The sequence below is a fragment of the Argopecten irradians genome, chromosome 13 (genome assembly GCF_041381155.1).
Source record: "Argopecten irradians isolate NY chromosome 13, Ai_NY, whole genome shotgun sequence".
Lineage (NCBI taxonomy): Eukaryota > Metazoa > Mollusca > Bivalvia > Pectinida > Pectinidae > Argopecten > Argopecten irradians.
Window position 1 is genome coordinate 21,130,638 of NC_091146.1, and position 65,600 is coordinate 21,196,237.

Sequence of the window (65,600 nt, forward strand, 5' to 3'; positions counted from 1 at the left end):
AACAAACAAGCAAAAAAGCTTGGATTGTGACCAAATTTGGCCGCAAACATCCTTGGGGAAGGGGGAACAGAACTTGTATAAATTTTGGCTCTGACCCCCTGGGGGCAGGATGGGTGGGGCCTAATAGGGGGATTTAGAGGTTAATATCAAAATTCCTTCAGAAAAGAAACAATGAACCTGTATTCAGAACATTACTTGGCATTACAAACCAGGTGAGCGATAACAGGCCCTCTGGGCCTCTTGTTATTGTGCTAAAGTTGTTATGCTTTGCTAAACAACAAATTCTCAAATTTACTGTTAAAAAGCTTAAGGACTCTGGACACTAATATTAAGTATGATGCATGGTATCGCCATTGTTTAAATTAAGGACGTTGGCCAACTTTCAAGGTCAAACATATTGGAAACTAATGTCTTTTATTGAATGGTACTTTTTGGTTAATAGTACAAATGTACCCTTTTTTAACTTGTTATTATCCAAAGATATTTTCCACTACTGTGTATATTTGTGAGTCGTATTGTACCAAATTTTTGTTCAATTTTCTGTTGTTGAGTTGATTTGTAGGTAACCTGAGACGAAGTCTCAAGTGACTTATATTTATCGCCTTTTGTCTGTTATCGTCCATTGTATGGCGATAAACAATTTACATTTTCGTCTTCTACAAAACCACTGAATGAAATTCTTTGAAATTTTGCAGAAACTTATGACCTAAGTTCAACCAAAATTGTGAATTATATTGTCCCAGGGCGTTGTATAATACCAAGGTAAATCAATACTCAGGTGACTGTCAAGGTCTCTTGGACCTCTGGTTGTTTTTAAATTCGTTTATATTAAACCGTTGAACCTGTTTTGATATACCTTGTAGTGTGAAGTTTTGTAATGAATTTAATAAGATTCAGAATATCAAGTGGGTATCTTAAAGTTATTCTCTACAGACTGGAAAAAATATTTTCTGATGAACCAGCTATTTGGCCATTTTTATTTGAAGTACAAGATTGAACAATCATCAGAACGCTGGCTATTCACATTGTCTGTCCGTCTATTAACAATTCCTGTTACCGTTATTTCTCAGAAAGTGCTACAGGGATCTTTTTCAAATTTGATATATGTAGGTTCCCCTAGGGCCATATTGTTTGTGCATATTGCATTTTGGGACCAATCGGTCAACAAGATGCATATGGCCGACCGGCCGCCATCTACGATTTTGATAGTTAAAATTTGTTACCGCTATTTCTTGTGCAGGTTCCCCTGGGGCCCTAATGCATATTACATTTTCTGACCGATAGGTGAAAAGGATGGCCGACAGGCCCCCATCTTGGATTTTGATAGTTCAAATATTTCTCAGAAAGTACGGAAACGAACTGTCTTAAATTTTATATGTAGTATGTTTGAAAAAGTTTGAAAAGCAGAGAAATGATCCCATTAATTTATAAAAAAAAATTATGCAGTAAAATGTGTCATCTCTTTATTGTTCTTTTGAAAAAGTTATATATGTACCATCACAATGAGAATAATTCAAGTACCATGTGATATCCGATTAACGTTTGTGCAGGAGTATTTCAAGTGGTGATGGAACGTAACTACAGTAAAACTCCTATAACTCGAACAGCAGGGGACCAGATCAATAGTTCGAGGAATACGGGGTATTCGACTCATCCGAGGTTGGTCACGATCGACAGTCCAAATGTCCGGTCTCAAACAATAACAAACAATGCACGGCAATGACATTTTTAATTACCCTATCTTTCAGCATTTTGAATTTATTAAGTGTTTTATTGATAGCTATATCCAGTTGAAAAAAAATGTATAACATCAATTTAGCGTTTGAAAAAACTAACGAGAAAGACAGCCCTACATCAAATGTCATTCACAGCAGAGTAAGTGATCTTCATCTAGCTAGGTCAATGTACAATCCATATTGGTCAACACTGAGTACATTTCTCTATTATAAAATTATCACAAATCATTTAAAAATTTACAAAATACATACTCACAATAAAGTTATTAACCAGCATATTTACGAACATACTAAATGATTATCTATAGATGTCTATTCAGTAAAAGCGTAACGTTGGGTTATATGTAATGTGTTACAAAATACAATTTACGGGAAAAGATACGGAACGTACTGATAAAATGTACTTTGCATATATCGTTTGATATCGCTTACATCTTTTGATAAATAACATTGTTGATAGCCTGTCAAATGAAACCAACAAAGAAATTTAAAAAAATAAACTTTTATAATTAGGCGGACGTCAGCAATACTTTCCGCCTCTTTTGTCATTTCACAATGCGTACTTTCTTTTAACACGGATAAACTTTAACTTCCGTATTTTCGTATTTACATCGAAGATTATTACGAAAGAAACATCAATAACTTAATGCCTTTTCTGAAATATTCAAATAAAGTTGGCATCAAACAACGACTTGCGATCGTGAAGGTAGGTAATAATGACACCGTTAATCCCTTTAATTACCTAAAGGCTTGACACACAACTGTATAAACACAAATCCAAGTCGGTCGGTGCAGTCAGGTGTGACACAGGTAAAAAAATCTCAAAAGGCCGAACACCTGTTCGACGAATACATGGGTAAATACTATGTATTTTTATGAAAAACAGGGACATATTTCTGTTCGAGGAATAAGGGGGTATTCGACGAATAGCTGTTCGAGCTATCCGGGGTTTTATTACATAGATTATATAGGGAGACGGTCGGGACCGTACGACCAGTTCGAGGAATAGGGGGTATTCGAGGAATCCGGGTTCGAGTTAGAGGGGTTTTACTGTATTTGTAATTTCCCCGCTGAAATGATGTTTGAGCCGGATATCGTCTTTTGACGTCATAGAAACAATAGTCATGCACAAACGTTATCAGATATCGGGTAAACAGGTATCGGGTAGTACATGAATTATTCCCATTGAAAATTAAACTATCATATGTTTGAAGAATTAAATTACAAAAATCAATATTCCAAAAATGTATCATATGTCTAATACATGTATAAACATTATCTAAATCACAGAAGTTTGACATCGTAAGTATTCTTTTATACTTCATGTTTGTTTTGATGAAACCAATATGCAAAATAAAGTCAATATACAGTACCGGTACCGTAAAATAAATTGTAGGCTACGGCTTGGTTCTGTGGTCAGACCATAATAATAATAATATCTAATATGTACTCATTTCACTGTTCTGTACAGTAAACATCAGATAATTTTGAGAACTCAACTTTTGAATAAATTTGAACAAACTCTGTCTCCTAAATTTTTATAAAGCATTGGAAATTCATACGAACATTGTAAATTGTGTCAAGAAAAACTACTCTGGAGTCTCAAGTCTCAAGTAACTGTGTCACTTGGTAATGGGTCACGACATGGAACAAAGTGTACATGTCTGAAACATCATAATACTTATCTCGTATGTGTTTAAAATCAATACAATGCAATAAAATATGCTCCACTGTAAGAGGAGAATCATATGCATGACATGTGGGAGGATCCTCCCCTCTCAATATGTGATGTATATTTTGATGATTTATGTCAATTTTGTTTGTGTTTATATAATGAGGGCTTTTGTTTGTTTGTTTGTTTGTTTGAGTTTTACGACCCATCGACAACTAAGGTCATTTAGGGCCAAACTACAAGTCATGCATTAATATCAGGATAAAAGTTCAGGGTAAGAAAAAGCAAGTAAGGACTAAAACACAGATTGTAAACGTTAATTTGATAAAAAAAGAAGGTTTGCATGGGATAAAATAAACTTGGCTAAAACACATGAGAAAACTCATGCACAATGTTGATGAAACGATGAAATGTTGAGTTGTTACGATGTATGATGAGAAAACGTTCATATTTTGCTTAAAATACCGATCTCTTTGAGATAATTAAAAATACGATTATGTCTCACGGCATGAAACAAAGTGTACATGTCGGAGACATCGTAGTATTTATCTCGTATGTGTTTAAAATCAATACAATGCAATAAAATATGCTCCACTGTGAGAGGAGAATCACATGCATGGCATGTAGGAGGATCCTCCCCTCTCAATAGATAGAAATGTGTAAAATATGTGTGTCCAGTTCGGAGCCGAGAGAGTACAACTTCGTCTCTGCGGTCTCTCCGACTGGACAGTTTAGGATTAAGTGTAGGTTGAATTTTAAACAGTTTATTGTTTGTTTCGGTAGACCACCTTTGTTGCCAATGGTGTTTGATGGCTGACTGAATTGAAGGTTTGATGTCGGTGTATGGTAGTTTCAAATCTGTTTGTGCTAGGCGAAGAGCAGTCTTAGCTGCTTTATCAGCATGTTCATTCCCCTTTATACCCACATGACTGGGAATCCAGAGATAAGTAATTTGAGTTTTAGAAGATAATCGAAATGTTCGGATTAAAAGATTTTGGATTAGAGTATTTCTAGGGCTTCTTGATTTCAAAGCCTGAAGAACCGAAAGAGAGTCTGAACAGATGATTGCCTTTTCAATGCGGTGTTCTTCGATATGGTCAAGCGCCAGACCGATAGCACATGCTTCCGCGCAGAGGAAAATGGAGGCAATATCCGGGAGTCGGATAGAGGAGCAGTGATTAGATGTACAGCATGCTGCCGCAACATTACCACCATCTTTTGATCCGTCAGTGTAGATCTGAACATGGTCAGGGAAAGCCCTAATGCACTCCCGAAAGGAAGATTTGTGTTCTTCGGGTAATGCACTGGGTTTTGCCCTCTCATGTAGAGATAAATTGATATCAGGTGTTTGAATGAGCCATGGTGGTACATCCGATACGGTGTACTCGTCAATGGTGTCGAAAGTTATATTAATTTCCAGCAAAAATTTTGAAATTCTGATGCCAAATGTTGGTATGAGCTTTTGATTTTGTGTAAATATTTCTTGATGTTGTGGATTGAATACAAGGTTAAATGTATATAATGAGGGCCATATGGAAGATTAGCTCCATGCTAAATATGCCACCCTCAATAAATAAAGTATTATTATTATTATCATTAATAGATAGGAATGTGAAAAATATGTGTTTCCAGTTCGGAGCCGTGAGAGAATATTTGAGTTTTAGAAGATAATCAAAATGTTGGCCGAGTCCTTAAGGCATTTAACCTTGTTACTAAGTTTGAAGAAAATCGGTTTACATTGGTTACTTATTGCACGAAAATGGCAGAAAATGACGTTTTTTGTAATTCAAAGGGCCATAACTCCGCTAATTTAAGGTCCATCGACAGTCGAGATCGAACTTGGCCGAGCCCTTAAGGCATTTAACCTTGTCAACAAGTATGAAGAAAATCGGTTTACATTTGTTAGAGTTATTGCACGGAAACGAAGTGTGACAGACAGACGAACAAACCCAAATTAATATCCCGTTTCGGAAAAAGCGGGGGATAATAACGATGAATAATTTACATGTGAATATAAATTAATATTATTGGAATTATGACATTTTTAGATTTTAAAACTTACGTTGGCAATAACCGTTTTTGAATGGTTTGTAGAATTCGTTTCGATCAAACTTCAGAACCTTGTACTAACCATGAAAACCAATGAAATAAAAAGAAAAGAGGAAAACCCTGTCATCCAGCACTACGAATGTATTAGGGCTATTTCCGGTGCTAAAAACGGGAATAATAACATTATATTGGTAATGGATCAGTTTACTAGGTTTTTTGAGGTCTGAGTTATTGGTGATCAAACTGCGAGGACTACGGTGATTATAATATTTTTATAAACTTCATTTTTCGCTATGGAATACCTTGGGAGTTACCTTTCGACCAGGGAAGGAAGTCTGAATCTCGCCTATTCCAGGAAGTTTGGAGGTTAGGGATAAATGAAAACTATGTAGCGTAGCGTAGATAATTAATTTTGTGTGTTCTTTGTTCATTTATTTCTAAGATTGTTGACTTTAGAAAACACGAGTTACTTCCCTTGCTACAGCGGAGGTTTAAACCGTTGAACGATATGTATTAGCCTCTCCTGAGCAAGCTACAATTAGATCCCACAAAAAGACAAAGAAGCGCCTGTTTTTGGAGAACATAGATACATATGTAGTTGTTGGAGTTAAATGTTGTATTGGCCCGACTCTCATGGGCTATTATATTTGTCATTGCTTTTAATTTAATAAATTTCACTTGATGAGCCCCGACTCTCATACGGTATATATCAGTGTCTATTAATATTATATAATAATATTCCAACATTCACTTGTTTGATTTCTTTTGATTTAACCTGTCCAATCATGATTAATTCCTAACATAGATATTATTTACATACATTTCTTGTAGGTGCACTGAATATCATGGGGCATATATGGCTATTGTTGGCAAATATTTTACTTGATACAGTGTATATTTTAATGGGGTTTCAGAAATACTCTTTAGATTTGGTTGAAACTCATCATTTTTTCAGATTATACATATGTTATATAGATAATTTAAATTGTATTTACAGCGATATAGTTAATCATGTCTTAGCATGGGGTTTTTTGGGAAATATTTCCTGTCAATAATTAATTACGTTGACAAGGTTAAGAGTATATTTCTTTACCACCTTTTTATTAGGCATAATAGCGACTTTTTAACATTACTGCTGATCCCTATGAACATTTACCTGTACCATCTTATGATCTTCGCTCTTAACCTCATGAAGTTGTTTAATAGTTCATGGTACATGGCATGTGAGGTATAGGGGCTATTGGTCAAGCCAGGCCCCTCCCTCTCCATCCACAGGGATCTCTGTAGGTAATACATCTGTATTTTGTTTGTTTGTTTGTTTGATTAATTAACGTCCTATTAACAGCTATGGTCATGTAAGGACGGCCTCCCATGTATGCGGTGTTTAGCGTGTATGTTGTGCGAGGTGCGTGTTTCGGGAGACTGCGGTATATTCATGTTGTGTCTTCTTGTATAGTGGAACTTTTGCCCTTTTTAAAGTGCTATATCACTGAAGCATGCCGCCGAAGACACCAAGCACCACACCCCACCCGGTCACATTATACTGACAAACTGGGGGCGAACCAGTCGTCCCACTCCCTTTTAGCTGAGCGCTAAGCAGGAGCAGAAACTACCACTTTTACAGACTTTGGTGTGTCTCGGCCAGGGGACAGAACCCAGAGCCTTCCTCACAGGGGCGAACGCTCAACTCAAGGCCAAAAGTGAGGCGGTGCCAAGGGAGGCATTAGGAAAGATAAAGTCAGTTAGGAAGAAGAGAAAAGATAAGATCCTAAATTTAGTCGCCTTTTACGATCATGCAATAGGGGCAGCAGGTACAATTCTAACGCCCTACCTGCAGGGCCAAATACATCTGTACAAGATCAAATGTTATTTTATTAATATTTTTTCTGATTTTTTTTCAGCTCGTCATGGGACCTTCCCGGAAAAGTCAGCTTCAGTAGTAATACAACCACTGCTACAGCAGTTGGGGGACATCGGTTACAAGTAATGCCGGACTTGATTCTACTTCATCTGGTGATGCAATCAATAACATTACAGTACCCAGCGCTAGCTTAGATGTTGCTGCACTGACCCATTCAATTACAAACAATGTCCTCGCTGCTGTTATGGCAGGTCTAAAGGCCCAGTGTCTGTCCTTAGGCTCCAGCCATACTTCAGGATAGGTAAACACACCCACAGTGGTACCAGAGCAGCAGGGCAATTCTGCTGGATCAACGGGACCTGTACATGTCCAGCCTGTTATCTCCACAGCACCATCCGCAGGGTTGGGGGCGCATCTAGTGACTAATACTAGTGCACGTGCTGCTACTTCAAGTCCAATAGCCGGAGGATCTTCTTCCATGGACATTCCCAATAAGCCACTGGCTTTACCCTTGTCAGGTGTGAATGGCAATTTAATTAATACAAATGTACAGCATGCTAATATTGTGATTCCGGCTGCTATTTCATGCCGGCCCCTGCACGTGAGAGTGCCGCCGAAATTGAAAGAAAGAGTGTGGGCGAATGAATTCATTGATATGTTCGTTTTCCGGGATTCTGATTTCTATCAGGAAATAGCTATCATGAGAGCGGTGTGGGTTTCGTTAAGACCCCCAAACGAAAATTTTTAACGTTTGAAAAATGGTCAGAGGCATTCAATATCTATGCCTCTGTCTATAGGCTAAAGTTTCCGGACCAAGCGGAAGCTTTGGCTGTGTACCAAAATGTTGTTCGCAACATTTACACTGCTGGGGGGAGTTGGTTCTTTTATGACACTAACTTCCGAAAGTAAAAGCAGTGCGCTCCAGATATGCTTTTTGTTTGTTTGAGTTTTACGGCCCATCGACAACTAAGGTCATTTAGGGCCAAACTACAAGTCAGGCATTAATATCAGGATAAAAGGTCAGGGTAAGGAAAGGCAAGTAAGGATTAAAACACAGATTGTAAACGTGTATTTGATAAAAAAGGTTTGCATGGGATAAAATAGTTTTGGCTAAAACACACGAGAAAACTCATGCAAAAAGTTGATGAAACGATGAAATGTTGAGTTGATACGATGATATGATGAGAAAAACGTTCATATTTTATCTAAAATTCCAATTTCTTTGAGATAATTAACAAGAGGCCCAGAGGGCCTGTATCGCTCAGCTGATTTGTAATTAATGCCAAGTAATGTTCTGAATACAGGTTCATTGTTTCTTTTCTTAAGGAAATTTTAATATTAACCTCTAAATCCGCTATTGGGCCCCATCCCTCCAGCCCCCGGGGGGTCAGAGCCAAAATTTATACAAGTTCTGTTCCCCTTCCCCCAAGGATGTTTGTGGCTAAATTTGGTTACATTCCATTCAGAACTCTATGACTAGTAGCGATTTAAAGGATTTACCTCTATTTCATAACCTCTATTTCCCCTACTGGGCCCCGCCCCTCCTGCCCCTGGGGGATCAGAACAAAATTTATACAAGTTCCGTTCCCCTTCCAAAAAGGATGTTTGTGATTAATTTTGGTTACAATCCATGCAGAACTCTAGGACAAGTAGAGATTTAAAGGATTTACCTCTATTTTCCCTATTGCGCCCCGCCCATCCTGCCCCCGGGGGGCCAGTGCCAAAATTTATACAAGTTCTGTTCCCCTTCCCCCAAGGATGTTTGTGGCCAAATTTGGTTACAATCCATGCAGAACTCTAGGACAAGTAGAGATTTAAAGGATTTACCTCTATTTCCCCTATTGGGCCCCGCCCATCCTGCCCCCGGGGGGCCAGTGCCAAAATTTATACAAGTTCTGTTCCCCCTTCCCCCAAGGATGTTTGTGGCCAAATTTGGTAACAATCCATGTAGAACTGTATGACTAGTAGCTATTTAAAGGATTTACCTCTATTTCCCCTATTGGGCCCCGCCCCTCCTGCCCCCGGGGGGCCAGAGCCAAAATGTATACAAGTTCTCTTCCCCTTCCCCCAAAAATGTTTGTTGCCAAATTTGGTAACAATCCATGTAGAACTGTATAACTAGTAGCGATTTAAAGGATTTACCTCTATTTCCCCTATTGGGCCCCGCCCCTCCTGCCCCCGGGGGGCCAGAGCCAAAATTTATACAAGAGGCCCAGAGGGCCTGTATCGCTCACCTGGTTTTTTGTTAGTAATTATCACAATACTCTGACAATTAGAAAAATAAGCAAAATTGACTCCCAAAGTTTAATTTTGAATCACAACCATACAATGATGCTATTGATACCATACAAATATGCTATCCAATACATAGGTTCAGAGACAAAGTAATTTATATGATTGTTTGTTTGTTTGAGTTTTACGGTTTGTTTGTTTGTTTGTTTGAGTTTTACGGCCCATCGACAACTAAGGTCATTTAGGGCCAAACTACAAGTCATGCATTAATATCAGTATAAAAGTTCAGGGTAAGAAAAAGCAAGTAAGGACTAAAACACAGATTGTAAACGTTTATTTGATAAAAGAGTTTTGCATGGGATAAAATAAATTTGGCTAAAACACATGAGAAAACTCATGCAAAAAGTTGATGAAACGATGAAATGTTGAGTTGATACGATGATATGATGAGCAAAACGTTCATATTTTATCTAAAATTCCAATTTCTTTGAGATAATTAACAAGAGGCCCAGAGGGCCTGTATCGCTCACCTGATTTGTAATTAATGCCAAGTAATGTTCTGAATACAGGTTCATTGTTTCTTTTCTGAAGGAATTTTAATATTAACCTCTAAATCCCCTATTGGGCCCCATCCCTCCAGCCCCCGGGGGGTCAGAGCCAAAATTTATACAAGTTCTGTTCCCCCCCCCCAAGGATGTTTGTGGCTAAATTTGGTTACATTCCATTCAGAACTCTATGACTAGTAGCGATTTAAAGGATTTACCTCTATTTCATAACCTCTATTTCCCCTACTGGGCCCCGCCCCTCCTGCCCCTGGGGGATCAGAACAAAATTTATACAAGTTCCGTTCCCCTTCCAAAAAGGATGTTTGTGATTAATTTTGGTTACAATCCATGCAGAACTCTAGGACAAGTAGAGATTTAAAGGATTTACCTCTATTTCCCCTATTGGGCCCCGCCCATCCTGCCCCCGGGGGGCCAGTGCCAAAATTTATACAAGTTCTGTTCCCCTTCCCCCAAGGATGTTTGTGGCCAAATTTGGTTACAATCCATGCAGAACTCTAGGACAAGTAGAGATTTAAAGGATTTACCTCTATTTCCCCTATTGGGCCCCGCCCATCCTGCCCCCGGGGGGCCAGTGCCAAAATTTATACAAGTTCTGTTCCCCTTCCCCCAAGGATGTTTGTGGCCAAATTTGGTAACAATCCATGTAGAACTGTATGACTAGTAGCTATTTAAAGGATTTACCTCTATTTCCCCTATTGGGCCCCGCCCCTCCTGCCCCCGGGGGCCAGAGCCAAAATTTATACAAGTTCTCTTCCCCTTCCCCCAAAAATGTTTGTTGCCAAATTTGGTAACAATCCATGTAGAACTGTATGACTAGTAGCGATTTAAAGGATTTACCTCTATTTCCCCTATTGGGCCCGCCCCTCCTGTCCCCGGGGGGGGGGGCAGAGCCAAAATTTATACAAGAGGCCCAGAGGGCCTGTATCGCTCACCTGGTTTTTTGTTAGTAATTATCACAATACTCTGACAATTAGAAAAATAAGCAAAATTGACTCCCAAAGTTTAATTTTGAATCACAACCATACAATGATGCTATTGATACCATACAAATATGCTATCCAATACATAGGTTCAGAGACAAAGTAATTTATATGATTGTTTGTTTGTTTGAGTTTTTACGGTTTGTTTGTTTGTTTGTTTGAGTTTTACGGCCCATCGACAACTAAGGTCATTTAGGGCCAAACTACAAGTCATGCATTAATATCAGTATAAAAGTTCAGGGTAAGAAAAAGCAAGTAAGGACTAAAACACAGATTGTAAACGTTTATTTGATAAAAGAGTTTTGCATGGGATAAAATAAATTTGGCTAAAACACATGAGAAAACTCATGCACAATGTTGATGAAACGATGAAATGTTGAGTTGATACGATGTATGATGAGATAAACGTTCATATTTTATCTAAAATACCAATTTTCTTCGAGAACTAAGGTCATTTAGGGCCAAACTACAAGTCATGCATTAATATCAGGATAAAAGTTCAGGGTAAGAAAAAGCAAGTAAGGACTAAAACACAGATTGTAAACGTTAATTTGATAAAAAAAGAAGGTTTGCATGGGATAAAATAAATTTGGCTAAAACACATGAGAAAACTCGTGCACAATGTTGATGAAACGATGAAATGTTGAGTTGATACGATGTATGATGAGAAAAACGTTCATATTTTGCTTAAAATACCGATCTCTTTGAGATAATTAAAAATACGATTATGTCTCACGGCATGAAACAAAGTGTGTACATGTCGGAGACATCGTAGTATTTATCTCGTATGTGTTTAAAATCAATACAATGCAATAAAATATGCTCCACTGTGAGAGGAGAATCACATGCATGGCATGTAGGAGGATCCTCCCCTCTCAATAGATAGGAATGTGTAAAATATGTGTGTCCAGTTCGGAGCCGAGAGAGAACAACTTCCTCTCTGCGGTCTCTCCAACTGGACAGTTTAGGATTAAGTGTAGGTTGAATTTTAAACAGTTAATTGTTTGTTTCGGTAGACCACCTTTGTTGCCAATGGTGTTTGATGGCTGACTGAATTGAAGGTTTGATGTCGGTATAATATGGTAGTTTCAAATCTGTTTGTGCTAGGCGAAGAGCAGTCTTAGCTGCTTTATCAGCCTGTTCATTCCCCTTTATACCCACATGACTGGGAATCCAGAGATAAGTAATTTGAGTTTTTAGAAGATAATCGAAATGTTCGGATTAAAAGATTTTGGATTAGAGTATTTCTAGGGCTTCTTGATTTCAAAGCCTGAAAAACCGAAAGACAGTCTGAACAGATGATTGCCTTTTCAATGCGGTGTTCTTCGATATGGTCAAGCGCCAGACCGATAGCACATGCTTCCGCAGAGAAAATGGAGGCAATATCCGGGAGTCGGATAGAGGAGCAGTGATTAGATGTACAGCATGCTGCCGCAACATTATCACCATCTTTTGATCCGTCAGTGTAGATCTGAACATGGTCAGGGAAAGCCCTAATGCACTCCCGAAAGGAGGATTTGTGTTCTTCGGGTAATGCACTGGATTTTGCCCTCTCATGTAGAGATAAATTGATATCAGGTGTTTGAATGAGCCATGGTGGTACATCCGATACGGTGTACTCGTCAATGGTGTCGAAAGTTATATTAAGTTCCAGCAACAATTTTGAAATTCTGATGCCAAATGTTGGTATGAGCTTTTGATTTTGTGTAAATATTTCTTGATGTTGTGGATTGAATAAAAGGTTAAATGCAGGATTTTTTGGGGTTTGTTTGTTTGTTTGTTTGTTTGAGTTTTACGGCCCATCGACAACTAAGGTCATTTAGGGCCAAACTACAAGTCATGCATTAATATCAGGATAAAAGATCAGGGTAAGAAAAGGCAAGTAAGGACTAAAACACATATTGTAAACGTTTATTTGATAAAAAAAGGTTTGAATGGAATAAAATAGTTTTGGCTAAAACACATGAGAAAACTCATGCACAATGTTGATGAAACGATGAAATATTGAGTTGATACGATGTATGATGATGAGAAAACGTTCATATTTTGCTTAAAATACCGATCTCTTTGAGATAATTAAAAATACCATTATGTCTCACGGCATGAAACAAAGTGTACATGTCGGAGACATCGTAGTATTTATCTCGTATGTGTTTAAAATCAATACAATGCAATAAAAGATGCTCCACTGTGAGAGGAGTATCACATGCATGGCATGTAGGAGGATCCTCCCCTCTCAATAGATAGGAATGTGTAAAATATGTGTGTCCAGTTCGGAGCCGAGAGAGAACAACTTCCTCTCTGCGGTCCCTCCGACTGGACAGTTTAGGATTAAGTGTAGGTTGAATTTTAAACAGTTTATTGTTTGTTTCAGTAGACCACCTTTGTTGCCAATGGTGTTTGATGGCTGACTGAATTGAAGGTTTGATGTCGGTGTATGGTAGTTTCAAATGTGTTTGTGCTAGGCGAAGAGCAGTCTTAGCTGCTTTATCAGCCTGTTCATTCCCCTTTATGCCCACATGACTGGGAATCCAGAGATAAGTAATTTGAGTTTTAGAAGATAATCGAAATGTTCGGATTAAAATATTTTTGGATTAGAGTATTTCTAGGGCTTCTTGATTTCAAAGCCTGAAGAACCGAAAGAGAGTCTGAACAGATGATTGCCTTTTCAATACGGTGTTCTTCGATGTGGTCAAGAGCCAGACCGATAGCACAAGCTTCCGCAGAGAAAATGGAAGCAACATCTGGAAGTCGGATAGAGGAACAGTGATTAGATGTACAGCATGCTGCCGCAACTTTATCACCATCTTTTGAGCCGTCAGTATAGATCTTAACATGATCAAGGAAAGTCCTGATGCACTCCCGAAAGGAGGATTTATGTTCTTCGGGTAATGCACTGGACTTTGCCCTCTCATGCAAAGATAAATTGATATCAGGTGTTTGAATGAGCCATGGTGGTACATCCGATATGGTGTACTCGTCAATGGTGTCGAAATTTATATTTAGTTCCTGCAAAAACTTTGAAATTCTGATGCCAAATGTTGGTATGAGCTTTTGATTTTGTCTGAATATGTCCTGGTGTTGTGGATTAAATACAAGAACGAATGCGGGGTTTTTGGGATTGGATTTCAGTTGAGCAGCATACTGTAAGGATAATTTCTTTCGTCGATCGTCTAGAGATGGCTCATTAGCTTCCACATGGAGACTCTTCACAGGTGTTGTTCGAAAAGCTCCAAGTGCGAGACGCAGTCCCTGATTCTGTATAGGGTCAAGCATCTGTAGATAGGAGCTGCGAGCCGATCCATAGACAATAGAGCCGTAGTCAAGTTTTTGATCTTATAAGTGCCCGATAGATACGTAGAAGCATTTCACGGTCTGCACCCCAATCAGAATGGGAAAGAACTCGTAGAATGTTCAGCGCCTTCGAGCACTTATCCTTCAGATGTTTGATATGTGGAACAAAGGACAGTTTCGAATCAAATATTAGTCCAAGAAATTTAGTTTGTTCAACTACTGGAATTTTCATGCCATTGAGTGTGAGGTCAGGATCATTGTGTGGTTTTCGTTTTTGACAGAAGTGCATACAGACAGTTTTTTGATCTTGAAAATCTAAAGCCATTTTCGTAATTTGCCTAAACATTGTTGTAGTTGCCGTTCTATAGTGTGCATGTTTTTTGATCTGTAACAGATCAAGAAATCATCCACAAATAGAGACCCTTCCGTAGATTGGCCAAGACATTTGGTTATGCTGTTAATTTTTAGTCCAAAAAGTGTGACGGACAATATAACACCCTGAGGGACGCCCATCTCCTGTGTTTCTGTTTCTGAATAAGTTGAACCCGTTCGAACTTTGAAATGCCTGTCAGATATAAACTTTGGCAAATTAACCACGTATACCGATATCATGGAGATCCTTCATGATTCCATATTGCCAAGTTGTGTCGTATGCCTTTTCAAGGTCAAAGAATACGGCCACAAGATGTTCTTTCTTGGCAAATGCTTCTCGTATAAATGTTTCTAGTCTAACTAAGTGGTCTACCGTTCCCCTGCGGTTTCTAAAGCCGCTTTGCAAAGGACTTAAAATAATGTTTGATTCCAGGAACCAAACTAATCTGGTATTTATCATACGTTCTAGAGTTTTACAAATACAACTCGTCAATGAAATAGGACGATAGTTATTGGCATCAGTAGCATCTTTCCCGGGCTTCGGAAGGGGTATAATAGTAGATTCCTTCCAAGACTCGGGAATTTTGCCAGAAGAGTAAACTTGATTAAATATAGTTAAAAGACATTTTAGTGAAGAGTCTGGTAATTGTTTTAAAAACATATATGGAATTTCGTCTGGTCCAGCTGCCGAGTCCTTTGATTTCTCAAGGGACTCGAGCAATTCTGGTATCTCGAAAGGCCTATTGTAACTTTCACTATTGGAGGATTTAAAATTAAGACGTCTATTTTCCTTTTCCTTTTTAAATTTTTGAAATTTTTTGGAATGATTTTTGATGGATGAATTTTTAGCAAAATTTTTGGCAAAGGCGTCAGCTATTTCGGATTTTGAAGAAAATATTTTATTGTTGTTAATGAGGTGGGAGGATGGTGTTGCTTTTCTTTTCCCACTGATTTTACCAATCATTTCCCAAACTTTCTTCGAAGATGTATTGGAATTAATTTTTGAGACGTACTCTTTCCAAGTACTTTTCTTGTCGGATTTGATAGACCTTCGAGCTTTTGCTCTCCAAATTTTAAAATTGTTATAGTTTGAGACGGTTGGCGAAGCCAAGTACCGCCTCAGAGCGGAATTTCTACCAGATCTATTGATAAATGAATCATTTGAGAGACGAAACTTTGTTGGTTTTGGTACGGTTTTTGTAGCGATAGAAGTGAGCGCTTCTGTGAAAATTTTAATGGGGTCATCGAGGTTCAAAAATTTATCCTCAATGAGCTCCTCTGCGCACAAATTTTTAAATTGAAATTTATATGAAAATAGTAGCCTAGTTGACCTTTTTGACCTCGCATCTATTGCCGTTTAAGGCCCCCGGGGAACAGAACTTGTTAGCTCACCTGGTCCAAAGGACCGAGGTGAGCTTATGGGATACCGCAGCGTCCGGCGTCCGTCAACAATCGACTTCTTCTCCATAACCGCTGGTCGGATTTCAACAAAATTTGACTGGTAGCATCCTTATGGGCTACTAACTGAAAATTGTACAAATGATGGGGCTGACCCCCCGGGGGCCTGAGGGGCTGGGCCAAAAGGGGTCATTTTTGCTATTTCCATATAAACGACTTCTTCTCTGAAACCAAGCATGGGATAGCACCCATAATGCAATGGTAGCATCCTTATAGGGTGGGGATTCAAAATTGTACAACTGATGGGGCTGACCCCCCGGGGGCCTGAGTCAAATGGGGTCAATTTGGCTATTTCCATATAAACGACTTCTTCTCTGAAACTAAGCATGAGATAGCACTCATAATGCAATTGTAGTATCGTTATAGGGTGGGGATTCAAAATTGTACAAATGATGGGGCTGACCCCCGGGGGGCCTGAGGGGCGGGGTCAAAAGGGGTCAATTTGGCTATTTCCATATAAACGACTTCTTCTCTGAAACTAAGCATGGTATAGCACCCATAATGCAATGGTAGCATCCTTATAGGGTGGGGATTCAAAATTGTACAAATGATGGGGCTGACCCCCCGGGGGCCTGAGGGGCGGGGTCAAAAGGGGCCAATTTGGCTATTTCCGTATAAACGACTTCTTCTCTGAAACTAAGCATGGTATAGCACCCATAATGCAATGGCAGCATCCATATAGGGTGGGGATTCAAAATTATGCAAATGATAGGGCTGACCCCCAGGGGGCCTGAGGGGCGGGGTCAAAAGGGGTTAATTTGGCTATTTTCATATAAATGACTTCTTCTCTGAAACTAAGCATGGTATAGCACCCATTATGCAATGGTAGCATCCTTATAGGGTGGGGATTCAAAATTGTGCAAATGATGAGGCTGACCCCCCGGGGGCCCTGAGGGGCGGGGTCAAAAGGGGTCAATTTGGCTATTTCCATATAAACGACTTCTTCTCTGAAACTAAGCATGGTATAGCACCCATAATGCACTGGTAGCATCCTTGTAGGCTGGGGATTCAAAATTTTGCAAATGATAAGGCTGACCCCCCGGGGGCCTGAGGGGCGGGGTCAAAAGGGGTCATTTTGGCTATTTCCATATAAATGACTTCTTCTCTGCAACTAAGCATGGTATAGCACCCATAATGCAATGTTACCTGGTTGAACGATTCCTAACCTCAAATTGTTATTTTATAAATTGGTTTGTAGAACTTGTTTCGATCAAACTGCAGAACCTTGTACTCCCCATGAAAACCAATGAAATAAAAAGAAAAGAAGAAACCCCTGTCATCCAGCACTACGAATGTATTAGGGCCATTTCCGGTGCTAAAAACAGGAATAATAACATTATATTGGTAATGGATCAGTTTACTAGGTTTTTTGAGGTCTAAGTTATTGGTGATCAAACTGCGAGGACTACGGTGATTATAATATTTTTCTAAACTTCATTTTTCGCTATGGAATACCTTGGGAGTTACCTTTCGACCAGGGAAGGAAGTATGAGTCTCGCCTATTCCAGGAAGTGTGGAGGTTAGGGATAAATGAAAACTATGTAGCGTAGCCAATTAATTTTGTGTGATCTTTGTTCATTTATTTCTAAGATTGTTGACTTTAGACAACACGAGTTACTTCCCTTGCTACAGCGGAGGTTTAAACCGTTGAACGATATATATTAGCCTCTCCTGAGCAAGCTATAATTAGATCACACACTAAGACAAAGAAGCGCCTGTTTTTGGAGAAGGTCTTTTGTTATTGATAAGAAGTTTGCTTGAGAAATTCTTACATCCAACGGTTTAGTAATTTGTAGAAGACACCAGCTTGCCAGGTTGTTGTTGGACCTTTAAGACCTTCTATGGGTTCGTAATTCGATCATTTGTTATGGATGGTGCGCGCCATCTTGTGTGTTTACAAACATAAGTATTTGTTTACGCTATATTTAACACATACAGTTCTTTTTTGGGATCAAGATGTATGACATTCTACTACTGGGACATAGCTACATTAGACGTTTAGGAGAGTATCAATCTGATTGAAATACAGATCCTTTTAACCACTCCGTTCAACCTCTTATCTAACGTAGTGATAATTAGGGCCCCGCATCGAGATGCGGGTGCCCTATAGTAATCAGGTTGTCCGTCTGTCCGTCCGTTTTTTTCTTTTGCACATTAATGATGGAAGGGAGTGGAGTATTTTCCCCATATTTTACATGATGATTCCCCATCCATCCTAGATCTGCTTGGTAATTTTTCAGGCTGAAATTAAAAAATCGGCCATCTTGGATTTTAACATTTAAAAAAATCACAATGTTGTTGCTCTTAACTGATAAACATTTTGTTATAACATTATGATGCAAAGTTGTTCAGAATTAAACAAGGAGTTGACTGTCCAAAGGTAAGGTCATGGGCCAAGGTTACTAAGTCGAAGGTCAAGGTCAAATTTATTTGAGTTAATTGTATGCTCTTAATATAATGTTAGCTTGGAATCAGGATTCAAGTTAAATACTTGGAAGACTTTTTCCAAAGAATTATAATAATGTACCATCATCGGTTTCCCAATTAATGTTGACATTAATTATTTATTAGCAACATATAGCTAACACGGAAGAATTCGTTGTCAAAATACTACTTTTCCACTTAAGCACGTCAGACACATAGCGGGGCCCTTTCTGACGTGTCAGTGTTCTAGTAAGAATCTGTATTTTAATCAGATTGAGGAGAGTATATGCAGCATAATCCAGAGGATAGCAATTTAAGACTCGGTGATGATTTTGATGTGATTCGGGCTAAGTGTGGTCTTAACATTTGTAAACTATTTTTTTTGTTTGAGTTTTACGGCCCATCGACAACTAAGGTCATTTAGGGCCAAACTACAAGGCAAGCATTAGTATAAGGATAAACTTTTGCGCGACTCTTCTTTGTTCAAGTTTTCCTTTCCAATCTGGTGTGTTCCATAGTATTTTTACAACTAGGCTGTAGCCATTTATGCGATGAGAGACTTTCAACCCATAAACTATGTCTCGGTCTACTGTCCGGTGCGGTATTTCCCCGCCATGGTATAGGATTTGATCATGTTATTATTGGACAGCTCCGTCGTCAGCCTTGGGCGACGTCACCTCAATATAATGATAGGGTGCATGACCTCAACAATCAGTTGTTGGAATCAGGAGCTAATGACATTGTTCTTCAAGCATTTCATTCTGGCATCATCGTGGTTTTGAGAACCAAGCAATTGTCCCACTTCGACCCCCAGGATGGCGTCCGTTTAGTGTATATGGATGATGGGTTTGTTTGTTCGATTATTTTAACGTCCTATTAACAGCCAGGGTCATGTAAGGACGGCCTCCCATGCATGTAGTGTGTAGCGTGTGTGAAGAGCGATGTGCGTGTTTTGCGAGACTGCGGTATGTACGTGTTGTGTCTTCTTGTATAGTGGATTTTTTTGTTGTTGTTTTTTTTTATTAACGTCCTATTAACAGCTATGGTCATGTAAGGACGGCCTCCCATGTATGCGGTGTGTTGCGTGTATGTTGTGGGAGGTGAGTGTACTGGGAGACTGCGGTATGTTCGTGTAGTGTCTTCTTGTATAGTGGAACTGTTGCCCTTTTTATAGTGCTATATCACTGAAGCATGCCGCCGAAGACACCAAGCAACACACCCCACCCGGTCACATTATACTGACAACGGGCGAACCAGTCGTCCCACTCACTGTATGCTGAACGCTAAGCAGGAGCAGAAACTACCAAGCTCGTTTCAAATGAAAATTGAGCAAAAAATGCTCATAAATGTGTTTTCCCTATATAAACTATAGTAAACTTGACCCCCTCCCCAGGGGGAAATGTGAGACCCCAGGGTCATATAATTCACAATTTTTGTAAAGGACCTTAAGACCTTTCTATTTATGAAAAGTATTTGTGTTTCTACCATTTCCAGAATTTCAGAAGAAGATTTTTGAAGTTTTATCCTATTTGACCCTTTTTTTAGCCCCGCCCCTCTGCCCCCAGGGGGTCGGCCCAGAACTAATGTGGATATGATATTAAAATGCTATCTCAGGCTAATAATCTTAACCAAGTTTGACTCGTTTCCAATGAAAATTGAGCAAAAAATGCTCATAAATGTGTTTTCCCTATATAAAAATATAGTAAAACTATATGACCTACTCCCCCAGGGGGAGCAAACGCGGCATGACGGACCCCAAGGGTCCATATAACTTAAGATCTTTTGTAAAGGACCTTCAAGACCTTTCTATTTTTTATGAAAAAGTATTCGAGTCTTCTAGCCATTTCCCAGTATTTTTCAGAAGAGGATTTTTGATCAGTTTTTACATCCGTTATTTGACCCCCTTTTTGGACCCCAGCCCCCAAGAGCCACTGGGAGGTCCAGGTCATGAGAAAGATTTTGTTTAATAGGATTAAATGGCCCATCTCATACTGATAATCTTGACCAATATTCTGACGTCATTTGTCCTATTACAAATGACCCAAATAATCCATCCACCCCTCACACCTCCGCCCACTGCAAAAAAATGATGCGTTTTTCTAATATAAGAATATTAGTTAACTTATAAACCCACTCACCCAGGAGGGAAATCTATGATGGACCCACACTGGGTCATAAAGATGTGCACAATTTTCTGTAAAGGTCCTTAATAATCTTGTCCTATCGTATGATAGCAGTATTTCTACCTGATCGCGCTACCTCTGGGTCTGGTGCATCTAGAGAATACTCGAAGATATTTTTGGAATTTTTTATCTCAATTTTACCCCTTTTGTGCCCCCTCCCACAGCCACTGTGGACCTAACTCGTGGGGACGGCGACGCCATATAATTCCACAATTTATCGATTAGCTCACTTTACTCGCTTTAGAAGAGTTTGTGCCAAAATTTCCGATTGGAATTTGCGTGTCAGCAGCTTTTGGAGAAACGAAGTCCGAAAATGTGAAATTGTTTTAGCGGACATACGGACGCAACACGCACAAAAGGCGATTAGAATAGGTCACTTGAGACTTCGTCTCATGTGACCTTAAAAAATGCACGAAAATCTAAGGGTGGGATTTTTCACGGACAATGCATTCTTCTAAGATTGGCATTTAAGTATAAATTTACAAACTTTTTATGCATGCATGACTACTTCTAAACCAAGAGTGCTTGTCATTGGGCGTAGTTTTATTTGGAGGTTGTTTGAAGCGATCAACAAGGGAGCCTATAAAACAATTTCGGTTTACAACAATGCGTGGTATACATGGTTGAACGATTGTTAGCCTCAAATTGTTTTGTTTTTTACAAATTGGAGGCACTGATTTATATAACTTGGATATTTCTCCTGATCAATTATTATACACTATTTAAAACTTTGCTGCAGAACTTTTGTCACAGTGTTGTTTGTTAATGTACATTTGTGAACCTTTTTTACAACGTACTCCACGTGGAGTGGCCCTTCAGTTATATGAAACCAGGCGGAAAACGGTCAACAAAGGACTGGGTGTTCTGTTGTTGGGTCAGGATCGCATGCGATTATGGCCTCACAGGAGGATTTTCATTAGTCCGTTTAACTTGTTTTAAGAGGCGGATGTCATCTTAATGATATTGGAACCAAGAAGTTTTATAGGAGTATGCATTTGGCATTTATAGAGACCGCAGAACCAAATGATTTCTCTATATACGATATGTTAACGTTTGCCACTGTCCAGGTTTAATGGAATTTTCAAGTCTGGTCACCTGTCACTGTTTTTTGAAGAAAAAGAAATTAAGATTTACCCTCTTTCTAAACTTCCCTAGGGGGGGGTCATCTTATGTTGAATTCCGCACCGAACATTGACCAAAATATTCATGAAATTCCAATATTGATTACCTCCCCCTGTCACAAACACACTGGACAGAATTTTAAAATTTCTTTACATATTTTACATCTACATTTATTGCCCAACCCACACATTGAACATTTGAAACTGATGCGCCCTGAATACCCAATCAGCAGGCTCAGAAAACATTCACCTCTCTATGAAATCTTGTGCCCAAAAGGGGATTTCCAGGAATCTATTTTTGGTTTGATTCCGCAGTCCATAATACATGCATGACAACATCTTGTTCAGCTTGAGGTTGATGGCCACAAAGCTTAAGCATTGTCGACTTCTCAAATGCCATCAATTTTAGGTAAGCCTAGGCGTGTAAACATAGTGGACACTGTAGTTTCAACTAGTCGTGTTGGACATAATATTTATATGAGTACATGTGCTTTTATTAGGCGGTGTCAGTCGCACATTTAATTCAGTGGTATATTCCACTAATATGTGTACAGCACTAATCATGAGAACAAATGATAATTACTCCAGCTCAGTTATAAAGTTGGTTTGGGTCTCACTTTTAGCTATATGAGGTCATTTATATTGTTCACAATTCCTTATATATTCTTTAAGGTGTGTTATATGAGTTATGGGAGTGCATCTACTTGGTGTCTTCGGCGGCATGCTTCAGTGATATAGCACTATAAAAAGGGCAACAGTTCCACTATACAAGAAGACATAACATGAATATACCGCAGTCTCCCAAAACACGCACCTCGCACAACATACACGCAACACACCGCATACATGGGAGGCCGTCCTTACATGACCATAGCTGTTAATAGGACGTTAATTAATCAAACAAACAAACAAAAAGCATCTACTATATACGAGTTGTTTTTGCGCCAAATTAGGATATATAAAATTTCCAAGTTGCACATGTTCTGCCTTGAATTGAATGGGTTATGGAGATAATTTTTATACATATAATGCTGTCACTGTACATGTTTTGCCCTCACTTTCATGGGGCGGCTCTATATAGCTACATATAACAAAGACATTAATATTTGTGTCCTGCCCCGACTTCCATGGGGTAATATTTCACGAGCCCCTTTAATTTATCATCCTTTGCCTGGACTTCATTGATTCCATTGCTGCATTTCAAGTTCCACAAATTGTTCTTTTCTGTGACTACTGTTGAACGAAGTTGATGTATTTCTGCTGACGGTGACAAAATATTCATAGGCGACACCCCTGAAAAATAAATATATCTATACATATAAACTTGTTTTATCAGACTTCCTTTGTTAATTAAATGTCAACATTTATATATTTCACATCCGAAACTTAAAACCAAATACTAGGCAGCTAGCTGTATCACAGGGATGCGGCAACACATGTATCCACTATACAGCAACAGTGCAGTGACCTCATGAGTTCCATTATCTTGTGACAACAACAATTTCGACCTTTGTGTCCTCCAAACATCCAGTTCCTCTCCCCAATGCTACCCCTGGCTTCCCCTTCCTCACAGGGGCGAACGCTCAACTTAAGGCCAAAACTGAGGCGGTGCCAAGGGAGGCATTAGGAAACAAAGTCAGTTAGGAAGAAGAGAAAAGATAGGGACAACGGGTACAATTCTTACGCCCTACCTGCAGGGCCAAAGCCGTGATGGCTGTGTCTACTGTGTGACATTGTATTAATTAAAATGCCAGTTGTCTACTTGAGATAAAATGCCCAGCTTTAGATCAATGGAAATTTGTTTCCCCAGAAAGAGTGTTCGCAGGACCCAAAATCATGTTGTGAGTTGAGTAATGGGAAGGTAATGCTTAAGAGAACACATAATTATAACTATCAAGAGCAAGGATAAATGGCCCTTAGTCAAAAACAATGGTGTGACTTTGTTATTTGGACATGCACTGGGAAAATGTCAGTCGAGAGAATGCAATTTGACATGGAATTCTGGGAAGATGTTGTTCAGAAACTTATATTTGGAATGGAAAGAGGGATCTTTTCTCTCCTTAAAAATTTATTTGCCAAGCTATGTCTAGTATATTTTAAACTTATTTTTGTAACGTTGTAGATGCTTTGTTGCTAGAAAACTCAAGACCTCTAGTGGCAGACAGTCTACTAGTGTTCAACTTAATTGTTTTGTTTATATTGTTTTGCTGGGTGGTTTCTTGTGATATCAATATTGATAAGAATGTAGATGATCAAGATATTGTTTCTGATTGGAAGGAGGTGGGTTTGTAACGGGAAGCAGAACTCCTGCTACCATTATCAAAACAACTAGCACTCCATTATATAGTAGTGGACCTTACCAAAATATTGAGAAAGGATCAGCTGAGAGTGAGGTTTCCTTCCCCTTAATAATTAAACAGTCGGGGGCTATTCCCAAACCTAGTATTAGGTTTGAAACCTCGGATAAGTCCGACGAGGAAGATACGGATGATGAAATTATTAAGAGTATTAAAAGAGAGAAAGGAAAGACAGACATTTACAATGCCTAGACTCCAAACAAAGGGGAGAGAACAATCTATATTAAAGAACCGAGTGAATAGGTTCAAGGATCAAACTAAAGGTACATATGATGGAGATTGATGGGGAGAGTGTCCCCAGTGAGAATAGCAGGCTAGAATCTAAATAATGCAAATCCAAATCTGATAGTGGTTTGAAAGTGGTAGGAGTCAGTCGTACCGTAGAGAGAGCAATCCTGAATAATTTTCGAGCAATGTTCATGCTAACCCCAGTCCTGGGCATGTACAAACCCCCCGAAGGTGGTAGATATCAAGCAAGGAGGTGTCGGAGCTTCGAAGATTTCCCCTAGTAAACCATTTACCCGCCACAATTTAGAACCCCTTATAACACATATTTCGTTAGGAGTTTGAAAAAATGATGAAAGAGAGAAACATGTTGGGTTTTAGAAATCACTACCAAGCAACACAACCATCCACCCGGACACATTATCTTGACCGAACGGGTGAACCAGTCTTCCCACTCTCCTGTATTGCCTGAACGCTAAGCAGGAGCATTAAAACTAGCCACTTTTTATAGACTTTGGTGTTGTCCTCGCCAAGGACAGTGGAACCCAGAGCCCTTCCTCACGTAGGCGAATTCTCAGGTGATAAATATCGAAATAAAAAAATTGTGAAAATAAGGTAGAACAAAAATGTTATTTATTATTGTCATTTTTCCCAATCTTCTAAAATTTAATGTAAGCGCTTAATAATACATTTAAAAAAGAAAAAAGAGTGAGCCAGCCAATGGCAAGGCCTAATGCTATAAATAAAGTTATAGATCACTTAATTTTGGTTTAACAAAATATGTTTTGTGTTAAATTCTTTTGCATATAATTGATATTATATAAAATCTCTTGACGCGTTCGCGAAAAATGGCCGAGCAGTGTAATTCTACCACCTTAGAAGTCAAGAAATCTACCCTCTTATTGCTCCACCCAAAGGGTTAAGAACATTGTCACCGTTAGTGTTTCCTCCGGCCCATGGTGGACAGAAAGCCCGAAGACCGTTCCTCACACAAAACGCTCAACTAAGGACCAAATGTGAGGCGGTGCCAAAGGAGGCATTAGGAAAGATAAAGTCAGTTTAGGAAGCAGAGAAAATATAAGATACTGAATTTAGTCGCCTTTTACGATCATGCAATAGGGGCAGCAGGTACATTGCAAACGCCCTATATGCAGGGTGTAAGCAATTGTAGACGGAAGATGGTTATCACTACTATGGCCGTAAAGGTCTACGGCACCTCAATGGATTTGGTATGTAGACGGTAACAGCATTGATGCTGGTAACCAACAATTACGCTCTGTGGTAACGTTGGTGTAGCGAACGTCAATATGAGGGTTTGTGTTGGGACCAAGTATGAGAACATGTATAACTGATTTTAAACAATCTAATTAAAATTAGACTTGTAATTCCGCTCCCACTACGATACTCTACGTTACGCTTCAATACAAGATCTAACGATACCCCGTTCGGGGTCACCTCAGCATGACCCCTGGCCTAGATTTGAAGGCCAATGAAAAATTGGCAATGACGTCATACTTCGACCAATCAGAAATCGCCTCCTAGAATCAGTTCGGTTCTATATATTTGTAAACAAATATGGCTGCGTACATAAAGAACGTATCGTCGCGACTAAAACTACAACTGAAAGAAGAACAGATAAAGATAATCAATAGCCTGTTAGACAAGAAAGACTGCATGGCCGTTCTCCCAACAGGATTCGGGAAGTCTCTGCCATTCCAGGTACTGCCACTCATCCAAAAAGAAATGGGAACCACAGGCATCGTACTAGTGTGTTGTCCCTTGATATCCCTTATGAAAGACCAGATAGAGAGGGCGAATGCCATAGAAGGTGTCACGGCAGCACAGAAAGGTAGGCGATATAATACCAATGTCAAATGCCAAAGTAATAAATTTAGCATACTCCAAAGCATCACATCCACGCCGGTGCCAATAAAGGCTATATCAAAAAATGGCCGCCGCACACTGAACTTGCCCGTACTAGCCTAATCGACCAGCTCTCGACGAGTATCAATTTTCGCCATCGTATGTGTACGATTGCCTCTCAAATTTATTTCAATTAAGTAAACACTACCATGCTGGATTCCATAAAAAAAGTCTGAAAATTCATGTGTGATCGAAACGACATGAAACCTTTGAGATTTTTTTGTTGAGAAGACTTATATTTTTTATATTATCACAGGAAAGAGTCCAGAATTGGATAGAGACATTTTGGACGGCAAAATAGACATTGTCTTTGGAAGTCCTGAGGTGTTGCTGGATGAGCAGAGAGAAATCATTAGGACAAATGAATGTGTCAACTATAGTAATTGACGAATTTCATTTGATTTCCACATGGTAAGATTAATAATGTTTTTGTCATTTTCAACCAATACAACCTGCTTTTCAAACCCAACAAACTTATTTATCCTGCAACTGCCCTGCAAACTGACAGATAGCTACTGCTGGATAAACGTTGAATGTCATATTGGTTGCAGGATAAATACAGTTAGTATCTTACAGTACAAGTTTTATTTTGGTGTTTGACACAGAAAGCCTAAGTCTCGCACCAAAATAAACCTTGCATTGTAAGATACTAAACATGTATTCTCTATATACATTTTGAATTCAACAATATCCAGAGCAAGCTATATACACGTGACATACTGAACAAATCATTATAAGTGATTATTTATTTTTTCACAGTAAAATATGAAGAACCAATATTCTGTAGTTAAAAATATTCATTTGAAGATTTTCCATGTTACCGGTATCCTTTATATTTTTATCAGGGGACAAGATGACAAAGAGCAGCGAAAGAAAGCCTTCAGAAAATGGTTTGGGGAACTTGGAGAGCTGCGGTCTTTATTCCCAAATGCTACACTTTTGGCTTTAAGTGCCACATGTACCTTGAAAGTCCAACAGCGTGTCATGAAAGCTGTGATGTTTCGACATAATTATACATACGTTTATGTATCACCGGACAAAAGGAACATTAAGTTTGTTATAAAGAAAAGTCCTAATGATGTAGAAATGGCTTTTACGTGGTTAGTAGATGGACTCCTACAAGGAAACACGTTCCCCAGAATTCTTGTCTATTGTAAATCAATTGGAGAAGTTGCCAAAATCTATGACTACATAACAGATGAATTACCTGATCATCTCAAGTGTTCAATATCAATGTTCCATTCTGAGACAGAGGAAATGGTTAAAGAACATGTATTGTCCTCCATAAGTGATAGTGAAAGTGAGTTACGGGTGATTGTTTCGACGAATGCTTTGGGTATGGGAGTAGATTTTAAAAAACTGTCTGGTATCATTTTATATGGTCCTCCAAATTCAATGCTTGATGTAGTGCAAGAAATTGGACGAGCAGGAAGAGACGGTGAAAAGGCTGTGGCCATACTTGTACACAATTCCCATCATCTTCGTCAATGTGATCCAGATGTTAAAAAGTTGTACCAGAAAAATGAATGTCGGAGGCTTAGTATGATGGAGTCATTTCTAAAGGAAGACGAACTTGAGAAACTGAAATCTAACATCGGGGACTGTACTTGTTGCGACATATGCCAGGCTACCTGTACTTGTGGAGATTGTTCATTACTTCCCCTTGAGAAACTCTTCCTGGGTGACAGTTCAGTAGATGAGGTAGAGTCAGATAATCCTGATGACGATGATTTTTCTGATGATGCAGAATTAGAAGACATTGATTTAGGTGATTATGATTAAAATGTGCATACTTTTGTCTATGATTTGTACTGCAACCAGTTCAACATGGTATATAAAATATATTTAAAAGCTATATGTGCCACGACAATTTTGACAAACTATAGCTATTTGTTCTTTATTACGTTGAGTAATATATTGAAAGCCATAAGGTGATAAAGTCTATGTAAACCATCAAATCCAGACTAAAATATTTGATGAGTTATGAACATTAAGTAACAACAGATGTGTTGGCACTGTAAACAAGTTCTTGTTTGTATGTTTTATGAATTGATAAAAATTGCAAACATATCTGCAAAAGTCACTCTACAATTACTATTCACACAAAAAATGTGAAATGAAATAATTATAGTCCACAACTTGGCTTCCTGTAAGCATTTCACTACACAATCAATGTTAATGTGAGGATTTTTGTCAGAAATTCTTATTTGTATATGTAAAATGAAAAAAAAAATACCAGGTATTTGTTCTGTATTTCTCAAAATGTCTTAACTTTTTGTGGTGAAGATATGTAACTATGTTTTGATTAGTCAGATTACTTAGCACATATGTCCTTAAATAGTACTACTAGTTGTGTTAAATTGTGTTCATAAAAGAAAGGTATATGTTATCAACAATTAACTGATTTTTACTTTTTTCGTTTATTAAAGAAATCTGCATGTATATATACTTTAAGTTTTAATTTGTAAACATGCATTATAGCTAGGCCATAAAAAAGAATATGTCTTTTTTAGAGTTACATTGGCAAAAAAAATTCAGGTCGGTAGGTGGGGATGTTTTGGGGTTTTTTAGTGTCCTTCACTCTAAAGTAGTGGCCGGTATCTAGTGGCCGGAACTGGAGTCTGAGATGAAACACCCGACTTTAAATTATATTTTTCAAAAAAAAGTGGACAAAAATTAGGGTGGGGGTAAAAATTTAGGGTCGGTTGGGAAACCCTAAACAGACATTTTTTTTGTTGGCCTTAGAAAAATTAGTCATGAATTTATTTTACTTTTCCTTCTCTTTATTATACATGTTCAGTCATTCATAATATGCAGAATACATGTACAATCATTATTATCAGTATAATCGTGAAAATCCCAACTGCTACATGTGTAATGATACTTGTATATGAAAGCACAAGTGAATTTTGATTCATTGAAATGGATAATATATCTATAAAAAACTTTATTTTGTTATTTTGTCATTTTTTCCCTGAAAGAGGTCCAGCGAATATAGCTTTTTAATATAAGAAACAAATGGATTATTCCGATTAATACAGTCCTACCAATTCAAATGGCTGTGTGAATTGAAGCAGCTAAATTATATTTCTGTAAACTACAATGTACACATACTAAACACAGCATGTTGCATAAAAATGAAAAGATTCTCATGGAAGTGAATACATTATATATTGCTTCCCAAACCAAATTTGATTCATTTAAACAGTAACTTTTGAGTTTTATTATATAATGGTTATGACAGTTACATATTGGTTTAACAGAGACATGACCTTGGCATTCAACCATTACAGACTAGGGCCTATATATTTTATTAATGAACAGATGGCTGTTAAAGCCCATTGGGCCTCTTGTTATATATACTCTGAAATTGTTACTAACAGGAGAAAAAGTTTTACATTTAACTATATTGATTTCAAGGGAGGTTATTCTAAACATTAAAAGTAACCGTGAAGAACTCTTCTTGGCCTGAAGTGTAACTGCATAACTCATGCAGTGGTACTACACAACTAAACTTAAAACTTGCAGTCTCTTAATCGTCCATATGGGGACCAAGGTCTATGCCGATGTAGCATGGTTGGCAAATCTTGCGAACAGTTTGAAAATGGATTTCTGTCCAGACCAGGAAGCCTTTTGTGAAGTTTCCTTGTGTGATCGGTCCTGAAGACATCATGCTCTACTAAGTCTTTAAGTACCTTCTGAACATCTGCATTATAGGATGGCAGATGATGGAAACCCTTCCTTTGGCCAAACTCACTGGCCTCCTCCAATTTCTTTGTCAGCAGTATGATTAAAGGATACTCTTTGGAGTGTCGCAAAATACTTTCTTTTGTTTTGTGACCTGTACATGAAGCCTTGCTGTCACGGTTCAGCATTTCGATATACTCGTCCAAGGCAATGTTGTTGTTTTTTCCGCCCTGCAAATTAACGAACCTGTTGCTTATGAATCGTTCCTCCTGGTCTGCTGTAAGAAGACCTGAAGCCATAGCTGTAGTATGCACAGAGCAAATAGTGTATTTAATTTTGTGTGTTTTGTGATAGATTGGAAGCTCATACTTAGCAGAGCGGACACAGCGGCCACCATCTCCCATATCTACACCACTATCAAAGTTCCTATGGAGCATTACCAACTTAAATAACATTAGGACGTAGTCATGAACTTCATCAGTTTTCACTTCCTTTTTCTTTTTGGTGCGACTTAATGACACTCCATGGGATGAGGACTCGTGAGCTTTCAGTGAACCAACTCTTTTATAATCACGATCACAGAAATGGCACTGAAAACGTCCATCTTTGCACTGACCACTCCAGTAGTTTTCCTCATGCTGAGGATTCTCCAGTACGTGCCTCAATTCCTCACAAAGATCATCTGTCTCCTCGAAAAACCATTTCTTCAGTAATTGTTCACAAGTATCATTTAGCCAGCAAATCCGATCGTTTGGGCTCATTTCTTCTAAATCTGGTAACTGCAGATTATCCACATCCTTTGACTGAAACTTGTCAAGGAACAATGCTACACAAATAGCATCTAGAACTGTGTAATACAGCATTTTGTATGCTCTATATGCGTTCTTCACAGGTCCCTTGGCACTTCGGTGTCCAAGGAGGTTTCTGTAGTAATGCACAGTACCTGGGTCTCCTGCCATATCTGTACTGTAGGTTAACTTGAAAATAGCCTGTAGATGAAAATTATGTTATATTAGAAATACGTTGTTGTAAATTTAGCTTTATTTCAGAGTAATCAAACATATCGAACTATCAGTTTATCCCCCAAGCTGTTTTTTACACAGATATAAGGATCTTATGTGGATGGGAAAACTACATAATCACACATATTATCCCTATTTATAATAATCTAATCTGAACTGGAAATCACACTTGTACACCTATTGAAACACAATTACTGACCCACTGTCCATTCTGACCACCTAACATGGCAACATAACAGTAAACCTAATTTCTAACTGAAATGATATTATATATATTACAAATTAAAGTATTATTACTTACTTCAAGAAAATTCATCAGGCGATGAAAGTCTTCTGACTTTGAAATAAACCCTTCCAATCTTCCTTTTGATGTCCTTGAGTCTTTCAAGGCAACCTGAGCACACTGGACTCTCTCATCAGTAAGACGATCACCTTGGAAAAAAGACAAAAATTTAAAGTAAATCTAGACACTGACAATCGTCATCCAAAAAAGTAACCTTATAGACATGATATTTCCAAAATTCAAATTTGTCTCCAATAAAGTTGAGAATTTTGCAATAAGAATGATACAAGTGTAACAGATATGAACATTCTAGGCAGATTGATATATGTATAGCAAAGAAAACTTTTATTTTAAATGCTGTAGTATATAATGTACACCAACTGGGAAAGGAAAAAAAGGTCTTTCCAAACAAGTTGTCTTTTTTTATAGAAAATGAAATTGGTTCTATAGTAAGTCCAGAAAGTGGTTGTATTAATCAGGTCATTGTTATACAGAGGTTGTCGCTACAGCAGGTTTTATCATACCTCCGAAGAACACAGCATCAACGACCTCATCATTTTCTGTTGGAACATACAGATCTGTAAGAGTCTTCAGGAGTCGAATCATTTCATCAGTTTTGTTTTCATTGGTATCGAAAAGTCCTAATGGGAAACTGTGAATAGAATAGTAATTATGTAATTATGTAAGATTGAGCAGAATTACAATTAAGACAAACATGACTTAACATAATGATATATAAGAAAACATCTTTAAATTTTTATATATAATGTACATCAAAATAACAGTAATACATTGTGTGTCTATAATGTGTAAATGTGAAAATTTTTCAAAAGTTTTCAAACTTGCGTTTGATGGTTTCAGTAATATCTCTAATAAACTAACTTCAAAAGGTAATTTTTACATGATACCTTAATTACATACTAGTAAACATTTTTATACATGTACCTGTGTTGTTTTAATTCCAGCATGATTAGTATGCTTGTGCTCCAAATGTTTTGGAAAAATCTTTTCCAAATACTTGGCCACTTGTGGAATGTGTCTGATGACAGCTGATGCATAAATAAATGTAAGTTCTTTGAGTAGTTGTTCCTGCTCCTGGATTGAGGGAATGTACGTGATGTTATTTTCAAATCCTTCAGACCTAGTTGGATTGATGGGATTGAATCGGTCAACAATGGCATAAACATGAAACAGATGAAGACTCTGAGTTTTCCTGTCAGTTGTCCGATAAGAGGGGAGAATGTCTTTATCCCAGTTGTCGCCAACAAGCTGAAATTTCTGAGACAAGTCTTTATTCACTTCCCAATTAGTCTACAATAAAAAGATAAATTTAACATTTTTCAGTTAATACTTGTATTCATAATTTATTTTTAAAGTGCACAACATTCATGTATTGATGAGTTGATCCCTTAATACCGATCAATTTATGAAACTGAGGATTTGAACAAAACTAAGTAAATATATTTAAATTAATTACAAATGTACACTGATGTTTAGTGTGTAGAATGGTGTAAAATGGTCATAAGATTTTAACTAAATCACACTTTTTACATTGTTTATTTATAAGAAACACAGTATTTTCTGTATTGAATTACCTTCAGCAATCGAAGTTCTTCATCTAACTTTTCATTCCATCCTTCCAGTTTGTTGTGAAGAGTTCGAGGGTGTACACACAGACCAATCTTACAGAGTAATTCTATTACCTGTGTTAAAAACAAAAGATAAAATTATAGAATATTTCATTGAGATATAAATTGAAACGCAAGTCGAACAAATTCACTGTGTATCAAAATAGTTTTCTCTTCAGCCTACAGAATTTGACTGGTTTATGAAACAAGAAGTTGTTTAAAGGACTTTAGCCTATTTGACCCGGGTGACCTTGAATGAAGGTCAAGGTCATTCATTTGAACAAACTTGGTAGCCCTTCATCCCAGCATGCTACAGGCCAAATATCAGTACCCTGGGCCTTTCGGTTAATGAGAAGAAGTCGTTTGAATGTAAAGTTTACAGACGGTGCAGGGCGGACAGCGCACGACGATGGACGGTGCATGATGACAATAGGTCATCCTGACCCTTCAGGTCAGATGACCTAAAAAATATAGTCACTTCTACAGTGAGATTTAACAAATAGCAGCTTGACTATAACTAGTTAAAGCTTGTACAGTGTTCATCAAGAAATAGCATTATTCTGTGCTATGCACATTTACAGAATTAAATTTGCTAGAGATATTAAGTTACCTACATGTATATACACAATTTGAAATCTATTAGATTTATTTTTTGAATAGCTAATTTTAGTTAATTACCCTTTGAGTGCAGCCACCACGGGCTAGGAGGAGTGCAATAATGTAGTGTATGGTAGACATCTCCTGATTTCTGCCATGCAAACCTATGGCTGTGGAAAGCATTCTATGGAAAGAAGGTTTACTGACTATGGGTGCATCTTTCACTATAGATGTTAACACAGATGTCATATGTGGACATCTTTCCTGAAAATCAGCATGAAAAGTCTCCCAATTGAAGTTCATGAAATGTTCAAAATCTTTGTTTTGGAGGCAGGCACCAGAGCCTCGCTGACAGATATTGGTGCATTCTTCTTCAATAAGTTTAGAGACAGCTTCAACAACAACATCTGGATTTTTCTGGCATAAAGTTGTGGTTATTGTTTTGTCTAGTCCATCTCTGTTGTCCACTATGGCCTTACATATAGACGAAATAGAAGATGAGGTGACAAGTACCGATTTCTTCCCACTAGGATAAATTAACAGACACCTAAAAAAGGAAAAAGGTGAATTGAAGTAATGGCAAAACAGCATATCATGGCAATACATATAATAATAATTGTCTTACTATTAGTCAAGTATAATAAATGTATCGAAAACACCTTTTCATTTCATCATAATTACATATATAAAATGCATTGAATAGGATCAATCAAATGCATACAATTATGTCATTGTAAACAGTAGAATACATGTTTTAAATTTATATATAAAAATTGTATTCCAATAAAACAAACCTTAATCAACAGTAAAACTTACCAAGTTATTGATCCAAGAGGTTAGAATAACACTAGTTAACTATGAGTAACAAATCATGCGAGAACTGTAACATCTCCAACACAAAGTTTCTGAAAAAAAAACAACAAACATAACACAAAAATCAACTGTAACATGAAAAAGAAATAGCCAAGCAATAAAAGGTAAATTCATAATGAGCATTTGAGTTTTTATAGTGTTTGAATGAGCTATTTTTATTTCAATAAATGTAGATAAATGTTAATCTTGCTTTATGCGATAGATACAATTTAAAGACAAGAACAAAATAGGCACCATCTGACCACCATCAATCAATTTAAAATTTAATAAATATTGATATATGTATAGGTAATAAACATACTTCCACATATGTGTTTTTCATTGAATATTAAACTTGTTCATATGAATAATTTCAGTAGTTACTGTAAAATGCAAACAATGTCAATTACGGTCTGTTAATTAGTTATACATGTACATAGTAGGCTTTACACAATGATGGTAGCTAAAGTCTTGTACCCTGAACATGAATCAGTGGAGTAAACTGATTTTAAGTTAAAATTCTAATAAATTGTCTCTTACAATCAAGATGCATATGAAGATCTTGCCTTATAAATATGTCTACTCTTATGAAAAATATTTGCTTTGATTATGTATAAAAATCGATGTGTTCATTTACACTGGGTACCTGTTCAGGGGGGCAGTAGCAGACACCATGTTTTTTGATTACTTTTTATACACACAGATTGTTTTTGTATTTATGTTTATACAAGTAAAAATGCCCAAGATTTCAATTGAAATAGTGATAGCATGTATTGAATTATCATTATGAACTACACATTTGTGGTTTTATTTTTCAACAGGGTACAATGTATACATGGATTCCTTTAAATTCAGAATAATAGTGTGAAAAATTTGATTCACAAGTTCACACATCCCTACATGTATAAACCAAAAACAGATATTGAATTTAATTTATACTCTGTAAGAGATATAAAATTTGCTTTTGCAAATCAAACCAGAAACTATGCATTGCATAACATTAACTGCAACTCTTCAAACAAAAACCTACCTCTACTTCACTTTGGCCAGGGATATCAGGCCTTTGACTAGAGCTTGGAATGGTGCGCATTTTCAGATCATCTGCAAAAAATAAGGTTTATAATGTTTATTAGGTTTATATCAGGTATGGTTAATGTTAAACCAGTACCTGAAGGAAACAACCATCAGTGCATGACAAAGGGATATACCAAGTATTGTGGGTTTAATAGAAAGGAGAATGTTAATTATTCAGCCAATTAAAAATTTTAGAACTTTAAATCTGAAAACAAACAAAAAAGACTTTTAAACTTACCAAAATATCTGATTTTCAGTAACAGGAGCAGAAATTTAATTATTGATTAATATATAGCTATTAATTAACATGTATAATAGTGATTCCTCTACACTTTATGCCAGGTGAAGAGTGCATGAAAAAGAGAGTTTGTGTAATTCATCTGAATTACAACATGTTTGTATCTTTAAATTGATAAGCTTAATGTCTTATAGCATACAAAGAACTCTAACATAGAACTTTTTCTTTCTAAGATACAGCACTGTATGATGTATACATATGTATGCAGATTTCTCTTCTTAAATTAACCTAATACCAAAGCATTAGGTTATTACTTCTTACCTGTATTCTTCAACAGAGAACTAATAGGGCAAACACCTATGTCTTTTATGCTGATGTTTTACAGCTTCTGCAATATCACAAATACATTGAAATGAATCATACAAAGTCTTTTTCATAATACTATCTGAAAAAGGGAAGTTTCATTTGAATCATTTAACTTTTTGAGTATTTCAATTCTATTAGGTTATAGTGGTGAAGGAAGAACACAATACAATGAAATACCCATTAAATATTGATACAATACAATCATATAATATGAATGAAAACAATGGCTGCGAGATATCCCATACTTTTACACAATAGTATTCACAATTACTATTCAAATGCACATTAACTAAAATGCATATATGCTAACCTTTTGTAGTAGTACTCTCATCCGAAAACAGAGACTTCCTTGCTGTTATTTCTTCCTGACCTGTAAAATTTAGTATTTACAATAAGGGCATTATAGGATGATGATGCAAAGTTCATTAATAAGCTTAATATAATAATAGCACAGTAACTTATTATTAATACAATACATATCAAATTTCCTATGTGGTGAAATTTGTGTAACAGGAGAGAAGAAAATGTAGCGACCAGACCGGGATTTGAACCCGCGGACCCAGATCGCTAGCCAAGTTACTCTAACTGACTGAGCTACGGATACCTGGTCACCGATGATTGACCCAGTCCAATCCAGCTACATTCAAATAAATATTGTAACATAGCATCCATATCACAACTTTAAATGCCTAGCCATCTCATTATCAATTTGGTGAAAAATACACCTTTTCATTACCATTATTTTAAAAATAAATCTCTTATTTGAAATATTCATTTCTTACATAATTCTAGCTGGCATTTGTCCAGTAGTGTCTGTCTATGAAATTACATTGATATGCGACATAAAGTTTTCATTATTCAATGCACATAATTACATATATGATTTACTTTGATCTTTGCTTAAATTATCTGCTTGCATACACTCTCTATACAACTTCTTACCTTTAGTTATTTTGGCAATATGGCTAATAAGTTTTGGTGCATGGCTTACTGCTAACTTTCATATCGTATGTCAGGCATGGCTTCACTAAGTATCTAACTTTTATCCAAAACTGTATGTCCTTTGATCCAATTCACAATTAAAATCTATCCTACTTCGATGGGAATCAATACCGTAGTAGACATATTGTATATATTTAATTGACTTTGAAGATCAATGTTGATATATACAATGTACATTTATATTGGATAGGTGTGATTACATAGTAATCGGTGCATGTATAGGGAATGTGGGAAATAGAATTATGGAAGAGGTTAGAGGTCTAACTGAAGCCTGTTACCAATACGCGGAAAAACTGACTGTTTGCGAGAGTCTGTTTCTGCATTAATTAGCCTAGGGATGATTGTAAAATTGTAACTCAAACATTTCATAAGCTACTGTTATTGAGTGTTTGTGGTCATGACACACAAAACGAGTGACATTAATATATCATATTGATTTTCAATCTATATAGAACGAGTAGAGTGTCAAACGTGTTCGTTTTCTCTCCCATATTCCAAAAGTATCCATAATATGCTTTTTTCATAGACAATCTGAGTAGTGAAACACATAGTTACCTGGGAACCCAGCTTTCGCTTTCTAGCGGATGATCCTGGATCATTGCCTGAACCTCTTTCCTCGTTTCTTCAAACTTGTGTTTATAATATCATGTATTTCCGCTCGGTAATTTAAAACTTCTCTAACTTTTGAAAAACACTTAACACATACACCGTCTGCGCGAGACGTAAGTCCATAACTTTGCGCATAACAATTAGCCCTTTCTTCTGTATAATTTTAGCTTCAATTTGTACAACATCATATCTGCTTCAATTTTTTCACTCTTGTGCTTCCATCATTACATGTCTCTTTTACATGAAAGAAAAGTTCGCACAGGCAACTAGAGAAAACGATGTAATTGCTTTATATTAATAACTGTTTAAAGGAGCAAACCCGATGGGATGCGTCTGCGTCAGTTTAGTGACTGTCGTCAGATAAGTAAATAGTTTGTCATCAAGTAAAGTAAGGGTATCGTCATAAAAGTAAGTGGTTGTCGTCAGATATAGAAAGTGGCTGTCATCAGATAAAGTAAGTGGCTGTTCATCAGAATTAAAGTAAGTGGCTGATCGTTCATATAAAGTTAAGGTGGTTGTCGTCCAGATAAAGTAAGTGGCCTGGTCAATCAGATAAAGTAAGTGGCTGGTCAGCAGCTAAAGTAAGTGGCTATCGGTCAAATAAAGTAAGTGACTGTCGTCAGATAATTAAGTGACTGTCATCAGGATAATGTAAGTGGCTATCGTTCAGATAAAGATACGTGCGGCTTGTCATAAGTATAAAGTAAGTGGCTATGTATTTAAAGTAAGTGGTTGATGTCAGATCACGTAAGTGCATTGTCGTCAGGGGTAAACGTATTGTGGCATGTCATCGGATAAAGAGACTGTCGTCAGATAAGGAATGTGCTCTCTTCAGATAGAGTAAGTGGCTGTCTTCAGATCGAGTAAGAGACTTGTCATCAGATAAAGTAAGTGACTTTCGTCAGATTAAGTGAAGGGGCTGTCATCAGTATTAAAGTTAGCTGGCTTTCGTCTTATAAAAGTTAAGTGATTGTCGTCAGATAAATTAAGTGATTGTCATCAGATAGAGTATGTGGCTGTCGTCAGATAAGTAAGAGTGCACTGTCGTCCTATAAATTATGTGGCTGATTATCAGGTTAAAGTTAGTGAATTGTCGTTCAGATAATGTAATGTGAACTGTCGTCAGATTAAAGTAAGTTGGCTGTCGATCAGAAAGATGTAAGGTGGACGTTAATCAGATCAGATCAGTAAAGCTTACAGTCATTAGATCATGTTAGCTTCAGTAAATTAAGATCAGGTTAAGCCTAAAGTTCTTCAGATCAGTAAGCTACAGTCAATTATGAGCAGGTAAGCTACAGTCATTTGTAGTCAAGTTAGCTACAGTCATCAGAATCAGGTAAGCTTATAGCTACAGTCATTAGAATCGGTTAAGCTTTACAGTCATTAGTAGCAGGTTAGTAAGCTACTGGTCATCTGATCAGGTAAGCTATATAGCTACAAGTCATTAGATCAGGTATAGCTACAGTCATCAGATCAGGTAAGCGTACAGTCTATCACGATCAGGTATGCTAAAGTCATCAGCTCCAGGTAAGCTTACGTTCATTAGAATCAGGTTTAGACTACAGTCATCAGATCAGGTAAGCTACAGACAATTAGATCAAAGTTAGCTTACAGTCATCAGATCAGGTAAGCTACCAGTCATCAGATCAAATATGCTTCATTCATCAGATCAAGGTATGCTACAGATCATAAGGATCAAGTTAGCGACAGTCTTCAGGATCAGGTAAGCTAGCAGTCATCAGAATCCGGTAAGCTTAATGTCATCAGATTAGGGTAAGCTACTGTCATTAGAGCAGGTAAGCTTCTGTTATCAGGATCAGGTATAGCTACATGTCATTAGATTCAGTTTAGATACATGTTACATCAGATTCAGGTTTGCTTACAGTCATTAGTTCAAGTTAGCTACAGTCATCAGATCAGGTTAGCTATACAGCCGACTGTCATTAGATGAGTGTAAAGCTTAAAGTCATCAGATCAGGTATAAGCTACAGTCATTAGATACAAGTTAGCTACATAGATACAAGTCATCCAATTAGGTTAATGCTACAGTCATCAGCTCAGGTAAAGCTAACAGTCATCAGCTCAGGTAATGCTAAAGTCATCTGAACATGTTAGCTACATTCATCGCATTCACGTAAGCTACAGTCATCAGATCAGGTAAGCTGACAGTCTATCAGATCAGGTCCGCTACTGTCTCAGGATCAGTAAGCTTTAAATTCATCAGGATCAGGTACGCTACATTCATAAGTCAGTAAGCTAAGTCATTAGATCAAGTTAGCTTACAGTCATAGATATAGATAGCTAGTCATCTAGATCAAGGTTTAGCTACAGTCATTAAGATCAAGTAGAACTAAAGTTCCATCAGATCAGGTAAGCTACAGTCAACATTTCAAGTAGTTGCAGTCAATCTTGATAAAGTAAGCTGCAGACTTCAGGTTTATATTTACATTTGAACTGACAGTCCCACTATATTACTGCTTACCAAAGCGCAGTGTGTAGTGATATAGGACTATGTGACTTCAAATCGCTTATCATGACGTCATTATCCATTTGTAACGTCACAATTGTCAATTGGCTGTTTCCATCCTTGACGATTAACGAATGATAATTCACTATAGATGCAAATTTCTTTGTTTATTTCAACATAAATTGAGCCAAATGTAGCCAATTTGAATGTCACTCTGGACAGAAGCAAATCCAACATGAAGCGCCTCATGGAATTTGCCCTCTGTCCAGTTGGCCATTTCCTATTGGCTATCAGATATGCCTACTGAAAGACGTTCAATGTTAAATGAGCTGAAGTCACCAGATATAAAGTGAGCAGGAGTCATTAGATAAGGGAAACTGCAGTCATCTTGATAAAAGTAAGCTGAAGTCATTCTGATAATGTAAACTGCGTAAGTCTACCAGATAAGGTCAGCTTGCAGTCCACAGGTGAAGTAAGCTGCAGTCGATCATATTAATGTAATCTGCAGACACCAGATCAATAAGCTGCAGTCATATGGTCAAATAAGCTACCAGTCATCAGGATAAAGTAAGCTGCAGTCATAAGTCAAATATAGCTGCAGTTACCGGATTCATATAAGATGCATTCATCGGATTATGTAAGTGCAGTTTTTCAGGGCCAACATTCCTTAAATTTTAGGATAATGCCCTTATTGAATTTCTCCATGGAAAAATATTACAGAATTTAAGAAGGCTCCCTTAACATATGATTTTTTCTTCGTTAACTTTTGTAATGTTTTTTATGTTGACATTTAAGTTAAGGAAATTCCTTAAAGTTTAAGGAATGTTCATGAAACTGGGCAAGAATCAATTAGAGCTACAGCCATTCGGCTCAAATAGCTAGCTGCAGTACGGCGATCACGTAAGCTGCTGTCATCAGATCAAGAATAAATTGCAGTCATCAGGCCAAAGTAAAATTGTAGTCATCAGATCAAGTAAAACTGCAAACATTAGATCAAGAAAGCTTCATTTATCAGATAAAGTAACGCTGCAGTCATCAGATAAAGTATGCTGTAGTTCACCAGATCAAGTATGCTGTAGTCATCAGATCTAAGTAAGCTACAGTCATCAGATAACAGGTAAGCTTACAGTTATCAGATAAAGTAAGCTACAGATCAGATCAGGTAAGCTACAGTTATCAGATCAAAGTTAGCTGCAGTCATCAGATCAAGTAAGCTACAGTCATCAGATCAAGTAAGCTACAGTCCATCAGATCAAGTATTGCTACAGTAATCAGATCAGGTAAGCTACAGTCATCAGATCATAGTAAGGTGCAGTCATCTGATAAAGCTAAGCTGCAGACATCAGAGTTATATTTACATTTGCACTGCCAGTCCCACTATGTAACCTTACAAAAGCGCAGTTGGTAGTGATATAGACTTATGGACTTCAGATCGCTTATCAAGACGCGTCATTTTATCAATGTAACGTCACATTGTCAATTGGCTGTTCCATCCTTGACTATAACGAATGTTTAATTCACTATAGATGCAACATTCTTTGTTATTTTCAACCATAATATTGTAGCCATATGTAGCCAATTGGAATGTCAACTGGGACAGAGGCAAATCCAAACATGAAGCGTCTCATGGAATTTGCCTCTGTCCAGTTGGCATTCCTTTTGGCTATCAGAATGCCAAGTGAAAGACGTTCAATGCTTAAATGAGCTGAAGTCACCAGATAAAGTAAGCAGCAGTCATTAGATAAGGGAAACTGCAGTCATCTGATAAAGTAAACTGCAGTCCATCTGATAAAGTAAACTGCAGTTCACCAGATAAGGTCAGCTGCAGTCCATCAGGTGAAGTAAGCTGCAGTCGATCATTATCATGTTAATTCTGCAGAACACCAGATCAAGTAAGCTGGCATCCATAAGGTCAAATAAAAGCTGCAGTCATCAGATAAAGTAAGCTGGCAGTCATAAAGTCAAAATAAAGCTGCAGTTTACCGGATCATATAAGATGACATTTCATCGGATTTATGTAAGCTGCAGTTTTCAGGGCCCAACATTCCTTAAATTTAAGGAATGCCTTAACTTGAATTTCTCCATGGAAAAATATTACAGAATTTAAGGAAGGCCCCTTAACATATGATTTTTTTTTTCGTTAACTTTTTGTAATGTTTTTCTATGTTGACATTAAGTTAAGGAATTCCTTAAAGTTAAGGAATGTTCAATGAAACTCGGGGCCAAGATCAATTAAGCAACACAGCCATTCGGTCAAATAAGCTAGCTGCAGTCACGGGATCACGTAAGCTGCTGTCATCAGATCAAGTAAATTGCAGTCATCAGGCCAAGTAAAATTGTAGTCATTTCAGATCAACAGTAAACTGCAAACATTAGATCAAAGAAAGCTACAGTTATCAGATAAAGTAAGCTGCAGTTATCAGATAAAGTAAGCTGTAGTCACCAGATCTCAAGTAAGCTGTAGTCACTAGATCAGATAAAGTCATCAGAAAAAGCTACAGTTATCAGCTACTGTATCAGATAAAGTAAGCTACAGTTATCAGATGTAAAGTTAAAAGCTACAGATAATAATAGCAGTTATCAGATTAAGGTAAGCTACGTGATATCAGATAAAGTAAGCTACAGTTATTCAGATAAAGTAAGCTGCAGTTATCAGGATTAAAGTAAGCTGCAGTTATCAGATAAAGTAAGCTACAGTTATCAGATAAAAGTAAGCTACAGTTATCAGATAAAGTAAGCTGCATGTTATCAGATAAAGTAAGATAACACTGCAGTTATCAGATAAGGACTAAGCTACAGTTATCAGATATGAGTAAGCTAAGCAGTTATCACAGATAAGTAAGCTACGAGTATCAGCCTTAAGTCCGCTTGCAGTTATCAGATAAACTAAAGCTGCAAGTTACAGATAAAGCTAAGCTACAGTTATCAGATAAAGTACAGCTGCAGTTATCAGATAAAGTAAGCTACAGTTTTATCAGATAAAGTAGCTACAGTTATCAGATAAAAGTAAGCTACAGTTTATCAGATAAAGTAAGCTGCAGTTATCAGATAAAGGAAGTTTCAACCACAGCTATAGCTACAAAATTCTAATACGGAAGTATCAATTCACGAAAATTAAAGTCATTGGTGGTCGTCATAATAAACATATTTCGTAACTGACACTTCAGTGGAATACCTAGATTTTAAAAGGATGTAAACAACAACGTTTTGGTTGTGTTTTTTCTTTTATTTACACGTGAAAAAGATCATATTTTTAACGTGTGATGAGATTTACATGACTTTTAACCAAGAGAAAAATTGTTAATTTTGAAGTAATTATGTATATATTACACACACATATCAATTTTGACCTTCAATTAAACAAGGATAACTTGTTTATACATGTATATGTTGATGATTTCATTACAAAACGTCAGAAAAACATATGGGTAAATACCAAATCCCAGACATTTTTAAACGATAGACTGTCATTCTATTTTTGGAAACACAATGTGATATGGCTAGTCGAAAGCGAGGCTCACCTTAAATGAACAACAAAATTACTATGTTATCACTGACATAACAATGCTACAAATACAATGTTGCTATGCTATTCAATTAGCTTCAGGGACGAAATGGTTTAATTGCTTTTATGGAAATACCCCAATTGACCACCTTTTGGACCTGCTATGTGGCCCTCGGGGGTAGGAAGCCCAACCATTTGTACAATTCGGGAGTCCCCCAGCGCACCATAAGGATACTACCATTCAAAAGCCACATTCGCACCAACCAGCGGTTATCCGAGAAGTGGATTGTTAGACAGATGGCTGATGGACGCCGGGATGCCGGATGGCATCACAAAAGGTGAACAAAAAACAATTTTTATGGAAAAATCAGTAGAAATTTTTTTTAAGTCTGCTTAGATACACAACCCATACAGGTAGCTCTGTGTCATTTGAATGATAAAAATTTATACTGTATAATCAATAAAACATATCTGCACTCAAATTAATATATATTGTACCAATTTTCCTATGTAGCTAACAATCATTGGAGAGATATGGAATGTTGTAGGGAAGTAAACAATTACACAATACTCCTACTACTCAGTATCAAACACATGTATTCTTTGTAAGTCATATATCACCGTTCACTTCAACATGTATGTGTTTTTACTGTTGTATTGTAGGAATGTTACCATTGGGCCACTACTACACCTGACCAAAGGACACCCTCCCTGTCGATACCACCAGCATATATGCATTCTGGCTCCATATGAAGTAACTTGGGGTACCACAACCAGCTCCACTGAGAAGAAAGTAGTTTAAAGTTCAAAGAATCCGCTCATGATGAGGTTCCCCTGACTATCATAAACTACACCAATGGGACTAAATGAAATGGCTTACTGTAAATGGTGAACATAGGCTTAGTAGGGGCTTCACCTTTACAAAATAAAAAGTTCCTGGAAGTCAGTAGCCATTAATAACTACGTGTTTGTTTCCGTCACCGCCTTCATCTTGAAGATTTGGTATCAATCACTGCAACATTATTAGTATATAGGACCCACTCTGCTGATCCTGTATGGTGAACAGAACTAGCGGTTTCTTAACACCCTACTGTCTTTGTAGTGAGCACCATCTGTCTTTGTGTGGTATATTTGGTGATGTGATTGGTCATGCCTATAATAATATGGTTGTCTGTTGTAACACATATAGATCTGGGTAATATCTTTAGTCTTGAATCTTTTCGATAATTGTCCTGATTCTCAACTCCAGAATGTTACAAATGTTTTCGTTATCGCAAGCCCACAATCTGTGGGTTGTTGGAGAAAGACTGATGTCATTGATTCCGACTTTGTGTGTTATGTCCCTGTATAAATAGTGTTACATTCCTACCCATGAGAGTTAATGTTTTACTGTAGTTACTGTATCCAAGCGTGGTCATTTATGGTTAGGGCATAGAGATCGTATGCGATATGGAAACTCCAACACTTCAACAAACTCCTTTGTCTCTGTCAATAGTTCAGTACCTGTTGGTAATTACCTCTTCACACTCTCTGTTGACAGTTGTCTTGTAGAGGATCCTTCCTGGTTATCTGATGCTGTACAGGTATCTGACCTTTTCCTGGTCAAATGAGTGGACGACCGTAATAGTGGTTCGGAAAATAGCGTTCCAAATGACTCCAGTTCTATATGATTCCGTGGATTCATGTTTGGACTGGAAACTAGCAAAGTACCTAAGGTAGGTTTCGCAGGTAGATGTATTTGAGATCCTCATTTCACATTTAAGGTGGTCATAAATTTCAATGTCAGATCCCTGCTGAAGTGTTGTCTTACACTTTTGCTGCATTTGTTTGTACAAGTTGTTTTTCGTTAGTCTCCAAGTCAACTTATGCTTGTATTTTCCGATGAGTCATCATTGTCCTTTTTCATTTTTTGATAATGAGATAGTGTTACTGCCGTTACGATTGTCAAGATCCTGTTTCAATTTCTCTGTTTGCAACTTTCACCTGAGTAGACAGTTTCTCAAATGTTTTGTCGTTATATCGTTAGGAGTACATCAGTAGAGGCGATAATAATTCATGATTTGAAACCAGCTGCATTTTCTTCTGTTCGTTTCTATGAAGTTTCTAATATCACCTTTCCTATGATCAGCGATTTTCACTGATATCACAGTAGTGAATGCCGTTTATGGATCGAGGGAAACCACATTTTGAGCACGCCAAATTCCTGACATTCTTCACAATAAAATTCCAGTTGTTTCCCTTTATGGTGACAAACACGTTGTACTGACCTTTTACCCGTATAGGTACGTTCGCTGTCGCCATTACTTACAGGTTTTAAAATTTTTCTTACAATTGATAATTATAATAACGAATACATCATAACTTGATATATGATTGTTTATGTATATTTTCGCAGGCATGTAAAATAATAGTAAAATATCCGAACACCATATTTGCTTCATTCTTGTTATAAATGGCTCATTCCAGGTTTCATACTACTATCAAGATCAATATTTTCGGAACTCACGCTTTCTTTGAGATTGAAAATTGCAAAAAAGTCTGGGAATTTTGTTAGATGTGCTCGACCAGAATTAGTCGGGACCATCCATGTTTAGAATGATCACCTCACTGTATGTTGGTGTCAAAAAGTTTTGGTTAAATTGCCAATAATTTCCAATGTTAAACATAAAATCATTGGTGAAATACGTCCTCTATAGATTAAAATTGACATCGTCGTTAACGGACTCGAAAGGAAGTAGTCCCAGCATTAGGAGGTGATAGAATTTAATGGACGCCAGCTGATGATTCAAAGTTAGTTAGAGTTGCTTCCCATGCCAAAACAAAAAGAAATATCATTAGTTCATAACCAGATGATGTACATTATATTATCTTTAGAATGATAATTATTATTTGTGCTTCATGATAATATAAACTATTTTAATACAAAATAACACCATTAACCAGTACAGTAAGTTGGGATGACGGGATAAGAAAATATTGATTAATGGTTTGTATAAAAACATCAAATTATTTTATTTGGTAGATTATTAGGTAGAGTAGTCCTTTGTTAGCAGTTTACTGGAATAGTATGGTATAGGTATGTACTGCAGTAGTATTTTTTATAAATTACAACTAGAATCCTAAAATGTGCATTGTAAAATCAACTATCCCCATGGGTGTTAATGTTTCAGGCCACCTTGCTTATGGTGGTAAACCATTATTTGGATCATTAGAATAGATTAAATATGCTCGTAATTTCTCTTGTATGAAACAATTAAACAACTACGGTAGTAGACACTAAGAAAAGAATTCTTCAGCAAAAAGTATTACTTTCTAGAATATTTTGACTACTGTATGTCTCGAAAGTAACCGGTAGGTGAAGTGTAATTAAAGTCAACAGTGCAATTAAAGTTGTCTTCATTCAGCTTTCCTAGTACATTTTCTCGTTATTGTATAATTGCTTGTGGAATTAGACATTAATTATCTCAAACACAAGATGGCCCATTGGCCTTAACACCCCCCAGTCATCTGACTATTGGCACAAAACAACCATACCCGGTAGTCACTGTATTCAGTTTGTGGCAATGTATTGGAGACTTGGCTTAAAGGAGGTTAATGGTCATTTCCTTGAACACAAATGTGGTAGCCCTTCATCCTTGTATGCGGATTGGCCACATTAACTGGTACCTAAGCCTCTTGGTTACTAAAGAAATTGTTTAAAGATATTAGCCTATTTGACCCATTTGACCCGGAATGGGGGTCAAGGTCATTCATTACTGAACAAAACCTTCTAAGACCCTTCAATCGTGCACTTACATCTAGGAACATAGAAATGTGATATGCAATAAGTTGTATAACTTGTTTCCCAATCAATGTAATAAATATCATTCTTATTATATAACTCGAACATTTAAAGAACGAGAGAGCCTGATCGTTCATTCCGGCATTACTTCTAGGCATTTTCTGTTATTCGAAAAATGTTGTTTAGAGTTCCACAAAATATTTTATGATGTATGACCACTGTGTCCTTGAATGAAAAGATCTAGTTTAATTGATTGAACAGACTTTGTAGGCCCTCTATCCTAGCATGATACTGATTCAATGATCAGTTTTCCAAGGCCTCTTAGCTATATATTGAAGAGAAAGCTTTTGATATGAAATGTTTTCAGGTGGTAGGACAGCACTTCAACAACGGACGAAGCATGGTGACTGTAGATCATCCTGAATTATCATATGACCTTAACAATCAATGATTCTTATATTTATGAGTAGATTTTGTTTTTTACGACATATCCACAATTGTTGTTATACCTGATATATTAGTACTCATGTGTTTGTTTTTTATGTACATACATGGTAATGAGCTCCTCACAACATGTTCATACATGGTCATAGGCGTGAACAGCTCGTCCTTCACTTTCTTCAAGTTTTACCAGAAACATCAACGTTGTTGATTGCAATTTCTCAAATTATAACGAGATTAAGATTTAGACTCCATGTCTACATTTAAAATTAGTCAGTACATATTTTAATTCATACATACTGCATGTCTTCCTCAATACTTCAGGGGTTCCGATCACATACGATCTCTACATCCCTGGGACTATCCATAGTGAAAACTGAGGCGCTCAGCTGAAAACATGTTGTAGCCGATCATAGGCCAGCTAAAGTAGATCTTATTTGAAGACTACAGTAGAGAGCGAACGCATAAAATTCAGAGCCACACACTCAACCAACAGTGTACCGTTATACGGGCTCTTTTGATGTACATCAAATGACCTAATTTTACCTGTGTCTTTTCCTGTGGCCTTCAGGTTTTATCTATGAGATGGTCCAGTGGTGTTAGATAAATTGTTAAGTGATCGGAACCCTGGAGTATCGAGGATGGACTACTTGTTATGTGGTTATTGAGTCAGTACATGTTACATATTTCGCCAGCTTCTGGGTCCATATCATGGTTTGATTACTTCATTCTCCATAATTTACCCACTTTTTTAAGAAGATGGGAAAAGTGTTTGGTAAAATTAGGAGACATAAATTTTTGACATTGTGTTCACACAGAGGAATATTACACAGCAAAATAACCATTATCACTTGTCATTTCAGTTCTACAGGACCCAATAAATCAGCTCGAGGCGAGGGGCTCAAGAATAGCGTATAACAAAACTTCAACTGCCACAAGATCAAAGATGGCTGTCTGGCGTCTCATCTTGTTTTTCCCGATCAGCCACAAAATCTGTCTGGCACAACTATGGACCAAGGGGACCCTCCATGTGAAGTTTTAACAAAATCCCTGCAATTGTTTTTAAGAAATAGTGATAACAAGCATTGTTACCGGACGGAAAACGACCACGGTCACGGGGGTAGGGCAGGGCTATGCTGAATAGACCACCAAACTGATCGACGATGGTGGGCTAGGTTTTTAAATGAGTGGAAGGAAGTGGGAAAAGCTAATACATAACCTATTTGGTTAAAAGACATAATTTATTTATTGTAATTTCATGATCAGTTGCATGAATTGTTGCAATAAATTATTTTCCTCCATCATTTATGTTTTTTTAACACTTCTGCATAATTACATGTTTACATTTTCCAATCCTCCTGCCAACATGTTAGCATAGAAAATATTTATGGAGGTCTTGCCATCTTCTTTTCTTTACTATCATTCTTTCTTTCTTTCTCTATCTCTCCTTTTTTCATAGATTCATTGTATTTCTGTATATTAAAATCTGTTTCAACAGGGTTTTTCAATGCTCTTAAAATTCATCCTTTTTCCAAATTCTTCTCTCTTTTGTATGTCCTTGTGCTGGTGTAAGTGAGTGCATGCGTATTGTAAGATTGACTGCATATATATGGTTTAGATGATGAAAATTTAAACTTTATGAATTAAAAGTGTATGCAAACTCTCTTATTTGTCCTTTCTTTGTACATGTAAGTGTGTAATAACAGGGTTTATCAAGGGGTATGTTTGTTTTACAATTAAAAGATGATATATAACTAAGAGAGAAAAATGTATGATATACATGTATGTCTCAGTGAATGTTAAGAGCCTGTGTGATTTGATTGTATTAATTAATAAATGATTTGCTTCAAAAATAAAACAATTACAAAAAAAAAAAAAGATAAAGAAAAAAAAGATTCAACAACTACTTTTTTAACTTTTTAATATGCATAACACTAGTTTTCAAAATAGTGATAGCACATAAGTTTTTGTCTTGTTAAGTTTCCGAAATCAATCTTAATCATAATAAGATTTTATATGTCCATGTTATATATTTTACTTAAGTACTGTAGCCAATAGGTCATTCTATTGAACAAGTCATGTGATATAATTTTTGTTCATATGAACAAATAAGACAATTTAGTGAGACTAAATTTGTTACATAAACACAAAGCAAACTAGGACATACACCCTCAAGTGACATAACAACTCTCAGGTGGTCATCAAGTCATCGTGAGGTTATCAATTTGGTAAAGTTTCCTCAATAAAAAGTGGTAAATTTCAAGCAGACATAACAACAATTAAAACTCATAAACTGATCTGTCACTGTCTCTTTACACTACTAAACACCAAGCGAGATGCCTAGCGACCATTAATAAAAAAATATATTTCGCAATAAAAACTTGTCTTAACGTATCAAACACCAATTTGATGTAAAGCTTAATCAATTATCTGACATTTAATCCTTGCTTTAAGGACATTTAAAAAATACAATTTCATGTAAAACTGAAATGAAAACACTCCGCAAGAGGTCAACAGGTACATTTACATCTACCACGTTATCAACCTCCTTCATCATGTTGAAGATTATGTTGATATTGAAGTGTGTGCTACGTACAGGGGGTGTTTTTATTTTAATGTTTAATTTGATTTAGGTGGGTTTTTTTTTAACTTTTCTAAGGTGGAAGTTGTGGCCGTGTCAGAAGAGAGTTTGTTCCAGTCTAAAGTTGTTCGTGGTAAGAATGAATATTTTCGACAATCGGTTCTACAATGATTTGTTTGATAGGAGAAAGGATGAGATCGTCTTGTTGGGCGAGTTTGTGGTTTTAAATATTGATCTTTGTTTATAGCAACAAATCCATGGGTGATCTTATCCTCATGATTAGACGAGCATCTCTACGTCTATCAGATAAGTTTGGCCAATGCAGATCTTGTAGCATGTTGCTAACACTTGAGGTGTTATATGTTGTTTACCAAGCGAGCTGCCCTTCTCTGTACCATGTCTAATACAAATGTATATTAATGTCTGTTTTTTGATAGGGATCCCATACTGAACAAGCATATTCCAAAGAGGAACGCACAAATGACTTAGCTTGTTCCTTTTTAGATTTAGAATTTATTTTCAAATTTTGACGAATGAAACCTATTGATGCATTTGCTTTATTACATATATTTGTTATATGGGAGTCCCATTTCAGGTCTTTTTGGATAGTAATGCCCAGGTATCTGGCTTTCTCATTATGTAAAAAAAAAAAATATGAACGTGGTTGGGCACAACCATGCATACTGTAACAATAACCCATTTGAGTAACGATTACCCATTTGAATATTCACTTAGTTACTCAAATGAGGATGTCTGTGAAAGAAAAACACAAAAATGTTATAACAAGAGGCCCATGTGCCTTAACGGTCACCTGAGTTCAATTACAGAATGAAACAAAGACATGCATATAAACACTATATATTTGTAGCGGGGGACATTAATTTATATGTTTACTGTCTAGGCAAGCTAACCAGTCAAGCTGTTTTGTCCGTAGGTGTATTGTGTACCTGTGCTGTGACCTTTGTATTTCTCTATACTGTGGTAGTGTTTGTGTCGTGCATTCATTTCTCGTGAGATGTCCTAAATGTGTGTCTGTGTTTTCTCTGTTGTGATTGGCTGCCTAGACTCGGGTATGGGGATAAATTCGGGGTAGTTCTAGTAGACTGGGCAGTCTGATGGATTAAGTTCCTGCGTGCTGCCAGCTCCGCTACTAGGCTATAGGTGACTATTTTATATTTAGTAATTAGATGGGAATAAAACTGTAATAGATAATTAGGTACGGGAAAGGGGGCTGGTTATAATATGTGTGTGGATGTATGTGTGATGTATTGTTGTAAATAGTTACTGTTATAGTCATAATAAACTGTTCCTTATCATATAAATCCAGTAGTTTGTTCTTCCTCCTACCAACAGACAAGCATATTAAATGATACCCAACGAACCTGGGTTGCACTAGGGGCGCGCCGGGCGTAGTTTGACATCCTTTCAAACTGGGCCCGTCTCGCTCCTGTTACAAAAGTGGTGCTGTTTTTGACCATAGCTTGTTCTGTTTGTAGGGGGGGGATATATATATTTTGTAAATTTATAGCAGTAGCCCAATATGTCTATGTTTAGGAACAGCTTCAATAGCCTCGCATATAGTCTAGGGTTAAGCACGCCTAGGACCAGGGACCTGACAATATACAAAGCAATGATAACACATGTTTTATTGGGGAGCCCACTACACCAGAATCACCAATTACAGTAGAACCCGTATATTATACACGGAGTGATGAAAACATGTCCATAGAAATGTATGATAGTAGTTATAGTGAGGTTGGCTCTAACAACTGTAAGGAAGGTGTTGACTTAATATACCTTTAATTACAGAATCAGCTTCCAATGCCACGATTAGTAACCTGATAGGAAAAAGTGTCAACACATCTATATGTATACTGTTAAGTATTATGGACTAAATAACACAACATATATTGTGGAGTACACATTTCCACATATAGAACATGTGAGCATAGTAACAAGAGGATGAGGGCACATTCATCATTGGCAATTGGTGTACAATCACAGGGCGGAACTGGTCAAGTACCAGTGTACCCTGTGTATGTTCGAACGGTATTGTAAATTATAAGGCGCCATTATCAGTTTACCTGGGACGCAGCGAAGGAGGGGGTTTGATCCCCCTGAGGCCGGTTCCTAAGCGGGTTGCAGCATATAGCGGGAGTGTCCAGCGGAGGAGACACATTGCTGCTGGAATCGGTCTAAGGTTGATCGAGACCTCCGGAGTGCGGGGAGGATGGAGATGAGGAGGGAAGGTCCATAGCCACCACCGTGACATGGACTAGGGAGGAGCCGAGATGGAAGCGCCGATTGCACTGGAGATCTACAATGTATATTGTAAAGAACTATGGACTGTGTTAACGTGTTCTGTCTGTGAACGGAAAAGGAACATTATAATTTTGGTGTTCATTTATTTATCACGGTTCAATTATACAATTGTTAATTCTTAAAACTATTATGATAAAAGTTATCTTTATAACGTATTTACTTTGTACTTTATACATTTGTCTAAGTGTTTGTTTTTTGTATGTAAGATTTGTCACGGGATGTAACTTTTTGAAAGAAAGGGGGAGTGTAGCGGGGGACATTAATTTATATGTTTACTGTCTAGGCAAGCTAACCAGTCAAGCTGTTTTGTCCGTAGGTGTATTGTGTACCTGTGCTGTGACCTTTGTATTTCTCTATACTGTGGTAGTGTTTGTGTCGTGCATTCATTTCTCGTGAGATGTCCTAAATGTGTGTCTGTGTTTTCTCTGTTGTGATTGGCTGCCTAGACTCGGGTATGGGGATAAATTCGGGGTAGTTCTAGTAGACTGGGCCAGCTCCGCTGGAATAGTTCCTGCGTTGCCATAGGTGACTATTGGTTTATTTTTAGTTAATTAGATGGGATATAATCTGTAATAGATAATTAGGTACGGAATTATAAAGGGGGGCTGGTTTTATTATGTGTGGTGGATGTATGTGTGATGTATGGTTGCTAAATAGTTTACTTGTTATAGTACATAATAAACTGTTTTCATTATTCGTCCTAAACCCCTGTTGTTTGTTCTTCCTCCTACGATACAGGACGAGCATATTAAATAATACCAAACGAAACCTGGGTTGCGCTAGGGGCGCGTCGGGGTGTAAGTTGGCTACCACATCGTTTGCCAAACTTGGGCCCGTCTCGTCTGCTCACATTATTTGCCCATCAGGCCTTTCGATGTCATAGTCAGTGATTTTATAAAATTTGACTTTTTAATTATGGAATGATTATTTGGTTCCATCAATATCTGTTGAATTCAGAAGAAAAGATTTTTGAAAATGTTATCCATTTTGACCCCTTTTGGACCCACCCCTTCCTGCGCCCCTGGGGGGTGTCGACCATGCACCACAATATGGACATTTGATGTTAAAGTGAATAGTCGGGCAAAGGAAACCAGTCTAAATGCCGTTCTTTGGCCTCCAAAAATTCATTGTATACCATAATGATGGTCAAGTTCTGCTTACAGGGTTGTCCAGTTTTGGACATTGAAATTTTGGGGAAAAGACCGTGTTAAAATTTAGCACAGTTCTTAAAATTACAATTCGCCAAACACTCTTTGAAACGATGGCGGCTGCGTGGACCAAATGTTAACATGGACTTGTGTTTCTCAGTCGTGTCGGTTTCGTTTCGAGATGTGAATAAACAACTAATGGCGGTATGCAAAATTGTTGTTTTGAAGATTGGATACATTTGATGCAAAATTGAGGTTATTCTTACATTTAATGACAATTGTTTTTGTAATCATTTTTCGATTGGGATAAAAGCAAGCTTGTACATGGAAAATCGACACAAATATTCGGCCGAAGCAGAAGCGATGGGGCCCCGGGCAACGGGGCAATTATTTGCAGCATTCGCATTCGTCGTGTATTTTACATCAACCGAAATCATGAAGGTTAAATACAAATAATCGCGTAACATAATTTCCCATTTAAAACCACACGAAACGTTCCCATAGAACGTCCATGCATGTAGCTGTCAAAGATGTGAAAATAAACAATTAGCTCATACATAAATATTTTACAAGTACAATATATGTGTTCAATTATTCGTGTAGTTTTTTGCAGAGATTTAATTAAATTATCTATGTCTCTGGTTGTTTTTTTTGTTGTTATGTATGACACTAAATACATGTAGTTATGAGATAAGGGAGATAACTCCTATAGCTTTTTTTATCAATACATCCTATGAAGGTCATATCATTGATTTAGGTTATAGAACTTTCTAGAATATAATCATGTATAAACAAATATGTTTGTAAACATGTTGATTTTAAGTAGATATCTAGAATGATCTATTTCCAGAAAGTTATGTGTGTTTACTTGTTTACTGTTTTTTTTTGTTAGATATTTCTAGAAGTAGGAGGTTCTCCAATATTCTTGAATTACGGTTTAGCTATATATACTCCAGCTGTCCAAGGCTAATCAGAACTGTAATGAGACCTGTAATAAGACATATCAAGAATTGTACAGCGCCATATAAGATTCTATTGGGAGAGCTATTGTGACTTTATCTGTGGATTATTACAACACTTTGTGTGGATTTATTCATATTGCCTGGAACTTTACAAATCATCGGTGGACATTCAATTTCCTTGTGGATTTGTGATTATTGTGAATTTGAAACCTGGAAGGATCAAGGATTATACCAGGACATTCGCATACAGATAAGTTACACTTTAAATCATTGTACTACTCTTGTACCACCACCAATTACTTTAGTTTAAACAATATTTATTCAAATATATACATACATATACACCAATACATACAGACAGCTAGGATGGGAAAACAAGCTTAGAGCTTATACTAATTCCTCTCCTGAAATAAAAGCACGGCGTTTTGACATGGACATATTGCAACAATAACAGAACACCAGTGAGACAATTTCATTTATAATTAAGTAGAGATATTTCTCCTCTACTCTATATACTATTATATTTTTTGGTGGTAGTATCATTAATTGTTAAATAGTAGACATATATATGTCAATAGACAATTAATTTATTAGTTACTTTTCAAATTAAGTGATAAATCTATATGATTTAAGTATAAGTTATATGCAGACATTAAATAATAATTTTGTGATGTAAATGTTAAAAGTTATAATTATGAATTAATTATGTAGTTGGAAAGTTTAGACTTTTTTAGATTGAAACCCCAGTGAAAAAAAGAAGGAAAAACTTACATGGTATGAATTTCTAAAATCTTTTAATGTTAAAGATGAACTTCTGTACCGAAACAAAAATTTCCTCGTTCATTTTATTTTCAAATGAAGGATCACCCATAAAAGGATATTTAGAGCGTAAACGATATTATATTTTGTTGAAAATATATACACTTGAGTTATTGGGGGCCTCAATGTAAGAATATGCGATTGCAATTGATTTGAACAATAAATGAAAAGGAATCTTCTATGATAAAACCACATGCTCACAACGAGGCCGGAAAATCCTATAAGATTTTTTACTGTAAAGATGTTGGGTGTAATGATATCTAGCAATTCAAGACGCAACCGAGCTTGAAAGTATTTAGTCTGATTTATAACATGTGTTAAAATAGCTTAATCGTTGTTCCTTGTGATTTCCTGTTTTCAAAGTTGTTTATGAGAACCTTAAGCAGGAGGAATATTTCTCATTATATCTAATGGAAGGTTTATTTTCCATGAACGAGTCCAGATGACGTGTAAAAAAGATTCTTAATATAAATTTGTCCTTGGTGGCGATTTGTTTGGATGCCCATAGTCTGAACGTCCTAGTGTTGTAATGTATGAATTGCGGGATGGTCTATGGGGGTAATATCGGAGGAAAGATATGTTGGCAGATTGTGTTATGAACCATTTTTGTGATATTTGCTAAAAGTTTATGTTTTCCCTACGACGTTCACGAATAGCTTTTTCCCATTGAGCATGTGTCTTTATAAAGTAACTCTATTTTTCGAAGTTTTGGTTGCCTTTTTGGTTCCCACTGTTATAACTTCGGCCGCTTTCTGTTTAGAACATTTTCTAACCCATATCAATAAGTATTTTGGTAATATTTGTCCCAGATTATACATCCGCCATATTCTAGAGATGGGTCCTAATGAATGACATATTAAATGTGTTTGTAAAGTTTCTCTATCAATTGTAATTTTAATTTTCTCAGTTCTTGTTTAATCTTTTAGAGGCTGTATTCTATAATATGGTCTATATGTAGTATTTCGCAAGAACAGATTTGGTAAAAGAGATAACCAAATCACCCTCCCAAGATGCTATGAATTAGGTAACATTCTGAAACAACATTGTTATTTAAGTAAATGTCTCCGTGATTCGGGTCCTAATAATTTCCGTGATATTATTAAACTTTCTGTTTTGTTTGGGTTAAAGGTCACCAAACCACGTATCAGCCCATCCCCCCTTTTTTTGAATGGTTTCAAGATTCATTATTCAACATTGATCTGGCTACATTTGGATTATTAACAATAACGATACAGAGACGTGTGCATCTGCAAACAGTTTAACGTTACATCGTAAATTTACGAACTTATGGTCATATGATATAAATAAGAAAAAGTATAGGAGTAACGTAGTATTGACCCCTATTTTTTATTATGGGGGGTGTAACACCATACGATGCCCAGTCATTTATGATTTTTGATGTTTGAAAATTTAACCGCCAAAAACTACATCTTATGTAGCTACCTATTTAAGTAAATACCTTTCAAACCATTTAATAAGTTTACCATGATTAGAGGGCCCGCTATGTTTTCCAATTTTATATATCAATCCCATCATGCCCAATACCACTGTCAAAAACGGCCTTGCTTTTATGTCACCAAAAACTATTCTAAATTTTCTTTCCCTGAAGTCTAAAGCTTGCACCAATATCATTTTGTAATATAATAGTAAGTCTGATTAATTGCAGAATCACGCGATGTACAAATCCCGACTGGTGTTCAGTGTAGAAGATTTTTATCTTTTAGAGAAAATTGTAAATCTAATTAAACACTACAACGTTCCATTAATATTACCAACAATACTTATAAGAGAATACTTATGGGTCTATAGTTTGCTAGATTAGATCTATCGCCATTTTTAAACACTGGAGTTACATTTGCAGTTTTCCAACTATCTGGATAAATACCTGAATTTAAGGAATTATTAAAAAAATACAACATAGTGGTTTTTACATAATTGCTCTTTGCCTTCTTTCAAAAGCTTTGCATGAATTAAGTCGGGACAATTGCTTTAGACACGTCAAGAACACTTAATGGCGTCATTAACATCCTGGGGAGTTATAGTGAATATATCTAAATAAGGTGGATGGAATACATTGTGTGTAGGTAATGTAGCATGTGAAGTGTTTAATGAAGACTGTTCTGCGAAATAGGTGTTTAGTGCGTCTGCTTTACTTTTATCATCATTAATTACTGTATTGTTACATATTAAAGGGGGTATGGAAACAGATTTTTTGGAGAAGCGAGTAAACGTGATTGCTAATTTCCACCATTGTCGGGTGCATGGTTGGTAAGTTTAAGTTGTATTTGACAGTTTAGTTTTTTGTAATCTGCCCTTGGCTCTTTCTATCGAGCATCACCACTGAATTACGTAACTTTTTTGAACTTATTCCCAATGGATTTGACTTTGGAGTGTGTGTTAGCTTTCTATGCATACGGTTTTCCTAGCTCTTATAATAGCTCTGATATTATATATGCATCCAAGGGGAATCCCGATGACGAACAGTACTAATTTTGTTGGAACAGAACATGCAGCACAAGTATAAAATTGATTCGGTTACAAAGTTAACAGCACACATTGTGGAGTGTCAATTTATTTATATTTTACACCTGTCCAATCTACGATTTCACCAAGTCTGGTTATTGAACAGCTGATAGCACGCCCTTGGTTGTATAATCCATACTTTTCTTTTAAATGTACAATTGAAGGTGTATTTTTAGGAATAAAACAATATATCCATAAATAAGGGCAGTGGTATCTATCTAAAGCTGTAGAAAACGGATTCTCTCCTACCACTGATAAACTTTTTTAAACATATTCAATTATTAACTATGAACAAATCGAGTAAAGAAGAAGTTCTTTTCAGTGAAGTTTGTTGGGATCATTTACTAATTGAGTTAGGGAATAACGATGTAGAATATCTTTTATATGTGTTGGTCCGTGTGTACCTGGCAGGTTCAACATGTTTTCATTAAAATCTCACCAGTTATAAAGATATTCTCAGTATTTGTATCAACAGCAAGATCTATAGAGTTTTCTATGAGGAGCCATATATCATTTTTTGGAATTTGGAGGTCTATAAAAGGTTCCAATTAAAATATCAATATTGTTTCTACACTTTATTTCCAACCAAATTGTAATTCCAAGCTTGCTATTTTGCAAGATCAGTACGACGGTGTGGTACTTTTAAGATTTTTTTTACATAACAGCTATTATTTAAACACCTAAACGATCATATCTACTCCTAAGAAATGGGGGATGGAATTTGTCGAAAAGCAGATCATCCGAGGTCTCAGTGATAGAGTTTAACCAAGTTTCGGTAATCGATAAAATCGAAATCTTCAAGTTCAGACATTATAATTTACTATTTTTTGGTAGCAAACTTTGAACATTATTAAGTTGGGACCAATTGCTTTAGACACGTCAGTCATTATCATTATCAAATGATTTTAGTACTGTATGATGAAATTGTTTGTCGAGTAGGTTATCTAACAGAAGGACCCGTGATTTAATTCAAGACATTCTGCACATTGATATAGCAAATACGCAAACCATAAATTTACATCATTAATAATATTTGTTTAAACTGCAGACGCAAAAATATATACACACAATATATAACTGCTTATTACTATTGTCATGGGGACATGTTTGGTAAGTTTAAGTGTATTTGACAGTTTTAGTTTTGTAATCTGCCTTGGCTCTTCTTATCGCATCAACACATGAATTACGTAACTTTTTGAACTTATTCCAATGGATTTGACTTTGAGTGTGTTTAGCTTTCCTATGCATACGTTTCCTAGCTCTTATCAGAGCTCTGATATATATTATGCATCCAAGGGGAATCTCGAGGACGAACAGTAATAATTTTGTTGGGAACTGAACATGCAGCACAAGTTAAAATTGATTCGGTTAAAAAGTTAACAGCATCTTGTGGAGGGCAATTATTTATATTTACCTGCCAATCGATTTCACCAAGTTTGTTATTGAACAGCTGATAGTCGCCTTGGTTGTAAAGCCATACTTTTCTTTTAAATGTACAATTGTAGGTGTTTTTAGGAATATCAATATATACATATATATAGGGCAGTGGTATCTATCTAAAGCTGGTAGAAACGATTCTCCAACTGATACCTTTTTAATCATATTCATATTATTAACTATGAACAAATCGAGTAAAGAAGAAGTTTCTTTCAGTGAAGTTTTGTTGGATCATTTACTAATTGAGTTAGGGAATAACGATGTAGAATATCTTTTATATGTGTTGGTCCGTGTGTACCTGGCAGGTTCAACATGTTTTCATTAAAATCACCAGTTATAAAGATATTCTCAGTATTTGTATCAACAGCAAGATCTATAGAGTTTTTCTATGAGGAGCCATATATCATTTTTTGGAATTTGGAGGTCTATAAAATGTTCCAATTAAAATATCAATATTGTTTACACTTATTTCCAACCAAATACATTCCAAGCTATGCTATTTCAAGATCAGCACGACGGTGTACTTTTATATTTTTTATTTACATATACAGCTAGCTTTCCTCCACCTATACGATCATATCTACTCCTAAGAAATGGGGGATGGAATTTGTCGAAAAGCAGATCATCCGAGGTCTCAGTGATAGAGTTTAACCAAGTTTCGGTAATAGCGGTAAAATCGAAATCTTCAAGTTCAGACATTATAATATCTATTTTTGGTAGCAAACTTTGAACATTATAGTGAACTATTGACAAGTCATTATCATTATCAAATGATACAGTACTGTATGATGAAATTGTGTCTGAGTTATCAACAGAAGGACCCGGATTTAATTCAACATCTCCACATTGATATAGCAAATACGCAAACCATAAATGTACTAATAATATTAAAACTGCAGACGCAAAAATATATACACACAATATATAACTGCTTATTACTATTTTCATGGAGAGCTTGCTGACTATAGATGTTGTTTATTTTGCCTTCAGAAATCAAAAATAAAAACACAGTAATTGGAAGTGATCTGTATTTATAGAGCCAGAACAATTTACCATCAGAAGAAAAAAAGGGGTGATCCTCTTATTTTCAAGTGGAAGGCGAGCTTTAAAACCATGTATACCGATTCTCATGCGGTGACACACATACTCAACAGGCATTAGGTTATACGATAAAGGTAAAACAGATAAGACCGCAGATGAGAACCGATGTACATGGTTGATATGAATAAAATATTGAAATTTCTTACCAAAAATATAAACGCAGTATTTGTGCTTCGATACAGACCAGCAATTCCTTCCCAGGTCAGGATTCAGGAATTTCACTGAGGTTAGATGACACATAGATGTACAAAAGAAAAATCGCAAAAATCAGATACATATAGAGGATAAAGAAGATACATAAATTGAAGGAAACCTTTAAAAAACCGTGATTATAAGTATTCATATATTAGGTACGTCGTTAGCCATAAATAGCCTATAGTAGATACGATATGTGTGACGTAGTCAACAATAAATTACAGAACATTGGGTATCTTAGGTGGTAACAGAGTAAGGAAAATAACAATGTGGTATATATTAGAGATTTTACACATAATGTATAAGTATAAACACTCATAGAGCCTGACACACATATAGTCTGCCATATTCTTACACGCACAACGTGTATATCTATCAATTGGAATCCAAAGAGACAAATTATGAAAAAATGATTTAGAGGCTAAACGTCAGTTTTTTTCCATATTAGTGGCCAGAAAACTTAAATGTAGTTCTATACAAATAATAAACATATATGTATGTAGTGTACATACTAGGTATTGTAGCTCGATATTAAGTAAGAGACCACCTTAGACAAGCTAACTAAGAGACAAGACACTTTGGGGGGGGGGGGGGGGCGTAGGCCTAGCAGATACATACATATATAGAGATATGACTGTAAAAAAAAAAAAAAAAAAAAAAAAACCAAAAAATTTATCAAATGCTTAGTGAAAAGACATATGCGTATACGTATACACATATACTGATAGGGTCAGTATCTGATTATGATGGATGTTATTTCATATAAGTAATTCATTTATATATATATATATAAATAGATACAATGATTTTTGTGGCGAGGATATATTCGGGCGGCGGGGGAGGGGGATTTGGGAAGTATAGCAGGGAATGTCTCAACATATGCACAAACGTAATATGTATATATCTATATTAGGAGGTACGACTGTACGTGACAAAAAGAGAAGAAAAATAACAAAACAACCTGATAATGAAAAGAAATTGATAAAAAGAAATTTTCTAAAAAAACAAAACAAACGGATTATGAATACTGCTTAGTTAAAAGGCATTTTCACAAATTGGTATGGTAAGAGTTCTCTATACTGAGAAGATCTCGAAGTTTATAGTAACCAAGATAGGGATCAAGGTTATAGTTGTAGACGGAGTTCTCCATTGTCGTTTAATTGTCTCTACGATTAGGAGGATAAAAAGTGTGGCCAAACTGGCTGAGATCAGACTCATTAGAGATTTGATGAGTGTGTTCGGAATTGTCTTTGATCATTATCTTGCCATCCCATGTCCAGGTCTGTTTGATTTTTCTAGACTTCACCATATTTCGACACAGATAAAAAAGACGGTCTCTCTTTTTTGTGAGGTCCTCGTTTACGGAGATGTTGCGTGTGGATGAGCAATCTTTAAACTTTTTCCCGGATTTAAGAAGTTCACGCTTGGATTCATAGGTTCGCATTCTTACGATTATCTGACGGGGTTTATTTTTATCGTTAGTATGGCGACTTGTTCCAGCTTTTCCCACCCGATGTGACCTTTCAATGTCATCGGCAGCTAGAGATATATTAGCCTTCTGAGCAGCCTCTATAATTAAATTTGTTGTTACCTCCCCTTGTTGTTCAGGAATGCCTGAGAAACGGACCAAGGGCCTGCGGCTATACTGTTCCAAATCATCCACCTTCCGCCATAAATCTCGATTCTCTGATTTAATCTTTTCTAGTTCATTTTGGATGGGTGATAAGGCGTTTGATAACATAGTTTCAAATCTATAAAATATCATGTCGCTTACGGCCGAAGCTATGCTATTGATGTCTTGGGGAGTAAGAGTAGTTCCGCAAGATACAGGCGCTGTAGCAGCTGGAGGAGGGGGAGGAAAACCATAGGGATAACGGTATCCGCTCTCAACGTTACCAGGGTCTCTCCGATAAAAATCCATAGGCGGGTGTCCACGAGGAGTAGATGTGTATGCAGCGGCCGGGTTTGAATTGACGTTTGCTTCCAATTGCAAATTAAGTTCTGGTTTTTTGTTTTTTTGGTTCTTGATACTGGGATGCGCTTAAATTGGAAGAAGATGAGTCACTAAGTGGTCGTTTATTGGAATCACAGTTTTCTTCAGACATGTTTCTAAATCGAACAAGCGTATAAACAATCTGTCTAGGCGTAAACAAAGTTTGTATGGTTGCACGTGAATTCGTGTTCACATATACACTTAGTGGAGATACCTCAACCGTGACGTGAGCGAACAGCAATATATAAATAAAAAGTCTCATTAACGCAGAATTCGGCCTTATCTACTACTTTTTCAGTGTCTCATTTCAAAGTTCAACATACCCAGAACACACCAGCCAAAGATGAAACAGCCATGTTCCCTCAAAAGTATCACATTAGCATGAAATTTCACTGACAGCCATCCACGTATGTGTACACGACCAAGGGCCGTAACTCTGTCAATTACTTTAGACATTGTAAACCATCTCTGTATAATATTGTATATATAATTAAATTGTGTTTTGAATTTAGCTGCTGGTTTCTCCTTTCTGTTATTTGTTAATGTAACAGAATTGGGGGCTCGTCCGGGATCGATATTTAATTTGTGAAATCTAACTTTGAAAAATTAATTTAGAAATTTTCAAAATTTGTGTAAAAACTTGGAGTTTACATTTGAAACCAACATCTAGATTAACATGACTACTATGCAGGTAGAACAGTTTGTTAAAGCGCCATCCCTGGAAGTTCTTTTGCAAGTTAATAAGAAGGATTTACTGTTATTGAGTAAACATTTAGGCCTAGCTATCAAAACTAATTTGAGGAAAGCTGAAATTCGGAATGTAATTATAAGATATTTTGTTGACAATGGCAAATTTGACTCTAGTGCATTAGATAGTATAGAGGAAACAATCAGTTCAGAAATTCAAATTAGACAAATGGAACTTGAACATGAAATGAAAATGAAACAAATTGAAAAAGAAATGAGAGAAAGAGAAATAGAAAAGGAGTTAAGAGAAAAAGAAATTGAAAGAAAATTAAAAGAAAAAGAGATCGAGAGAGATCAGATGTTAGAAATAGAGAAGCAGAAAATTCAAGCTGAAACAGAACTTAGAATTAAAGAATTAGAGCTAGCTTCTCAAGACGGTTCAAGTAATCCAACTTTTAGGGGTTTACAAGGAAACAGAGGTTTTGATGTCAGTAGAAATATTAGGTTAGTTCCTCCTTTTCAAGAGAAAGAAGTTGACAAGTATTTTCTACATTTTGAGAAAATAGCTGACAGTATGAAATGGCCTGAAGATAAGCTTACAATGCTTCTCCAGAGTGTCCTGATTGGTAAAGCTAGAGACATTTATTCTTCTTTATCTGTAGATGAGATTTCAAATTACCAAGTAGTCAAGAAAGCTATTTTGAAAGCTTATGAGTTAGTTCCTGAGGCTTACCGCCAGAAATTTCGAAACTCAAGAAAGAGAGATGAACAAACTCATGTAGAATTTGCCAGAGAAAAAGAACAATTATTTAATAGGTGGTGTGATTCTAAAGAAATTGATGAGGATTTCGGTAAATTGAGGCAATTATTGTTGATAGAGGAGTTTAAACGTTGTGTCCACACAAACATAAAAACTCATTTAGATGAGAGAAAAGTTGAAAACACTTAGTGAAGCAGCTACAATGGCTGATGACTACGCTCTCACCCACAAAGGCTCATTTGTTAGAAACAGTTCTCAAGACAAAAACAGTACCACAGGTACTAGTAAATTTGGTCAGCCTAGGAACCCAACCTTTAGTGGCCCTTCTAACGACAAACCTAAATTAGGTGATAAGACTAAGTCTGATTCTAAAACAGATCATAGGGCGGGTGTGGGGTCTCCTTCTGGTCCTGTTTGTAATTACTGCAAGAAAGTAGGGCATACTATGTCTGAATGTTATTCTCTCCAGCGTAAGGAGCAAAGGCGTAAACAGTCAGTTCCTTCTGTGTTAGCTATGTCAAAGCCTAGTCAGAAACTTAGTGATATTGTGGAAGATTCTAAAGTGTCTGTTGAAATTAAGAGCTCAGAGTCTGATAGTGTCTTGGAGAAGTACTCTCCCTTCATTTCTGAAGGTTTTGTTTCACTTACTAGTGATATTACCAACTTGAAACCTGTGAAGATTTTGCGAGATACTGGGGCTTCTCATTCTTTGATATTAGATGGCGTAGTGCCTTTGTCTGAGGAGACCTCATGTGGTAGTAGTGTTTTGCTTCAAGGTGTAGAGTTAGGTTTTGTTAATGTGCCTCTCCATTCTGTTTATTTAAAGTCAGATTTGGTTACTGGGCCTGTCACCATTGGTGTTAGACCGGAACTTCCGATAGAGGGCGTGTCGCTCATTTTAGGCAATGACTTGGCTGGAGAGAAAGTTAGGGTAGATCCCTTAGTGTCCAGTATCCCTGATAAAACAGATGATGCTGAGACTATTCAACAGGAATTTCCTGGTATTTTCCCTTCTTGTGCTGTAACTCGTTCAATGAGTAAGAAGGTTTCTGATGTTGCAGTAGTTG

At 36.8% G+C, this 65,600-nt stretch overlaps 3 protein-coding genes, 1 long non-coding RNA gene and 1 pseudogene across 4 annotated transcripts; 2 read left to right on the plus strand and 3 right to left on the minus strand.

Annotated features, from left to right (window-relative positions):
• The first annotated feature begins 25,892 nt into the window (after positions 1 to 25,892).
• Positions 25,893 to 29,403, plus strand: LOC138305509 (ATP-dependent DNA helicase RecQ-like). The gene is made up of 3 exons (XM_069245766.1): positions 25,893 to 26,379; positions 26,710 to 26,864; positions 27,299 to 29,403. Exons 1-2 carry the CDS (start codon positions 26,106 to 26,108, stop codon positions 26,838 to 26,840), a joined length of 405 nt encoding a protein of 134 aa, XP_069101867.1. The 5' UTR covers positions 25,893 to 26,105; the 3' UTR covers positions 26,841 to 26,864; positions 27,299 to 29,403.
• Positions 27,219 to 28,235, plus strand: LOC138305691 (ATP-dependent DNA helicase RecQ-like). Its single transcript, XM_069245980.1, has one exon. The coding sequence runs from the start codon at positions 27,219 to 27,221 to the stop codon at positions 28,233 to 28,235; it is 1,017 nt and encodes a 338-aa protein (XP_069102081.1).
• Positions 29,404 to 29,552: 149 nt separating the features above from the next.
• Positions 29,553 to 32,090, minus strand: LOC138305508 (uncharacterized). The gene is made up of 3 exons (XM_069245765.1): positions 31,970 to 32,090; positions 31,464 to 31,594; positions 29,553 to 31,129 (listed from the first exon to the last, which is right to left on the minus strand). Exons 1-3 carry the CDS (start codon positions 32,049 to 32,051, stop codon positions 29,969 to 29,971), a joined length of 1,374 nt encoding a protein of 457 aa, XP_069101866.1. The 5' UTR covers positions 32,052 to 32,090; the 3' UTR covers positions 29,553 to 29,968.
• Positions 32,091 to 32,363: 273 nt separating this feature from the next.
• Positions 32,364 to 34,421, minus strand: LOC138305692 (uncharacterized; annotated as a pseudogene).
• A 63-nt stretch (positions 34,422 to 34,484) lies between these two features.
• Positions 34,485 to 36,201, minus strand: LOC138305445 (uncharacterized). Its single transcript, XR_011205702.1, has 3 exons — positions 36,156 to 36,201; positions 35,553 to 35,623; positions 34,485 to 34,575 (listed from the first exon to the last, which is right to left on the minus strand). It is a non-coding gene; the product is annotated as an uncharacterized lncRNA (long non-coding RNA).
• Positions 36,202 to 65,600: the final 29,399 nt, after the last annotated feature.

What these genes read in the sequence shown, in the direction of transcription:
- LOC138305509 (XM_069245766.1), top strand. Translation starts at nt 26,106, where the DNA reads ATGGCTGCGTACATAAAGAACGTATCGTCGCGACTAAAACTACAACTG. An exon ending in TGTCACGGCAGCACAGAAAG is followed by an intron (nt 26,380 to 26,709) that starts GTAGGCGATATA and finishes ATATTATCACAG; the next exon opens with GAAAGAGTCCAGAATTGGAT.
- LOC138305691 (XM_069245980.1), top strand. Translation starts at nt 27,219, where the DNA reads ATGAAGAACCAATATTCTGTAGTTAAAAATATTCATTTGAAGATTTTC.
- LOC138305508 (XM_069245765.1), bottom strand. Translation starts at nt 32,051, where the DNA reads ATGATTCGACTCCTGAAGACTCTTACAGATCTGTATGTTCCAACAGAA. An exon ending in TGATGCTGTGTTCTTCGGAG is followed by an intron (nt 31,595 to 31,969) that starts GTATGATAAAAC and finishes CTTTTTTCCAAG; the next exon opens with GTGATCGTCTTACTGATGAG. An exon ending in GCCTGATGAATTTTCTTGAA is followed by an intron (nt 31,130 to 31,463) that starts GTAAGTAATAAT and finishes TTTCATCTACAG; the next exon opens with GCTATTTTCAAGTTAACCTA.